The sequence below is a fragment of the Vigna unguiculata genome, chromosome 4 (genome assembly GCF_004118075.2).
Source record: "Vigna unguiculata cultivar IT97K-499-35 chromosome 4, ASM411807v1, whole genome shotgun sequence".
Lineage (NCBI taxonomy): Eukaryota > Viridiplantae > Streptophyta > Magnoliopsida > Fabales > Fabaceae > Vigna > Vigna unguiculata.
In genome coordinates this window covers 25,793,912-25,866,000 of record NC_040282.1, presented here as the reverse complement: position 1 = coordinate 25,866,000, position 72,089 = coordinate 25,793,912, and the positions used below count along the sequence as shown (strand labels likewise).

Genomic DNA, 72,089 nt, shown 5'->3' with positions numbered 1-72,089 from the left:
GTACTGGAAATCTGAACCAAACGAGCTTTTACCCTTTTGTTCCAAACGAGATTTCTGTTCTCGTTCAGCTCATCTTAGGACACATGCATTATCTTTTAACAGATGTGCCGCCCCAGCCAAACTTCTCATTTGACAATGTCTTCCGCTCGGATCGACCGACCGAAGTCGACCTTGGGTCCAAAAAGAGGGGCAACGCCCCACCTCCGAATCACTAAATAAGTAAAATAACTTTAAAAGTAGTGGTATTTCACTTTCGCTATTTCCAACTCCCACTTATCCTAATCCTCTCAAGTCATTTAACAAAGTCGAACTAGAGTCAAGCTCAACAGTGTGTTCTTTCCCCCTGATTTCGCCAAGCCTATTCCTTTGGTTGTGGTTTCGCTGGATAGTAGACAAGGATCGTGGGAATCTCGCTAATCCATTCATGCATGTCATTAATTAGATGTTGAGGCCTTCGGCTACCTTTAGAGAGTCATAGTTACTCTTGTCGTTTACCCGCGCTGGGTTGAATTTCTTCACTTTGACATTAAGAGCACTGGGCAGAAATCACATTGCGTCAATATTCGCAAGGACCATCACAATGCTTTGCTTTAATTCTTTTCAGGGGGGCCTCCAGACTCCCTAACGTTGTCGTCAGCCGCCACGTCTCAGTTAAGGAATTTTAACCCGATTCACTTTCGGAGTACGCATAGAAAGCACTATTAGACGGGCTTCCCCTGTCCCTTAGGATCGACTAACCCATGTGCAAGTACCGTTCACATGGAACCTTTCCCCTCTTCGGCCTTCAAAGTTCTCATTTGAATATTTGCTGCTACCACCAAGATCTGCACTGATTGTAAGACTCGTGGAAATTAATTAATTAAATAATTAATTAATTAATAAATGCGGGTAGTGGGAGCCTTTATGACATTTAATTCTTATAGGTATGACATGGAATAGTGCTAGCTCAAACGGTTGAGAGTACTTAATTGTGTGAGAGGACTTGTGTTCAAGTCCTAAGTGTTCAAGTTATGTGCTATTTAATTATTATTAGTTTTAATAATATGCTTGACTGTGATGAGTGATAATGTAATCCTATATTTATAGCAATTATCACGAAACTTGAATTAGTTGAATGGTTGTGCGTTGGTTTAACAACGATAAATATGAAAGGGAAAAACAAAATAGAAGGAGAAGATGAGAATAAGACGGAAAAATGAAGGAAGCACAAGACTAGAAAAGAACCTTACCAAACCGTGAGAGACCATGGTTTGATGGCTCTTGATACCGTTATGGTGGAGCTCCAAAGGTGCATGAAGAGCTCCATGGGCAGCAGAAATGGATGAAGGAATGGAGGCAAGTTGGAAGGCACTTGCAAGCAATGGAAGGTGAAAGAGGTGATAGGATTTCCTAATCTATGCTAGCCTAAGGAAGGTGGCTAGAGGTAGAGAGAGGAAATCTCTAGAAAGTGGTGACTCTCAAAGGCAATAGAGGGAGGAGTGCTCTCAACACTATGCTTCTATTGCAAAATTCAAGAGTGTCTACAAATGAGTGAAATTTTGCCTTTTATATGAAACCATTTACACATGAGAAAGGAGAGCCTTTGGATGGAGTGGGCCTTGATCTTGGCCCTTAGATCAAGCTTGGAGAAGGAGGCTTGATCTTGGCCATTGGATGATGCCTTGGAAAAGGAGGAAGCATTCCTAACCCTTGGATGCTTTGGATCCATGAGGTGTAGGAAGAAATGTTGACTTCCACTTGGTCCACCTTGGCTCTTTTGATAGCTCATGGCCAAATCTCCTATTGGGCTCAGTCAAACCCAATTTTATCAATTCAACTACTTATTGTTTGACTTATTATTCTAGAAAGCAAAGCCTAAACAATGGGCCAATATTATTGCTATTCTATTGCTCTTTGAGACACCTATTCAAATCTTCACATCTTCTTTGGCCCATGTGAAGAGTATAAGAAGTCTATGTGGGTTTGGGCCATCTTGAATGAAGCCAATTTGATCTTTTTTAGCATGCCCCTTGTTATTGGGCCTCTTGATGGGCTTGGGCTTGAAGGTGCATGATGGCCATGGATTGGGCCTTGAGCATGATTTGGGCCTAGGCGTTGCCTAAGCTATAAGCCTTGTTGGGATCACATCAGCGCGAGTCATCAGCTCGTGTTGACTACGTCTCTGCCTTTTATACACAACGTTCGTCGCTCCTACGGATTGAATGGTCCGGTGAAGTGTTCGGATTGCGACGACGTGAGCCTGGGCAGAGCGGTTATCGGTGAAACATTCTGTCTGGATATTACGGATTTTAATAATAGAATAAAGAAATTAATAATTACGCGTCATGTATTAAAACATCATTTCCCAAAAAAACCCGGGAAATTTAAACTTTATTATGTACGTATGAAATACCTCAATCCATAAATATGAAACTCAATTACAAAACAAATTTGATAATAGAAAAAGTACAATCTTATTCAAAAACCATAAAACATAAAACTCTTATAAACTCTTTTCCCAGACTAGCCTCCGCTCCACTACTAAGCCTCACCAGATCCACCTGCAACATCATCTGCTCACATGTACCGCATACACGATCATCGCTAAACACAAGCAGATAAGGTGAGCTAACAATCAAACAAGCATATATACAACATATATATATTACAATCACACCAAATGATTCCCTTCTTTGATTCCATACCTGATGAAGGATTATGTTGTTCCTTTTTTAAGATTATTGAATATGGTGTGAGTTGATTAAGAAAGCTAAGTGAAATCCCCACTGGACATTAAGATAGCAAGCTATCTAGATGTGAAGGATCCTTTCTCAAAGCTCAAGAGAAGAAGATGATGGATTGATTCAAAATAAAAAGGAAATGGAAAGCACATAAACCATAGAAAACCAAGAACAATTAAAGGAAGAAGAAAACATAAAATGGAAAGGAAAGGAATGGTAAAAATGTGAGAAGCACGACACTACAAGGCTAGGCTAGAAGCCATGACAACCTTGAAGATGAGTGGATGTGTGCCGCCACTTGCTATGCAAGATAAGGCTTAGAGGTATTCACTCCCAAGGGAGGAAACTCTCACAAATGGTTGAGACACAAGAGTGTTTTTACTTCAAAATGTTCAACCCTTTTACATGTCTAGGAGCACCCCTTATATAGAAGAGTTTAGGGGCCTCTAAGCAAATAAAAGATACCTAAGGATGTCTCTACAAAAACCTAACCCTAGCTTCTAGAAACTAGGTCAAATAAGGTTACAAAAATGAGAGACAAAAGAGCTAACTATGGTGTGTGCAAGGCTAATTTCGTTCTAGCACAAAAGGAGACAAAAAATGTGTCTCATATGTCTCCAAAAAGTGGCCATAGTGTGCTAAAAACAAAGGAGACCAAAGGTACATAGGTACACTTGCTTTATGCCTTTTTCTTGATGCTTTATGCCTTTGCTTTACTCTCTCTTGCACATCATTTATGCTCCCCAATCACCATGTCCCACCTAACATTGCTTTCTTACTCCTAATTAACCTACAAAGCAAATAAACATAGATTAGCATGTTGGCTTAAGTCAAGTTAACTATAGTCAACAAGTGAAACCTAGTCAAAGGTCAACAAGTCAACTAAAGTTGATTCAACTATGTCAACTTAGGGAATCAAAAATAACAAACACAAATGAAAGGGATGAAGGATTAGTGAACTTTCTTTCTAAACATGCTTAGTCTTCTTAAGCATGTGCCTTCATCCTTGGTTGGGGTCAGTCCTTCATCATCCTCCCCTCCTTGGAGAGAATTTGACCACAAATTCTTTAAGCCTTTGTAGATGGAGCTTGACTTGATTTGGGGGAGGATATGCACCTGCCTTTTGTGAGCTCTTGTTCCATCCTTTCTAAGGGTATTACCCCTAGCTTTGGTTAGGCCATCCCTCTTTTCTAGACCATTTTTCCTCTCATGCTTGGGCATTGGGTCTTCCTTTTGAGCCTTGGAAGAGAAGGAAGAATGGTGATGTCCATCTTGCTTTGGAAATCTTTTTTTAGAGGCAAATAACACTTTGGAGGTAACTTGCTCTTTTTCTTTTTCATCTTTTCTCTTATCTTTTACTTTATTTTGGTCCTCATTTGCTTGATTGGGTAAGAGAGGTAGGAGTGTGAACTTCTTGCCTTGGAAGGAGAAATCATAGGTGTTAGCATGGCCATCATAAAAGACTTTTCTATCAAATTGCCATGGCCTACCTAACAAAATATGAGTTTCTTCCATAGGCACAATTGATCTTTAAAATTTCCAATTGAAAAGTTAATGAGGACTTGTTGAGTTACTTTAATGTCTTCTTTCTTAAGCCATGATAGCTTGTAGGGCTTGGCATGAGGGATAGTTTTCAAGCCAAGCTTGTCCACAACCCTTGTGCTAGCCACATTTACACAACTTCCATTATCTATGAGGAGGGGACATAGTTTGTCTTTGATATGACACCTTGAATGAAAAAGGTTTTGTCTTTGAGAAGGGTCAAGTTCCTTGGAAACTTGTCTTAGTTGGTGCCTTATCATTAACAATCCACCTTCAAGGGGTTTAATCCTTTCACTTGAAGAAGAAGTGTGGGAAGAAGTACTTTTGGTGGAAGGGGGAGAAGAATGTTCACTCTCTACTTCTTTTTTAAGGTTTAAGGCCATGGTTCTTTTGGTGGGACAATTTGAAGCTATGTGCCCATATCCCAAACACTTAAAACATTTTATAGAACTTGTCCTTGTACCTTGAGAAGAATTAGGAGTTTCATTAGAAGGCCTAGACGAATTAGTCCTAGGAGGTGGGTCTTTGGAACTCTTGAGTGGTGATTTATCATGTTTTCTTTCTTTATCTTTCCAAGTACTAGAATAGTAGTCATTGTATGAACCACTCCTCTTGGCCTCTTTTTTCTTTTGCAATTGAGTTTCAACTTTGATGGCCAAATGTAAAACTTTGTCAAGAGAGGAGTACTCATATAACTCTACTAAATCTTTTATGTCCTTCCTTAAACCATTAACAAATCTAGCTACCTTTTCCTCTTCACTTTCAAATTGGAGTCCTACTTTTAGAAGCATGGACTCCATTAACTTGTAATATTCATCCACACACATGGACCCTTGTTGAAGCATTTGGAGCTTCAAAAGAGTCTCCCTCCTATAGTAGGAAGGAACAAATCTAGTGCGCATCAAATTTTTAAGGTCCCTCCAAGAAGTCGTGAGTGACTTTTGGTTAATATTGTCCATACATAATTGATGCCACCAAGTCATGGCATAATCCTCAAACTCTAAGACTACCAAATCTACTTGCTTTTGATGACTAACTACATGAATGGTAAAAATTTGGTCTACTTTTTGTTCCCACTCAATGTAGATGTTTGGGTCATTTTCTCCTTTGAACTTAGGAATCTTTGGAGTTTGTTTCTCTTGTGATGGTTTGTGCCTAGAATGCCCTCTTTTCCTAGCCTCTCTTTCTTGCTCCTTAGCTTCAAGCCTTTGAATGTGCTCTTGGATTCTTAGGTCACTTTGCTCCTTGTCCTTTCTCAATTGTTCAAAGGCCTCCTTCCTAGACAACTTCAAATCCCGAAGCAATCTCATCAATGTATTGTTTTTGTTTGTTGTAGGTGCATTTGATGAACTTGCCATGATTTCTACAACAAAAACACTCAAATTCGAGACAAAATAAATGGATTAGGGGTTACACAACATGAAAATCGAGACCAAATCTAGCCCAAAATGCAACCCAAGTGTTTAGATCACACTCCCAAAGTAACAAGGCAAGGCTAGCACTCAAAATCCACCAAAGGAGTGAAGCAAACACTTTTAAAAACTTGTTCAAAACCTTTCAAATGCAAGACAAGTGATTCGGCCACAACACCCCAAGAGTTTCAAGAAAAGAAAACTACTATGACACAACAAAGAACATTTAGTGACAAGCAAGAAAAGCACAAAAACAAGAAAGTTTAACTTCTAAGGAAATTTTGTTTTAAAGACAAAACTTGAACAAGACTAAAGCAATGAAAAACACTTTTAAAGACTCTATGGAAAGCATTTGAACAAGTCAAGATTATACCTCAAATTATGCATACACCAAAAAAGATCATAACCAAGTTAAAGCATGGAACTAATTTGCCAATATCACCCAAAATCCAAGTATAAAATTTGGTAGCATAGCACCTAGTAAAAATGGCCAAATGGATTCACCAAGCAACACATTAGCTCTCGGCCAAACTGTTTTTGGTCATGAAAATAATTTTTCTTTTCAAAACTAGGTACTTCAGATGATGAGAAGGATATTTTAGTGTGTCTTGAACACTTAGGTCAAAATCAATTTCAAGGAGCATGCTACAACAAAAGGCATAGATCTCATGCAATAGGTCAAATACTTAGAAACAAGAATAAAAAAACTCAAAGAAGCATATGACATATGACTCAAGCAAAAGTTAGACACATTTAAAGACTCAACATGACATACACAAAGACACAAACATGTAGCTATCATGCATTTAAACTCATGGATTTGAGGCTCAAAGACTAAGCATCCAAAGACATGTTATCCAACCACATTTAGGAGTAAGAAGAGTAACAAAAACAGTAGCCAAAACTGCCCAACATAACCTGAAAAACGTTGATTCGCGGTGATCTCGGCAGCTCTGACCTTTGCTCACTATTTCAATCATAACTTCACAGAACTCCAAATGCATTGATTCTTTTTTTGATAAAAACTAGACTCACAGAGCTTTTTTTTGACATCAAGAACGTAATTTTTGACATCACAGAGCAGTTTCTGTCAGCATTGTTTTTATGTGGACCATTCAAAGATAGCTACACGAGACAATGTTAGAACATGAAAAACACCATATTCAAGATAACCTAGGCTCTAGATACCAAATGATGAAGGATTATGTTGTTCCTTTTTAAGATTATTGAATATGGTGTGAGTTGATTAAGAAAGCTAAGTGAAATACCAACTGGACATTAAGATAGCAAGCTATCTAGATGTGAAGGTTCCTTTCCCAAAGCTCAAGAGAAGAAGATGATGGATTGATTCAAAATAAAAAGGAAATGGAAAGCACATAAACCATAGAAAACCAAGAACAATTAAAGGAAGAAGAAAACATAAAATGGAAAGGAAAGGAATGGTAAAAATGTGAGAAGAACGCCACTACAAGGCTAGGCTAGAAGCCATGACAACCTTGAAGATGAGTGGATGTGTGTCGCCACTTGCTATGCAAGATAAGGCTTAGAAGTATTCACTCCCAAGGGAGGAAACTCTCACAAATGGTTGAGACACAAGAGTGTTTTTACTTCAAAATGTTCAACCCTTTTACATGTCTAGGAGTACCCTTTATATAAAAGAGTTTAGGGGCCTCTAAGCAAATAAAAGATACCTAAGGATGTCTCTACAAAAACCTAACCGTAGCTTCTAGAAACTAGGATAAATAAGGTTACAAAAATGAGAGACAAAAGAGCTAACTATGGTGTGTGCAAGGCTAATTTCGTTCTAGCAGAAAAGAAGACAAAAAATGTGTCTCATATGTCTCCAAAAAGTAGTCATAGTGTGCTAAAAACAAAGGAGACCAAAGGTACATAGGTACACTTGCTTTATGCCTTTTTCTTGATGCTTTATGCCTTTGCTTTACTCTCTCCTCCACATCATTTATGCTCCCCAATCACCATGCGCGACCTAGCATTGCTTTCTTACTCCTAATTAACCTACAAAGCAAATAAACATAGATTAGCATGTTGGCTTAAGTCAAGTCAACTATAGTCAACAAGTCAAACCTAATCAAAGGTCAACAAGTCAACTAAAGTTGATTCAACTAAGTCAACTTAGGGAATCAAAAATAACAAACACAAACATTAAATCAAGATATTAGCCTCTTTCCAGGCTTAACAAGTTTAAGTGGATCCATCCAATCTATTATATGTATTTATATGAGCTTTTACTTCCCATATCACTAGCACATTACAATGAATTCCATTTATCATCTAACTAGTCACTCATAATTACAATTTACACTTCACTGAACATCCCCCATATTCCTCTGCACCTACTGCATTAAAATAATCCCTCACTTTACCAAAGAATGGATTAATTCCCATTTCTCATTTGTACAAGTCATCACCAACACTTATATCCAAATACTATCTCTAACCCCGCATTTAGCAAGAACATAACTTTCAAGAATCCCATAACCATCAAAATTCTCGCAACCACGCAAAGATGGTTGTCTTTGCGATGATGCCTTACGGCAGGCCCAGTGCCGCTAAGCAGTGTATAAGATTTCCGGGCAGTTCCTCCAAAATTCCTGCACTTGCGAAACCCCAACCTTTCGCAGTTTTCCCTTCCTTGCGGATTTCAATCAATTCTCGCGCGAATTCAATTATGATTATAATAATTCAGTCTACACACATCCATTAACATTTTCCAAAGCAATTCAACCACTAATTATTCTCGTGACATCAAAACCCCAATTGTTAAACCCTAACGGATGTTCATCACCGCCAAGCCCTCCAACCAAAAACCCAACAACTGGGTTGACATACATGTGTCGCCTGGCGGTCAGGCTCACACCGCCAGGCAGTTCCTCATCTAAAACCCAGAAACAAGCACAAAATGATAAGTCGCGTGGCGGTGATGCATCACCCAAGTGGTGGTTCATCACTCGCTAGGCAGTTTTTGGAAAATTCCAGAAATATGAAAACACACAAAATAGGCAAAGTCTATACATCCAATTCATTATACATTTCATGCAATTATCAATACGAATAAAAGTGACGGAGTCCAGCTCCCATAACCTGGAATCCTTGCTTAAAACTTGAGAATTTAAAGCTTCCCCTTAGTCAACAATGTCTTCCCTTGGTGCTTCCAACAACAGCTCTCAATTCTCAAGAAAATGCAGCTTCCCTTTGCTCAAAATTCTATTTCATATGATTCCCTAAGTTGCGCTATGTTTTCCAGCCTCCCTTGGCTACTAGGGTTGCCTTGCCTTTTCACATTCATGTGAAAAGAAATTTTTTCAAAAAGAAAGTTTAGTGTGGATTCATGCAACTATGAGATTACAAGAGTGTTCTACGCTCTATTTGTAGATTTGCTTGCTTGCTATGGTTCACATCATTTACTAGCTTTCCTTTACATTTCAGCACCATTTTATTGCTTCCATTGTGTTTTTTGTCATTTTTATTCGGTGATTTTTTTTTCTTTTCAATTTCCACCGTTCAAGTTGTGTTCTATGTCTTGTTCATGCTTTCTTTTACATGTTTCTTCAATTTTCCACCGTTTACAATCATTTTCTGCACTTGCTTGAGTGAAACCGTGCCAAACTCCACTCCTAAACGCAATGAAGCTTCATGCTATGCGTGTGGTTGTTTGAGTCAGCTTTCCTCACTGTTTTAATGCCATTTCACCGATTGGTTTGTGCCTTAGAGTGTCCTAAGATGTTCATCTTCATGTATGCTTGATTCTAGATCATAATCAAGCTCCAAATCGAATTGATTTGTCCATTGAACATTTTCCTCTTTCACTCTGCTTTTGCTTTTGTTTTCAACTTTTTTTTTCCACTGCACACCTTCTGTTTGACAAGTGTCACGAGTGACTCAGTGCACCAAAATTTAAGCTGATTGTTGCTTCGAAAAGCTAAGTCATAAACGAAAATTCTCCAACAAGAATCATTCCATTATGTTGAGAATTGAATTCTATACAAATTTTTGAAGTAGAAGCAACTTTCTGCGTTTTTCAGTGTCAATTTGCTGTTGTTTTCACTTGTGTCCTGACGCACACTTTTCTTGTGTGATTTAACTGGAACAATTCATAGCAGCGAATCACCTTTTGATTTTTTCCTAATTTTCTTAACATCTGGACGAAAAATTAGCAAAAAGAATCATTGAAATATGTCCAGTACAAAAAATATGAAAAATCTGCAAAGTTAAGGCATCTGTCAGCGTTTTCTGGTGTTGTGCTTTCGGGAAAATCACTATTTAGTGCGTTTTTGGTGTGTTTTGCTTCTGAATTTCAGTGCTCTTGCTCTATACATTTGCTTGTTTATGTGTGTATTCCATATTGCCGTCAATTGCTTTCATTTGGAGTGGATTACTTCCCTCACATTGGCACTGCAGTTTCTGTTTTTGGTTTTTACTCTATTCTAGTTCCATTCTAGGATTCCTTTTGTTGTGCTTTCCTTTCTTTCAAGCCTTAATTTCTTGCTTGTCCTTGTTTTTGGCTATTCAATTCAGTCTTGTCAAATCATACTCAATGTGGTTTAGCTTTCTTAATTAGCTTTTCTTGTGTTATACATTTCAATTGGCAAGTAATGTTGGCTTCAATGCTCTTGATTGTGAATTAAGTGATTTTGTTTTCCAAATTGGTTGCTAGTCTAAGGTAGCATTTTAGGTGGTGGTTGAGAAGTAAAACTCTAGAGAGTGTGCTTGAATTCTTCCTCTCACCTTCACCATATTTTGGAAAGTTTTGAGCCATCAATTTCTTGCTTGAGTGAGGGCTAACCAATGCCTTTGGCATAGCTTGTTTGCTATTTTTGTTCATTATTTTGGCCAGGTTTTGTTGCTGTTTGGTGTTGCATTTTGCATCCACAAAGGGTCCAAATATTCCTCCAATTGGTGTATACTTCAAAGCCATCAACTAAGGCTTCATTTGGCACCAAAGTGCTCTTGGGAGTGCATCACTTTGCTGTCCAAAATTGTGGTGTGATCAAGTTGGCCTCGGGAGTAGCTTCCAACACCAATTTCAAGCATTTTTTGTTGGCCATTGTGGCTTGTAATTGTTGCATCTTTTAGTTTACTAGTTTTTCTACAATTTGGTCACTTCTTTTGGTCAATTTGGAGCATCCTTTGTGCCTTATTTTCTACTCAAAGTTCTCTAAAAGTTTGGTGCTCTTGGGTTGCTCCTCTTTGCCTAAATTTTGTGTACCAATTTTAACTCTCTTTGAACTTGTATTTTGGCCTACTTAGGTGTCTTGGAGAACCACAAGGTGTTCAATCCCATCTCCTAAGTAGAACCTTTATCATCCATTAGTAATTCGCTTTAGTTGTAAGTGTGTTGAAAGTTCTAAGTGTTTTCTCACCTTACATTAGGCCGCATAACTATATTCATGTTTTCACGTTGCATAGAGGCTTAAGTGTGAGACCAAAGTCTCTAATCTTTTGCCATTTATGGGTCCGTTTTTAGTGTTAAATTTCTTTGAGTCTTGTTTGCTTATTTTGTGCTTAGTGACTCAAGTGATTCTATTTACTTAGCACTTAGACAATTGTGTGATCTTTGACACCTTTTACAAGTGTATCTTGGCAAGGATTGGCCTTGGTATTTAAAAAGACTTAAAGACTCACCTCGCCTAACCTGGAGGTCCACTTGTGATTGATTTCCTCTACCACACTTTGTTCAAGTTGCATAAGTTCATTCAATCACCATGAGTACATATTCTACATATAGTCCTAGGTTGCATAAGCATGGTAGTCATGAGTTGCATCATACATTTCATAGTGATATTCCATTCTTTGGGGAGGATATAGGACCAATATCATTTAGAGATTGGATGTGGGATAGATATTGGTGCAACCATTGTTTAGTAAATATAGTCAATTTGACATTCTTAGACATGTTACTTCAAGGTTTATAGGACGTGCATCCGAGTGGTGGCAAGAGAGGCAGTATAGAGCGAAAAAGGGGAGAGAATCATGCATTAACACCTTTTATGAATTGAAAGCATGCATGTGGAAAAATTTCATTCCCCCTTCATTCAGGATAACTAGAGAGCAACAATCTAGGATAGAAAACTTCATTGACATAGGGGATGCTTTCATCCAAAATCTTGCTAAGTTTTCAAGACTAGAAAAAGATTTTAAGCACAATTTGGACTTGCTCTTGAGTGAAGAAAGAAAGAGAGCAAAACATAAGAAAGAGCATGCAAAACTTAAAAAGCTTCGAGAGTATGAAAAGAAGAGAGCAAAAGAAAAGCTTGAGAAGCTTTGTGCTAAAAGAGAACAAGAGGAAAAAGAGATAAAAGAGATAAAAGAGAAAAAGAAAAGAGATGAAGAAGAGAAGGCAAAAGAGGATAATATTAGAAAAGCCAAAGAAGAGAATGAGAGAAATAACTTTGAAGCAAGAGAGAAATTAAAAAAAGAGAGTGAGTTTGAAAGAAAATCAAAAGTGGTAGAGTTAAAGAGTAATTCAACTTCAAGGGAACTCATTGTTAGGGATTTGGTGTGTAATCCTTCACCAATTCCTTTCATGAAGACCCAAGTTCCAAAGGGAGTTTTCCCATCTTTAAACTCTTCTCACTTTTTCATTAAATCTCTTGCTTTGTTTCCTTCTCAAAATTTTTGTTCTTTATCTCATTCCCTTATTTCATCCTCTTCAAAATATAGTGCCAAAATACACTTTGACATTAAAATTCTTTTCAAAAATCATCCAAGTCAAAGTGTGAAACACTCTTTTTGTGAAGTGGGCCTAATACCAACTTTTTCCAAATTTATAAGCCCACTTTCACACATTTCCCACTCAATTATAATGCATGGTCTTCATGATTTTAATGCCATTTTGTTTGACGACTATTGCAGATATGTTTTTGATCCTGGTGGCACCCAATTTTAGTTGTTGTGAGCCTTAAATAACCCTCTTGATCTGAGGTCAGATCCTCTTCAAGTGGGAGGGGATGATGTGATCCCAACAAGGCTTATAGCTTGGGCAACGCCTAGGCCCAAATCATGCTCAAGGCCCAATCCATGGCCATCATGCACCTTCAAGCCCAAGCCCATCAAGAGGCCTAATAACAAGGGGCATGCTAAAAAAGATCAAATTGGGCTTCATTCAAGATGGCCCAAACCCACATGGACTTCTCATACTCTTCACATGGACTAAAGAAGATGTGAAGATTTGAATAGGTGTCTTAAAGAGCAATAGAATAACAATAATATTGGCCCATTGTTTAGGCTTTGCTTTCTAGAATAATAAGTCAAATAATAAGTAGTTGAATTGATAAAATTGGGTTTGACTAAGCCCAATAGGAGATTTGGCCATGAGCTATCAAAAGAGCCAAGGTGGACTAAGTGGAAGTCAACACTTCTTCCTACACCTCATGGATCCAAAGCATCCAAGGGTTAGTGCTTCCTCCTTTTCCAAGGCATCATCCAATGGCCAAGATCAAGCCTCCTTCTCCAAGCTTGATCTAAGGGCCAAGATCAAGGCCCACTCCACCCAAAGGCTCTCCTTTCTCATGTATAAATGGCTTCATATAAAAGCCAAAATTTCATTCATTTGTAGACACTCTTGAATTTTGCAATAGAAGCATAGTGTTGAGAGCACTCCTCCTTCTATTGCCTTAGAGAGTCACCACTTTCTAGAGATTTCCTCTCTCTACCTCTAGCCACCTTCCTTAGGCTAGCATAGATTATTAAATCCTATCACCTCTTTCACCTTCCATTGCTTGCAAGTGCCTTCCAACTTGCCTTCATTCCTTCATCCATTTCCGCTGCCCATGGAGCTCTTCATGCACCTTTGGAGCTCCACCACACGCTTACTAGGAATTCCTCGTTGAAGACTAACAATTGCAATAATCGATCCCCATCATGATGAAATTTCAAAGATTACCCGGACTTCTCGGCCAAGGTCATAGACTCGTTGAATACATCAGTGTAGCGCGCGTGCGGCCAAGAACATCTAAGGGCATCAAAGACCTATTACTGCCTCAAACTTCTGTGGCCTAAGCGGCCATAGTCCCTCTAAGATGTTGGCCGTGGAAGGTTACCTCCACATAGCTATTTAGCAGACTAAGGTCTCGTTCGTTAACAAAATTAACCAGACAAATCACGCCACCAACTAAGAATGGTCATGCACCACCACCCATAGAATCAAGAAAGAGCTCTCAGTCTGTCAATCCTTACTATGTCTGGACTTGGTAAGTTTTCCCGTGTTGAGTCAAATTAAGCCGCATGCTCCACTCCTAGTGGTGCCCTTTTGTCAATTCCTTTAAGTTTCAGCCTTGCAACCATACTCTGCCCGGAACCCAAACACTTTGATTTCTCATAACGTGTCAATGGAGTCCTAAAAGCAACATCGGTTGATCCCTGGTTGGAATCGTTTATGGTTGAGACTAGGATGATATTTAATGAAAACATCTGTGGCAAATGATTTCATAGTTGTTCGTCTTTCATAAATCCAAGAATTTCACCTCTGACTATGAAATACGAATGCCCCCGACTGTCCCTGTTAATCATTACTCCGATCCCGAAGAGCAACAAGATAGGATCAGAATCCTGTGGTGTCATCCCATGCTAATGTATCCAGAGCGTAGGCTTGCTTTGAGGACTCTACTTTCTTCAAAGTAATAGCATCGGAGGCACGACCAGACCAGTTAAGGCCAAGAGCGCATCGCTGACAGAAGGGACGAGCAGACCAGTGCACACCAGAGGCAGACTAATCAACCCAACCCAAGGTCCAACTACGAGCTTTTTAACTACAATAACTCAAATATACGCTATTAAAGCTGGAATTACCGTGGCTGCTGGCACTAGACTTGACCTCCAATGGATCCTCGTTAAGGGATTTAGATTATACTCCTTCCAATTTTCAGACTCAATGAGTCCGATATTGTTATTTATTGTCACTACCTCCCCATGTCAACATTGGGTAATTTACGCACCTGCTGCCTTCCTTGGATGTGATAGCCATTTCTCAGGCTCCATCTCCAGAATCGAACCCTAATTCTCCGTCACCCGTCACCACCATAGTAGGCCAGTATCCTACCATCGAAAATTGATAGGAAAGAAATTTGAATTATATGTCAACGACACAAACGTCGTGTGATATCATGAATCATCAAAGCAACAGGCAGAACATGTGTCCCTTCCAAAAGTCGAGGTTTGTTGTACGTATTAGCTCTAGAATTACTACGGTTCTCCGAGTAGTAGATACCATCAAACAAACTATAACTGATTTAATGAGCCATTTGCAGTTCCACAGTCTGAATTAGTTCATACTTACATATGCATGGCTTAATCTTTAGGACAACATATGACTATTGGCAAGATCAACCAGGTAGCATTCATAGCCGACAACCAAGCACAAACCATGCCACAAGTTGTGAACAATAAATGTTGCACACTTCCAAAAAGCATGAACGGCAAGGTGTCATTCGTCATACAAATTCGATAGCATCTCCTTCTTTCTGACCTCGCACTTGACACAGGTGATCAGACCCACTTCCACACCACCCACGAGGGAAAAGCAATATATCAAATGTGGCTTACAGAACATCCCTCTTTTCCAACGTCATCCCCCCAAGTTGCCTTCTTCGTAGTTTGGCTAAGGTTCGCTCTTTTCCAACGCCATCCCCCCAAGTTGCCTTTTTCGCAGTTCGACTAAGCTTCACTCTTTCCTAACACCATCCCCCTAAGTTGCCTTCTTCGCAGTTTAGCTAAGTCTCCCTCGTTTCCAACATCATCCCTCTAAGTTTCCTTCTTCGCAATTCAATTAAGTCTTCCTCGTTTCCAACATTATCCATCCAAGTTGCCTTCTTCGTAGTTCAACTCAGTCTCCCTCGTTTCCAACAACCAAAAGGTCGTCTTCTTTGCAGTTCAACATCGCCTCCATCATTTCCAACAACCCAAGAGTCCATCTTCTTCGTAGTTCAACGTCACCTCCCTAGTTTCCAACAACCCAAGAGTCGGTCTTCTTCGTAGTTCAACGTCATCTCCCTCATTTCTAACAACCCAAGAGTTTATTGTATTTGGAGTTCCACGTCGCTTCCCAAAAAGCCAACTACCCAAAAGTCGATCGTATTTGGAGTTCAATATTCGCTTCACTCGTTTCCAAATTCCCAAAAGCCTGTCTTCTTCGCATTTTGGCTCAGTCTCCCTGGTTTCAAATTCCCCCTAAGTTGCCTTCTTCGCAATTTGACTAAGCTTCCCTCTTTTCCAACTTCATCCCCCCAAGTTGCTTTCTTCGCAGTTCAGTTAAGTCTCTCTCGTTTCCAACATCATCCCTCAAAGTTGCCTTCTTCACAGTTCAGCTAAGTCTTCCTCATTTCCAATAACCAAAAGGTCATTGTCTTCACAGTTCAACGTCGCCTCCATTATTTCCAACAACCCAAGAGTTTGTCTTCTTCGTAGTTCAACGTCGCATCCCTCGTTTCCAACCACCCAAGAGTCGGTCATATTTGGAGTTCAACATCGCTTCCCTCGTTTCCAACAACCCAAAAGTTCATCTTATTCGTAGTTCAATGTCGCCTCCCTCGTTTCCAATAAGCCAAAAGGTCGTCTTCTTCGCAATTCCACGAAGAGCTCGTCACATTTGCCACATTCCATTTCTCACGGGTTGTGAACAACACTATCTCACACTTCCCGCAATCGAGTATGTTGCTTGACATGCTAAACATCCCTCATTTCCAATGAGGCAAACCACAAGCTAATCGTCTTCTTCGCAGTTCTGCAAAACACATCTTATTTACCTCCCACTGCACTCAAGACGACGGGTTAAGTAAGAACGATATTGTTCACAACAAGTTCAAGGACAACGTCTCAATTAAGGAACCCAACCGATTTATGTTAGCTGGGTCGCTAAACTAAACCCGACTTCATGTAATGCACCACATCCAAAAGAAATAGCCCCAACACGTGCATTACATGCAACATGTGCGTGACATCAGGATCCTCCAACACCTCTTCAAGATGGAAAGATAGAATTCGAAACAGCCACACAAGTACCGTTTAGTGGGTATGCAACAAAGAGACTGATCAACCAATATCACCCAAGCCAGCAGGTGAAAATGGAAGAGATGCATACTTGACCATTGATGAGTCATTATTTTCTTCTATTCCACTAGCCTTTGTGCACCCATTAGACAGTTGATTAGTGCTTAATTGTTCATCATTAGAGTGTTTTTCATCTGTTGGGCTTTATTGGGCCACTGTTCCGAATTTGGACTAATTTCACATTATTTGGCCTAATTTTTGTTTTTAATTATTTTTAGGTATTTGGGTGAAGCAAATTTTGGAGCTTGGACATTAATATTTAGTTGAAGAGAATTTCCACATCATTGCCACATCATTTCCATGTCATTTCCACGTCAGCAAAGTCAATGGGTCAACATTTGAGGCACAGAGTGGCATTTTTGTAAATCTGAGTGGCAGAGTGGCAGTTTTGTAATTATGAGTGGCAAGGGTGATATGACCACGAATTAGGTCTGCATGAAAGGAGGCCAGCCGCTCCTTCTTCCTCTCCACTCTCTAAAACCTCCATTTTTGTTGTTTTAAAGCTTTGGAAGGTGACCCATGGTGGCACACACGAATTTTTCACGTTTTCCATTGGTTTTTCACGTTTTACGAGTCTTGGACAGCACATTGAAGTTGTATTAACGTTTTCTACCGTTTGGGTAGCATTTATATTGAAGCATTTTCGTTTTTGGTGGCTGTTTTTGTTGTTCTTCTCTTATCCCTTGCCCATTTCGTTTGCTGCACCATTTTAAGCTTTCAATATCAATTTGAAGTCATTTGAACGGTTGAATTGCAATTTCTGTTTCAGATTCGAAGTGGGTGATTGTCCATTTTCCATGTCTAGCTAAGTTTTTCGTATTGGTTCCTTGAAGAAACTGATTTGAAACCATGAGGTTGATGTTTTGCAGTGCACTCCAATTCCTAATTTCTCTTCATCCTATTCAATTTTGTAGCTTTGAATGAAATGGAATTTGTGATGCTTAATCATGAGTTTATGTTTTCCACAATTTCAGAATCCTTGTCATGCTTAGTGAGTTCGGGTTTTGGCCACAGTTGCTTAATCTGTGTGTGAGTGTGTGAAATTGAAAGAAGGATGTGTGCTATGCTTAATGGCGTAATGAAGCTGTGTTAATTTTCACATAGTTGATTAATTCAGATTTCATGAGAGTAAATTGGATAAGAGAATTGATTTAGTTACCTGTGATTGGTGGATTTTCAGTGGAATCAAGGAACCAGTACATTTTGAATTATGTGTTTAATTCAGTTTTGGTGTTTTTGTTAGAATTTAGCAAAGTTGAGTGAATCTGCCAAACCCCCCCTGTGTTTTATTGTTGTGTTCATCTGGAAAATTCGCTTTGAATGAAAATATTGGTCGTTGGGAGACGACTTGGTTCACTTTCATGTACTGCATTTAATATGTTTTAATTTGGTGGGGTACGACCTCTATCAAATTTGGCGCCGTTGCCGGGGACCAATCGTTTTGTTCAAAGTAAAATTTCCAATGTGTTTGTGTTTTGTGTTTTGGTCTGTGTGTGTAGTTCAAGTGTGGTTGAGTTGGTATATGTTCATTGTGATGTTAATGTTGTGTTAAGTTCAGTGCCTGTTTCCATTCCTGTGTGTTTCTGTGTAGTGTAGTGAATAGTGTCGCGGCGCACATGAATAGTGTCAATTGTAGTAGTGAATAGTGTTTGAATAGTGTCCGAATCTGGCATTTAACTTCTGGATTTTTGTGTTGGTAGCTACGGAGCTTGTTTTGACTTGAAATTTTTTTTCCCCCACTTCTAAGACGTTGAAGTTGATAGGAAAAATAGCTAGAGCAGTTGGTATGGTCTGAGTTAAGAGATTCAAAAAAATTTTGGACTGATTTTTAGTGAAACTTCAAAGGACCATAACTTTTGCTCTGGTTATCAGAATCACTATTATTTTATATGGATTTGGGGTAGAATTTGATTTCCCACCTTGTTGTAACCGGCTTCGCTGGTTTGCAAACTCAGAATCTCCAGAAAATGCCATTTTCTACATTTCAGCAATGTTTTTTGTGATTTTTCTTCATTTTTTCCACTTTTGAAAAATTGTTAAAAATACTTGTGCTTTGAGTTTTGATCTGATTTTTTTTGTGCTTCTGTTGACCACTCAAAGGAATATCCTACCAATTTTCAAGTCATTTGGAGGTCGTTTGAGTATACTTGTAGTTATACCCTTTGTTATGCCAATATCACTACAATTAGTGCTTTTTGGTGCATGACTAGGGGAAACCCAAGTGAATTACAACCATTTGACCCTGAGATTGATAGGACATTCCACAGAGGAAGTAGGCATCCTAGGAATCCATCTTTGCATGCTGAATATTCAGTGACATTTCCTGATTCTTCTGATTCTCATCACATTCCTGACACTCCTCATTCTTTGCATTCTGAGCATACTGTATATTCTGAGCATTTTCATACTGATAACATGGCTCAACCTCCTCCACCTCATGAGAGAACCATGAGTGAGCTCACTGCACCAGAGTTCACTTATGATAGTTTATGCATACAATACCCTGAGGAGGAGGTTCCATATGTGCTGAAAACTGGTTTGATACACTTGTTGCCAAAGTTTCATGGTCTTGCAGGTGAGGACCCGTGCAAACACTTGAAGCAGTTTCATGTCGTCTGTTCCACCATGAAGCCTGCAGATGTACAAGAGGACCATGTATACTTGAAGGCTTTCCCTCATTCTTTGGAGGGTAATGCGAAAGACTGGCTGTACTACCTAGCACCCAGGTCCATCACAAGCTGGGATGACCTGAAGAGATTGTTCCTTGCCAAGTTCTTTCCTGCTTCAAGGACAACAGCCATACGGAAGGAGATTTCTGGCATCAAGCAGCAATCTTGGGAGACCCTTTATGAGTACTGGGAGAGGTTCAAGAATCTTTGTTCAAGCTGTCCACACCATCAGATTTCTGAACATCTCCTCCTGCAATATTTTTATGAAGGCTTGCACCACATGGATCGAAATATGATTGATGCTGCAAGTGGTGGTGCCCTTGGTAACATAACCCCAGCTGCAGCCAGACAATTAATAGAGAACATGGCTTCAAATTCTCAACAATTTGGCACAAGGAGTGATGCCATAGTTGTTAGAGGTGTTCATGATGTAGGAGCAGCTGAGTACACGAAGAAGTTGGAGAGTAAGATTGATGCTCTTACCACACTGGTCAACCAACTTGCTTCCAATCAGAGAGCTCCAGCTGCAAGAGTTTGTGGCCTTTGTACATCTGTTGATCACTTTACAGACTCTTGCCCAGCATTGCAACAACAGGCTTCTTCTTCTACACCAGTGGATACCCCTCAGGCCTATGCAACAAATATTTTCAACAACAATAGGCCCCAACAGCAACAACAAAACCACCATGATTTGTCAACCAACAGATATAATCCAGGATGGAGGAATCACCCTAATTTGAGATGGGGAAACCAAGGTAACCAGCAGCCCCAACAATTTCAAAATGTGCAACCACCTCCACAACAAAGAGTTGCACCTGCACCACAAGCTGCTCCTGTTCCACCTGTACCCACACCAGCTCCTGCTGCAGCACCTGCACCTTCTTCTTCTACTTCATTGGAGGAGTTAGTAAGGATGATGACCCTTCAAAATATGCAATTTCAGCAGGAGACTAGGGCCTCAATCCAGAGTTTGACAAATCAAATGGGGCAGATGGCCACTCAACTAAACCAGGCACAGGCTCAGAATTCTGACAAGCTTCCATCACAGACGGTGGAAAATCCTAGGAATGTGAGTGCCATTACTTTGAGATTTGGGAAGAATATTGAAGTTCCCACTTCCAAGCCTACACCTCCTAAGGAAGCCGACCCTGCCACACTTCAGAGAAAGCATGATGCTCATGCAGCTGGTCCTTCCACATCTGGTGCGACTTCTACACCTTCCACCTCTACTGCTGCACCTTCCATACCTCTTCCTTTCCCTCCAAGAGCCATTCCAAGCAAAAAGATGGAAGAGGTTGACAGGGAGATCTTGGAAACTTTTAGGAAGGTTGAGGTGAACATACCTCTGTTGGATGCCATTAAACAGATTCCCAGATATGCAAAGTTCTTGAAGGAGCTATGCACGCACAAGAGGAGGCTAAAGGGAAACGAAAAGATCAGCATGGGCAGAAACGTGTCAGCATTGATAGGTAAATCTGTTCCTCAGATTCCTGAGAAGTGCAAGGACCCAGGTACATTTTGTGTACCTTGCATCATAGGTAACAGTAAATTTGAAAATGCAATGCTTGATCTTGGTGCTTCAATAAATGTTATGCCTCTATCTATTTTTAAATCTCTTTCTCTTGGACCCCTGCAACCTACGGGTGTGGTGATTCAGTTGGCAAATAGAAGTGTTGCCCACCCAGCAGGTTTGGTTGATGATGTTTTGGTTCGTGTTGGTGAATTGATTTTCCCTGCTGATTTTTACATTCTTGATATGGAAGAGGGATTTTCACATGGTTCTGCACCAATCATTTTAGGCAGACCATTTTTGAAAACTGCACGAACCAAAATTGATGTCCATGCAGGTACTTTGTCTATGGAGTTTGATGATATTGTTGTGCGATTCAACATTCTGGATGCCATGAAACATCCTTCTGAGGATCATTCTGTTTTTCACGTGGATATTATTGATGATGCTGTTGATGGATTGATTTCTGATTTCCACTCTTTGCATACATTAAAACATTCATCCGTGTCTGAGTTATCTGAATTTGCATGCATTGATGTTCTTGATTCTGATTCTGATTCTGATGATGCTCAATATGATGTGGATAATGTTGAATGTACAGAGTTTGACTCTCTGGATGTTGTACCTATTCACTTTGATGTTATACAATCAGGTTGCACTAACCATGTTGTAGGAAGTACATATGCATCTGATTGTTATGCTCAGGTACAAGCTGTGGAACCCATTTCTCCCTCCCTTCTGGTTCCTGATATTCAGCCAGCATCCAGTACTCCAGAGTTAAAACCACTGCCAGACAACCTCAAGTATGTCTACTTAGAGGAGGAGGACAAACTGCCTGTCATCATTTCCACCTCCCTCACTGCTGAACAAGAGCAGAGGTTGTTGCAAGTTCTTAAGAAGCATAAGAAGGCAATTGGATGGACATTGGCTGACATCCCTGGTATTAGCCCATCAACATGCATGCATAGGATATTGTTGGAAGATGGAGCAAAGCCAGTGAGACAGCCACAGAGGCGACTCAACCCTGTCATCTCGGATGTTGTAAAGAAGGAGGTGACCAAGCTTCTACAAGCTGGGATCATCTACCCCATTTCTGACAGTCAGTGGGTTAGCCCCATCCATGTTGTTCCAAAGAAGACTGGCCTCACTGTAGTCAAGAATGAAAAAGAGGAGCTAATTCCGACAAGAGTGCAAAACAGTTGGAGGGTTTGCATTGACTACAGAAGGCTAAATCAAGAAACCAGAAAAGACCACTTCCCCCTGCCTTTTATTGATCAGATGCTTGAGCGCTTGGCAGGTAAGTCCCATTATTGCTTTCTTGATGGGTTTTTTGGTTATTTTCAAATTCACATTGCACCTGAGGACCAAGAGAAAACCACATTCACCTGCCCCTTTGGCACTTTTGCCTATAGGAGGATGCCGTTTGGCCTATGCAATGCCCCTGGCACATTCCAGCGGTGCATGCTTAGCATTTTTAGCGATTTTCTTGAAAAATGCATAGAGGTGTTTATGGACGACTTTACTGTATATGGGTCCTCATTTGATGCATGTTTGGATAGTTTGGACAGATTTTTAAACAGGTGCATCCAATCTAACCTTGTTCTCAATTTTGAGAAATGTCATTTCGTGGTAGAACAAGGCATAGTATTGGGGCACATAATTTCAAAAAAGGGCATTGAAGTTGACCCTGCCAAGATCTCGATTATTTCACAATTGCCTTACCCCTCTTCTGTGCGAGAGGTTCGTTCTTTTCTTGGCCATGCAGGGTTTTACAGGCGCTTCATTCAAGACTTCGGTAAGAAGGCCCTCCCACTGTCCAACCTATTGCAAAAGGATGTTGACTTCATCTTTGATGAAGGATGCAAAGAGGCTTTTGATTGCCTCAAGAAGGCCCTGACCACAACTCCAATCATTCAGGCGCCCGACTAGACAGCCCCATTTGAGCTTATGTGTGATGCATCCAACTATGCACTAGGGGCTGTTCTAGCTCAAAGGATTGATAAGCAGCCGAGGGTAATCTACTATGCCTCCAGGACATTAGATGTTGCCCAATCAAATTACACCACAACAGAAAAAGAGCTCCTTGCGGTAGTTTTTGCACTTGAAAAGTTTCGATCTTATCTGCTTGGTTCTCCTGTTGTTGTGTTTACTGACCATGCAGCTCTTAAGTACCTGTTGAAGAAGGCAGAATCAAAACCTCGGCTGATAAGATGGATGCTCTGGCTCCAAGAATTTGATTTGGAGATCCGTGATAGGAGCGGAGCATAAAACCTGGTTGCAGACCACCTAAGCAGGATTGAGAGGTCTACTGATGACGCTTCACCGATCCGGGATGACTTTCCCGATGAAAGTTTGTTGACACTCTCTACTTCTTTCTCACCTTGGTTTGCTAACATTGTTAATTATCTTGCTGCTTCTGTTTTTCCTCCCCTAGCATCCAGAGCTCAATGTGATAAACTCAAGAGCGATGCTAGGTATTACATTTGGGATGACCCCTATCTATGGAAAATGTGCAGTGATCAGGTTACCAGGAGATGCATTCCGGACCATGAGATTGACTCGGTCCTCAAATTTTGTCATTCATCTGCACCTGGTGGTCACCTTGGCACACAAAGGACAGCTCGTAAGGTGCTAGATTGCGGATTTTATTGGCCCACCATCTTCAAAGATGCGTGGAGGATTTGTAGCACATGTGAGGAATGCCAACGAGCAGGAGAAGCCATTTCTTGGAGACAACAGATGCCTCAACAACCCATGCTATTTTGTGAGGTGTTTGATGTCTGGGGTATAGATTTCATGGGCCCTTTCCCTGTCTCTTTTGGTTTCACTTACATCTTACTTGCTGTTGATTATGTTTCAAAATGGGTGGAAGCCAAAGCCACTAGAACTAATGATGCTCGAGTTGTTGTGGACTTTGTTAGGTCTCACATATTTTGCAGGTTTGGAGTTCCTCGAGCTATTGTTAGTGACCAGGGCACCCATTTTTGCAACAGATCCTTGGGGGTTTTGCTTCAAAAGTATGGGGTTGTGCACAAACTTTCTACACCATATCACCCCCAAACTAATGGGCAAGCTGAGATCTCAAACAGAGAAATCAAGAGGATCTTGGAGAAGATTGTGCAGCCCAACAGGAAGGATTGGAGCAATAGACTTGAGGACGCTCTATGGGCTCACAGGACTGCTTACAAGGCACCTATAGGGATGTCTCCTTATCGGGTTGTCTTTGGTAAGCCATGCCACCTTCCAGTGGAGATAGAGCATCGAGCCTACTGGGCTGTCAAGTCATGCAACTTCTCTCTTGATCAAGCTGGGGAGGAAAGGAAGCTGCAGTTGAACGAGTTGGATGAGATCCGTTTGGAGGCATATCAGAACTCTATGTTCTACAAGGAGAAGACCAAGAGATTCCATGATAGCTCCATTGCTAGAAAGGAGTTTGTTGTTGGTCAGCAAGTTTTACTGTATAACTCCAGACTTGGACTCATAGGGGGTAAGTTGAGATCAAAGTGGATTGGTCCTTTTGTTGTCACTAATGTTTATCCTTATGGTGCAGTTGAAATCAAAAGCCAATCCACAGATAAGAGCTTCAAAGTGAATGGGCATCGTCTTAAGCCATTCCTCAGCAATCCTGCCTTGGTGGATACTGTTGTGGAGGAAACTTCCCTGCTTGACCCCACTGCTGTTTCACCATGATTCAGGGAGTTTTCTTTCCCTTTCTTCTTTACTTTTATTGCACTTGTCTAGGTCTGTCTGTCTGTTGTTGTTTCCGTTTGTTTGATTCCTTTTTGTTAATTTGTGTTAGTTAGTGTTATGTTTTTGCTTTCTGTTTGGAACACTCACTTCACTTTTGGAGGATGAGTTGTTGGTTATTCTGTGAACTGATATCCTTGCTTTGTCTTTGCATGTCAAGTTGCTTTTGGAATTGTTTTATCCTGTGTGAGAATTTGAGCCACTCTCTGTTCTTTGTTGTGTGATACCGCCTCTTGAATGCTTGCACAGTGGTCTTGGCTTGACTCTTTCTGATACTTTCCTGATACACATGCATGTTTGGATATGATTTAGGCAATTTTGTTTTGTGAGCCTATAGCCAGATGAGCCTACCTCGAACTATTTCTGTTGATACCCCTTTTTGAGCCTGCATACCCTTTCATTGTTCTACAGCTCATTACAAGCCCTTAGCCTGAAAAACCATGATTATTCCTACCTTAGGAAATTTTGGAGCTTTGGAATTGTTTTGGGAATGGATGCTCAATTAAGTGTGGTTGTGCGCGCACTTGTTGTTGGTTGGTTCTTGGAATTGCTCATTTGCACACCAAAGTGGGATTTCAAAATTGTTGTTTCTCTGCATGTTCTTTGTATAAAAAAAAGAGAGAGAAAACAAAAAGAAAAGAAAAGAGAATAAAGAAAAGAAATAAAAAGTAGTTTGGATTTGAGCATTGTGTGAGAACCGAAGTTGGAAGTGTTGGTGTTTGGGATTACTTTCATGATTGATTGAGACTTATTCCCCATTGCTCCTCTATTTCCTTGGTTGCTTAGCTACTTATCCATATGTTCCACACCTTGTCCTCAGCCCCATTACAACCTTGAAAAGTCCTTCTGATCTTGACCTGCATGTGTTTCTGGTTTGGTTGTTCGTTCTAGAGGCTTGCCAAGTCTGTTTGATGTTTGTTTTTCAGGGGTGCTTTGAGAGTAAACAGTAGCCTAGAGATTTGAGTGATACAGTGCATATTTCGTGAGGTTATGTTGCTTTCAATTCTCCTTAAGCTGAACTGAGTACTTGACATGTTTTGAATTGCTTGGATGATGTTCATGGATACCTTGCAGCTTTGAATCCTTCTGTGTTAGATGTGTTTCCGTTTGTCATGTGTCTGTTTGTCTTGTGTCTTTTTGTCTCTCTTGTTATGTTTGTGATGTCCTTGCTTTGCTTTACTCTTTAATTTTGCCCAGGAGTGCAAAAGGGTAAGTGTGGTCGATTTTGATGAGTCATTATTTTCTTCTATTCCACTAGCCTTTGTGCACCCATTAGACAGTTGATTAGTGCTTAATTGTTCATCATTAGAGTGTTTTTCATCTGTTGGGCTTTATTGGGCCACTGTTCCGAATTTGGACTAATTTCACATTATTTGGCCTAATTTTTGTTTTTAATTATTTTTAGGTATTTGGGTGAAGCAAATTTTGGAGCTTGGACATTAATATTTAGTTGAAGAGAATTTCCACATCATTGCGACATCATTTCCATGTCATTTCCACGTCAGCAAAGTCAATGGGTCAACATTTGAGGCACAGAGTGGCATTTTTGTAAATCTGAGTGGCAGAGTGACAGTTTTGTAATTATGAGTCGCAAGGGTGATATGACCACGAATTAGGTCTGCATGAAAGGAGGCCAGCCGCTCCTTCTTCCTCTCCACTCTCTAAAACCTCCATTTTTGTTGTTTTAAAGCTTTGGAAGGTGACCCATGGTGGCACACACGAATTTTTCACGTTTTCCATTGGTTTTTCACGTTTTACAAGTCTTGGACAACACATTGAAGTTGTATTAACGTTTTCTACCGTTTGGGTAGCATTTATATTGAAGCATTTTCGTTTTTGGTGGCTGTTTTTGTTGTTCTTCTCTTATTTCTTGCCCATTTCGTTTGCTGCACCATTTTAAGCTTTCAATATCAATTTGAAGTCATTTGAACGGTTGAATTGCAATTTCTGTTTCAAATTCGAAGTGGGTGATTGTCCATTTTCCATGTCTAGCTAAGTTTTTCGTATTGGTTCCTTGAAGAAACTGATTTGAAACCATGAGGTTGATGTTTTGCAGTGCACTCCAATTCCTAATTACTCTTCATCCTATTCAATTTCGTAGCTTTGAATGAAATGGAATTTGTGATGCTTAATCATGAGTTTATGTTTTCCACAATTTCAGAATCCTTGTCATGCTTAGTGAGTTCGGGTTTTGGCCACAGTTGCTTAATCTGTGTGTGAGTGTGTGAAATTGAAAGAAGGATGTGTGCTATGCTTAATGGCATAATGAAGCTGTGTTAATTTTTACATAGTTGATTAATTCAGATTTCATGAGAGTAAATTGGATAAGAGAATTGATTTAGTTACCTGTGATTGGTGGATTTTCAGTGGAATCAAGGAACCAGTACATTTTGAATTCTGTGTTTAATTCAGTTTTGGTGTTTTTGTTAGAATTTAGCAAAGTTGAGTGAATCTGCCAAACCCCCCCTGTGTTTTATTGTTGTGTTCATCTGGAAAATTCGCTTTGAATGAAAATATTGGTCGTTGGGAGACGACTTGGTTCACTTTCATGTACTGCATTTAATATGTTTTAATTTGGTGGGGTACGACCTCTATCAACCATTCGATATGCAAGGCATGGAGCCTGCTAGCAGGTACATCTCCATCACAACTCACACACCCTCACGTTCGCAAGTCACCACACCACAAGACGGTCCACCCCCCACCTGCCATGAGCAAGCAAGAAAATGGAAACATCAAATGACGCAAAGTCTGCATCGCTAGGCATGAAAATAATTTTCCACAATATCCTAGGGACTAGCTTGCTAAGCTGCACCAAGGGTCAGTGACGATCGGGTGTTAAAAAGCTCAACAATTATGAAGAGGCTAAACGTGCCATGAGTAACATGTTAACGCACGTACCACGTGAGAGGGGAGGCCTTATCACGCTCCCTTTAAAACCAACCAGTGTAGAGTTGGTCGGCTCAATGAGCACTCCCCCCTATAAGAGGTTAATATGCAAAAGGCAAATTTGTACAAGTATATACTTTTTTTTAGTAGACATAAGTCCATATTTTGAGCTACACTCTGAATTTTGATGCGATTTTTTGTAGTAATTCTTAGAAAAATAGTATCTCCTTGTTCACCAAATTTCATGATTTTTCTAATAAGGGAACAATTTGTTTTATTTTTTTTAGTTCCTTTGTATGCGTAAAATCGAGAAAAATCGAAAAGCACATGTTGAGTCCGAATTTCGACCTCATGTTTTCAAGTCCACTACTTAACAACATAAGGAACCTCTCCACCAAATTTCATTCTGTTTGCCCATGGTATTGAAATTGACCAATTTTGACACCAATCTATCTAGTCGCGACACACTAACCAACTTGACAAAGTGCAAAATCCATCTAACTAAAAACTTTTGGGGACATTTAGAGGCCTTTCCAAGACCATATCTCAAAAACCACGAATTTCATTTTTTTTCACAAAATTCCCCACCAAGTATCTATCTAAGCCGTGCCACACCGACCAACTTGGCCATTTGCAAAACTCACCGAACTCAAAACTTTTGTGCATCAATACTTTTATGGCACTCATTGGGGGAATTTGTCAGCCATTCCAACCACCATATCTCTAAAACCACGAATTTCATTTTTCCCCAAAACTTCCCACCAAACCATCTAGTTAAGCCATCCCACACCACAAAACTTGGACAAGTGCAACACCCATCGAACTCAAAACTTTTGTGCACCAAGACTTTTATGACACTCATTTGGGGAGATATGGAGGGCATTACAAAAACCATATGTAAAAAATCACGAATTTCATTTTTTTCCAAAACTCCCAACTAAGCCATCTAGTTAAGCTGTCCCACACCGACCAACTTGGCCAAGTGCAAAACTCACAAAACTCAAAACTTTTGTGCACCAAGACTTTTATGGTACTCATTTGGGGACATTTGGAGGCCATCCCAACTACCATATCTCAAAAACCACGAATTTCATTTTTTTTCCAAAACTTCCCACCTAGCCATCTAGCTAAGCCGTGCTACATTGCCAAACTTGGCCAAGTGCAAATCCCACCGAACTCAAAACGTTTGTCCACCAAGACTTTTATGGTACTCATTTGGGGTATTAAGAGGCCTTTCCAACAACCAAATCTCAAAGACCACAAATTTCATTCTTTCCCAAAACTTCGCACTAACCCATCTAGTTAACCCGTGCCACACCGCTAAACTTGGCCAAATACAAAAATCTCCGAACTCAAAACTTTTGTGCACCAAGACTTTTATGGCACTCATTTGGGGCCATTTATAGGCCATCCCAACCACCATATCTCAAAAACCACAAATTTGATTTTTTCCCAAAACTCCCTACCAAGCCATTTGGCTAAGTCGTGCCACACCGACAAACTTGGCCAAGTGCAAAACCTACCGAACTCAACTTTTGTGCACGAAGACTTTTATGGCACTCATTTGGGGGTATTTGTAGGCCATCCCAACCACCATATCTCACAAACCACGAATTTAATTTTTTTCCCAAAACTCCCTACCAAGCCATTTGGCTAAGTTGTGCCACAACGACATACTTGACCAAGTGCAAAACCCACTGAACTCAAAACTTTTGTGCACCAAGACTTTTATGGCACTCATTTGGGGATATTTGGAGGCCTTTCAAACCACCATATTTCAAAAGCCATAAATTTCTTTTATTCCAAAGCACCACACCAAGCCATCTAGCTAAGTTGTGCCACGTCAACAAACTTGGCCAAGTGCAAATGTCATCGAACTCAAACATTTTCTGTACCAAGACTTTTATGGTACTCATTTGGGGATATTTGTTGGCCATCACAACCACCATATCTCAAAATCCACGAATTTAATTTTTTTCCTAAAACTTCCCACTAAGACATCTAGGTAAGTCATGCCACACCGCCAAACTTGGCCCAGTGAAAACCCATCGAACTCAAAACTTTTTTCACCAAGTCTTCTATAGCACTCATTTGGGGATATTTGTTGACCATCCCAACCACACCATATCTCAAAAACCACGAATTTCAGTTTTTCCTAAAACTCCCTACCAAGTCATTTGGCTAAGCCGTGCCACAACAACAAACTTGTCCAAGTGCAAAACCCATTGACCTAAACACTTTTGTGCACCAAGACTTTTATGGCACTCATTAGGGGACACTTGGAGGCCTTTCAAACCATCATATCTCAAAAACCACGAATTTCATTTTTTTCCAAAACACCCCACCAAGCCATCTAGCTAAGTCATGCTACACCGACAAACTTTGTCAAGTGCAAATCCCACCGAACTAAAAATTTTTGTGCCACAAGACTTTTATGGTACTCATTTGGGGACATTTGGAGGTCGTTCCAATAAGCAAATCTCAAAAACCACGAATTTAATTTTTTTCCTAAAACTTCCCACTAACACATTTAGGTAAGCCATGCCACACCATCAAACTTGACCAAGTGAAAACCCACCGAACTCAAAACTTTTTTCACCAAGTCTTCTATGGCACTCATTTGGGGATATTTGTTGGCCATCCCATCCACACCATATCTCAAAAACCACGACTCTCGGTTTTTCCCAAAACTCCCTACCAAGTCATTTGGCTAAGCCTTGCCACAACAGCAAACTTGTCCATGTGCAAAACCCACTGAACTAAACACTTTTGTGCACCAAGACTTTTATGGCACTCATTAGGGGACATTTGGAGGCCTTTCAAACCATCATATCTCAAAAACCATGAATTTCATTTTTTCCAAAACACCCCACCAAGCCATCTAGCTAAGTCATGCTACACCGACAAACTTTGCCAAGTGCAAATCCCACCGAACTAAAAACTTTTGTACCCCAAGACTTTTATGGTACTTATTTGAGGACATTTGGAGGCCTTTCCAACAACCAAATCTCAAAAATCACGAATTTAATTTTTTCCAAAAACTTCCCACTAATCCATCTAGCTAAGTCATGCCACACTGCCAAACTTGGCCAAGTGCAAAACCCACCAAACTCAGAACTTTTTTTCACCAATACTTTTATGGCACTCATTTGGGGATATTTTTTGGCCATCCCAACCACTATATCTCAAAAACCATGAATTTCAAGTTTTCCCAAAACTCCCTACCAAGCTATTTGGCTAAGTCGTTCCACAACAACAAACTTGTTCAACTGCAAAACCCACTGAACTAAACAATTTTGTGCACCAAGACTTTTATGGCACTCATTTGGGGACACTTAGAGGCCTTTTAAACCACCATATCTCAAAAACCACAAATTTCGTTTTTTTCCAAAACACCCCACCAAGCCATCTAGCTAAGTCGTGCCACATCAACAAACTTGGCCAAGTGCAAATCCCACCGAACTCAAAACTTTTGTGCCCCAAGACTTTTATGGTACTCATTTAGGGACATTTGAAGGCCTTTCCAACAACAGAATCTCAAAAACCACGAATTTAATTTTTTTCCAAAACTTCCCTCTAACCCATCTAGTTAAGTCATGCCACACCGCCAAACTTGGACAAGTGCAAAACTCACCGATATGAGAACTTTTTTTCACCAAGACTTTTATGGCACTCATTTACGGATATTTTTAAGAATTTCGAAACACCATATCTCAAAAACCACGAATTTTTTTTTTTCCCGAAACTACCTACCAAGCCATTTGGCTAAGCTGTGCCACAACAACAAACTTGGCCAACTGCAAAACCCACTGAACTAAACACTTTTGTGCACCAAGACTTTTATGGCACTCATTAGGGGACATTTGGAGGCCTTTCAAACCATCATATCTCAAAAACCACGAATTTCATTTTTTCCAAAACACCCCACCAAGCCATCTAGCTAAGTCATGCTACACCGACAAACTTTGCCAAGTGCAAATCCACCGAACTAAAAACTTTTGTACCCCAAGACTTTTATGGTACTTATTTGGGGACATTTGGAGGCCTTTCCAACAACCAAATCTCAAAAACCACGAATTTAATTTTTTCCAAAAACTTCCCACTAATCCATCTAGCTAAGTCATGCCACACTGCCAAACTTGGCCAAGTGCAAAACCCACCAAACTCAGAACTTTTTTTCACCAATACTTTTATGGCACTCATTTGGGGATATTTTTTGGCCATCCCAACCACTATATCTCAAAAACCATGAATTTCAAGTTTTCCCAAAACTCCCTACCAAGCTATTTGGCTAAGCCGTTCAACAGCAACAAACTTGTTCAACTGCAAAACCCACTGAACTAAACAATTTTGTGCACCAAGACTTTTATGGCACTCATTTGGGGACACTTAGAGGCCTTTTAAACCACCATATCTCAAAAACCACAAATTTCGTTTTTTTCCAAAACACCCTACCAAGCCATCTAGCTAAGTCGTGCCACACCGACAAACTTGGCCAAGTGCAAATCCCACCGAACTCAAAACTTTTGTGCCCCAAGACTTTTATGGTACTCATTTAGGGACATTTGAAGGCCTTTCCAACAACAGAATCTCAAAAACCACGAATTTAATTTTTTTCCAAAACTTCCCTCTAACCCATCTAGTTAAGTCATGCCACACAGCCAAACTTGGACAAGTGCAAAACCCACCGATCTGAGAACTTTTTTTCACCAAGACTTTTATGGCACTCATTTAGGGATATTTTTAGGAATTCCCAAACACCATATCTCAAAAACCACGAATTTTTTTTTTCCCGAAACTCCCTACCAAGCCATTTGGCTAAGCTGTGCCACAACAACAAACTTGGCCAACTGCAAAACCCACTGAACTAAACACTTTTGTGCACCAAGACTTTTATGGCACTCATTAGGGGACATTTGGAGGCCTTTCAAACCATCATATCTCAAAAACCACGAATTTCATTTTTTCCAAAACACCCCACCAAGCCATCTAGCTAAGTCATTATACACCGACAAACTTTGCCAAGTGCAAATCCCACCGAACTAAAAACTTTTGTACCCCAAGACTTTTATGGTACTTATTTGGGGACATTTGGAGGCCTTTCCAACAACCAAATCTCAAAAACCACGAATTTAATTTTTTCCAAAAACTTCCCATTAATCCATCTAGCTAAGTCATGCCACACTGCCAAACTTGGCCAAGTGCAAAACCCACCAAACTCAGAACTTTTTTTCACCAATACTTTTATGGCACTCATTTGGGGATATTTTTTGGCCATCCCAACCACTATATCTCAAAAACCATGAATTTCAAGTTTTCCCAAAACTCCCTACCAAGCTATTTGGCTAAGTCGTTCCACAACAACAAACTTGTTCAACTGCAAAACCCACTGAACTAAACAATTTTGTGCACCAAGACTTTTATGGCACTCATTTGGGGACACTTAGAGGCCTTTTAAACCACCATATCTCAAAAACCACAAATTTCGTTTTTTTCCAAAACACCCCACCAAGCCATCTAGCTAAGTCGTGCCACATCGACAAACTTGGCCAAGTGCAAATCCCACCGAACTCAAAACTTTTGTGCCCCAAGACTTTTATGGTACTCATTTAGGGACATTTGAAGGCCTTTCCAACAACAGAATCTCAAAAACCACGAATTTAATTTTTTTCCAAAACTTCCCTCTAACCCATCTAGTTAAGTCATGCCACACCGCCAAACTTGGACAAGTGCAAAACTCACCGATAGGAGAACTTTTTTTCACCAAGACTTTTATGGCACTCATTTACGGATATTTTTAAGAATTTCGAAACACCATATCTCAAAAACCACGAATTTTTTTTTTCCCGAAACTCCCTACCAAGCCATTTGGCTAAGCTGTGCCACAACAACAAACTTGGCCAACTGCAAAACCCACTGAACTAAACACTTTTGTGCACCAAGACTTTTATGGCACTCATTAGGGGACATTTGGAGGCCTTTCAAACCATCTTATCTCAAAAACCATGAATTTCATTTTTTTCCAAAACTTCCCACTAACCCATCTAGCTAAGCTATGCCACGCCGCCAAACTTGGCTAAGTGCAAAACCCACCGAACTCAAAACTTTTGTGCCCCAAGACTTTTATGGTACTCATTTGGGAACATTTGGAGGCCTTTTGCAACAACGAAATCTAAAAAACCACGAATTTAACTTTTTCCCAAAACTTCCCACTAACCCATCTAGCTAAGCCATGCGACATCGCCAAACTTGGCCAAGTGCAAAACCCACCGAACGTAAAACTTTTTTTCACCAAGACTTCTATGGCACTCATTTGGGGATATTTGTAGGCCATCTGATGTGACCCCAACAAGCCCAAGCCCATATCAAGGCCCAATCACTAGAAGCATGATGAGAAAAATTCACATGGGCCTCTCACAAGATGACCAAGTCAATCATGGGCTTTTTACGTTATTCACATGAGCTAAAGAAATCTCTAAAATATGAGATGATGCATGAAGAAAGTAGTCTAGATTTAAATTGGGCCATTGTTTAGGCTTTGCTTTCAATAAAAGCTAGAATACTTTTTGGGATCAATTGGGCCGAGCCCAATTTGCTACCTTTGGCCGAGAATTGCTTGAGTGACTCTCCATTTGGATGCAAGCAAAGCATGAACTAAGCAAGGAGAATGTGATGGAAGCATGGTGCATGTGACTTGGGCAAGGAGAGTATGATATGCCACTTGGCATCATCAAGACTCATCTACTACATCACATGGTCTCCAATCAAGCTTCTTCTCCAAGCTACATTTGCATTTTATCTTTGTTTCATTTTCTCTTCGACCGGCCATGTGCCTATAAATAAAGAAAACGAAGAAGGGGTGATATTGATCTCAAAATCAAATCAAGGAAATACCAAAGGTATTTTATTTCTAGTCAATCTTATTCAAAAACCTTTGTTAGTCTCTACGTATAATTTTGGTTTTCTCTTCGACTTGTTTATATTTAGTTTTTTCTATCAACAATAAATGATAATAAAATATTTGGAGTATTTAAACTGGTTTACATAATATGTGTACACATTGTTCTTCCTCTACATTGAATATATAAACTTCCTGTTTACAAAATTCAATACATATTCATTTATTCACACAATAAGAGGTATACAAAATGTATCAAATTATATGAAAGTGATGATTATTTTCTAATGTCACTCTTAATCATTATGTTGTAGGAAGGACCAACAAAAGAGATGAACATTTCAAAATATTGCAGATGTTCAAAAGTTAATTTCTAGATGCTAATAGTTGAGCCTGAAGAGGTTCCATATATAATTTTCAATGCAACATACAAAGAATTGTTTGTAGAATCTGGAAAAGGGAATGCAGAATGTGATGCTTATCTTTAGGATGAAATGTGGGTTCAAAGGAGATCGAAGACAAACAAAGATGAAAGAAGATTGGTAAGAGCTACCATGGAATAGGTTAATGAAGAATAAGAGAAACATTTTGTTGATGATTTGTAAAATTTATTCTAGAAGAAGAAAGAAATTTTGAAAAAATGTAATTTTAACTTTTCAATGTAATACTACAATTTTATTCCCATGATAATTATCTTGTAAAGAAGAAAAATCAAGTGTCATTTTAATTTCTAATGCTTTATCTATTATGTTTTCTGTTTAGTTAATAAGTGTAATTTTAGTTTTTCAATAATTGGGTAACTTTTGTAAAATCATTATTCTATTTCCTTTTTTTTACTAGCTTTTGAATGGGTAAAAACCCTAGGGCGACTTTTATCAAATGATAGATACAGTCTATTTTTATTTTCATTTATACACTTACTAATAATATTTTTAAAATTCTACAACTCTGTTGCATATGTTTCCATCAAAGAAGTGTTAATAATAAAGTTTTGTAGAGTTGTTATTATACTATTTAATGTATTCCCTTGTTTCCTCATCCTTGCTATGACTCAAAGTTAGTAGCTTCTTTTATGTCGACAAAAAGAAATATAAAATATGAAATATTTAAAGTAGTTTAACCTTTCGAAATACGGTTTAAAACATAGAAAAACAAACTAAAAAAACAAATAAAAAACTATAAAAGAATTATGACATAAAAAAAAAACCTCTTCTATATTCTATCATTTTAACACAATTCTACACAACTTACTTAACTTTTCTTTAAAACCTAACACCTGCACAAAACAAAGATCTTTCATCACAATCTTAGAGGGCTCACAAAATGGGCAAACCTTAGGGAAAATACTACCATGTATGAATGAACTTCAATAGGTAGAGCAGAGAAGCTATATAGCAAATCAACACTCAATGCCTATGTGGGGGGAAATCCCGCATTGAAAGAAATAAAACTTCAGCAAGGGTTTATAACCTTCAAGCCTCACTAAGAACAACAATCAACGTGCAAAGGCTACTGGTCCTTGGGGTTTCTTTTCTACTTAAAGGTTTTTGATTTTGACCTTTGTTAAACCTTTTACTTATAGATTTTTCTGAACTAGGTCTAAAATTTGTATTTAAATAAATTGTAAGGGATTTCTTTTTCTACATGGAGATCGTTGAATTTGACCTCTGCCAAATCTCTTTTATTTATAGATATTTCAGAACTAAACTAGACTTAAAATTTGTAGTTAAATATATCTTTCATTTTTTGAGATTTTAATATTTTTTATATATTTTTCAAATTTTATGAGATTTTCACTTATCTGCAAAATATAAATAAAATATTTATCCTTTTCAAAATTATTTAATAAATAGTTGATTATTTGAAAATAAAATAATAAAAATACCAATAAAAATAAAAATAAACAAAATAAAAACATGACAATGTCGATTAACATTTAGATTTGTTGCTAAAGACTTGTTACATAGTGATGTGAATACTAAAATTATAAATTAAAAATTATTATAGTATTTTTATATTGATTTGATGCATGCACTAGTGCAAAAATGGTATATTACAACAAGATATTACATCAGTTACACGAAAAATGATCTAGTACAGTGCCCGGTGGCATTTTTGAAATTTCTGCGAACTATATTACATCGGTTCCTCAACACATCTGATGTAATACCCATTTTTAAAAAAAAAAATAAAAAAAAAATAGGTTTTCTGCACAGAGCAGTTATACTACATCGGTTCCCACGTTTAACCGATGTAGTACGCATTATTTTTCTCAGCAGGGGTTTCCCCCTCATTTCTCCTTTTCGTCTTCGCGCTTTCTTCATTCTCTTTGCATTCTCTTCGCTCTTCGTTCCTAACCACCACACCACACCACAACAGCACCGCACGGCCACTGCCCCACACCAGCACCGCACGGCCACCGCACCACACCAGCACAGCACGGCCACCGCACCACACCAGCACCGCACGGCCACCGCACAACACCGCAGGTTCTCCTCGCGCGGCCGCTCCTCCATGCAACAACTCCTCCGCGCAAGCGCTCCACACCAGCACCGCACGGCCACCGCACAACACCGCAAGTTCTCCTCGCGCGGTCGCTCCTCCACGCAACCACTCCTCCGCGCAGGCGTCGAGCAGGCGCTCCTCCGCGCAGCCACTCCTCTCCTTCGCGCTCACCCTCTTCGCGCTGCCGCTCTTCGTTCAACGCAGCTACTCCTCCACCTTCGCGAATCGTGCCACCATTCACGGAGCCGTTCTCCGCTATTCGAACAACGACGCCGCTGCTTTGGAGTTCCTCCGCCGTTAGTAATAGGGTTCACTTGTGTTGTTATTGTATTATTCGTATTGTTATTATGTGTAATCTTTTAAAGTCCAATTTGTTTTGTACTATTGTTAAACGAAGAAATCAATTAGTTTGATTATGTTGATATTAGTCCCAACATGTTCAAAATGACATCTTAATCTGAGCATTGAAGTAAGTGATATTGATCTAAGCTTGGAAAAAATTAAATTGATCTAAATCTGAAAGAAGTTAAATTCATAACGTTAATTCGTCCTCATCAAAATGCGCTACATCAATGTTTCACAAAAGTGAATTTGAAAGAAGTTTAAGGAAAGTCAAAATGCAGTACATCAATAATGAATTCTACATCAGAAATTCCAAAAAATAACTAAGACGTCTGTAGCTGCTATCATGGCCTCCTCCTAATATGTAATTTCATCCTAAACTACTGAGATGGTTCATTTGGTGTTAGTAGTGGTGCTGCTTGATTCTCCACTTCATTCCTTGGTGGTTGAGTTGTTTGAGTTTCAGCAGTTGTTGCATTCTCAGTAGTTGGTGCATTCTCAACCGTTGGTGCATTCTCAACAGTTTGGGCATCTAGTGCAGTCTCAACAGGTGTTGCAGTCTGCTCATCCACTACAATCGGAGTTAATCAATTTCTCGTTGAACCACCAAAGTGCACGAAGTGATACAACACAATTGCCTCCAACGATTACAACCAGAGGTAAAGGAAGAAGATTGAGACCGTAACATACCTATATAATGGGATTGCAGGTAGAAGAAGATTGCAGCAACACCAATTGGGAATGGAGGAACAAGATTGTCAAAACTCAACAACTGCCCAAACATTCCTTACCAAAATCCTAGGTCACTTATTTATCCCCAAATATCTAATTACCATTAGCACATACACGTAACATACCCTAATACAAACCGTGCCACCTGTATAGTGCTCCATTAATGATTTAAACGACGTTACAAAAAAGGACCAAATAAAACACGAATTACAAAAATAAGGATCATTTTAAACATTGGGTAAAAATGATGACCATTTTAAACATTCTGTCAAAATGAGGACCATCCGCAACAAACACTACGAAAATAAGGACCAAAAAGGTATTTAAGCCTATATTATAAAAGGTAAAATTGGTAGTATGAGATGTGGACACAAAAAATAGAATCTTCTTTATATATTGTTATAGATATAGGAAATACACAACTATTTAAAAATCTTTAATAAAGAGGGTGAGAGATGATAGATTCAACTCCTTTCACCACAAAATAAACTATCATTTATTGATAAAAAAATCATAATATTCATACAATAATTCTATATATATTATGTGAAAATTAACTTTATGTTTTCTTTTATGATAATAGTTATTGTGAGAGTAAATACTGCATGTTAAATAAAAGTTATGAACAAGAGGTTTTTGCATATGCGCGTAGAATTAAAAAAGAAAAAGCGGTATTTTGGAGATATGATAGGTAAGGTTTTACGGTATTTATTATATAATACATTAATTAAATAAATGCACATATTAATATTTTACACAAATAAATGAATAAATAACTTATGGTTATTTATGTTATATTTATTATTTTGGTGTAAAATATTTAGTGATAGTACTTAAATAATAAGTCGTGCCACACCACCAACTTGGCCATGCGCAAAATCCACCGAACTCAAAACTTTTGTGCACCAATACTTTTATGACACTCATTTGGGGGCATTTGTTGGCCATTCCAACCACCATATCTCAAAAACCACGAATTTCATTTTTTTCCAAAACTCCCCACCAAACCATCTAGTTAAGTTGTCCCACACCACCAAACTTGGCCAAGTGCAAAACCTCACCGAAATCAAAATTTTTTTTGCACCAAGACTTTATAACACTCATTTGGGGAGATATGGAGGGCATTACAACAACCATATGTCAAAAGCCACAAATTTCATTTTTTCCCTAAACTCCCCACTAAGCCTGATGTGATCCCAACAAGGCTTATAGCTTGGGTCAACGCCTAGGCCCAAATCATGCTTAAGGCCCAATACATGGCCCACATGCACCTTCAAGCCCAAGCCCATCAAGAGGCCCAATAACAAGGAGCATGCTCAGAAAGATCCAATTAGGCTTCATTCAAGATGGCCCAAACCCACATGGGCTTCTCATACTCTTCACATGGGCCAAAGAAGATGTGAAGATTTGAAGAGGTGTCTCAAAGAGCAATAAAATAGCAATAATATTGGCCCATTGTTTAGGCTTCGCTTTCTAGAATAATAAGTCAAACAATGAGTAGTTCAATTGATAAAATTGGGCTTGACTAAGCCCAATAGGAGATTTGGCCATGAGTTATCAAAAGAGCCAAGGTGGACTAAGTGGAAGTCAACACTTCTTCCTACACCTCATGGATCCAAAGCATCCAAGGGTTAGGAATGCTTCCTCCTTTTCCAAGGCATCATCCAATGGCCAAGATCAAGCCTCCTTCTCCAAGCTTGATCTAAGGGCCAAGATCAAGGCCCACTCCATCCAATAGCTCTCCTTTCTCATGTGTTAATGGCTTCATATAAAAGCCAAAATTTCACTCATTTGTAGACACTCTTGAAATTTTAAGCAATAGATGCAACTTGAGTTGAGAGCACTCCTCCCTCTATTGCCTTTGAGAGTCACCACTTTCTAGAGATTTCCTCTCTCTACCTCTAGCCACCTTCCCTAGGCTAGCATAGATTAGGAAATCCTATCACCTCTTTCACCTTCCATTGCTTGCAAGTGCCTTCCAACTTGCTTCCATTCCTTCATCCATTTCCGCTGCCCATGGAGCTCTTCATGCACCTTTGGAGCTCCACCAAAGCCATTTAGTTAAGCCGTCCCACACATACCAACTTGGCCAAGTGCAAAACCCACCAAACTCAAAACTTTTGTGCACCAAGACTTTTATGGTACTCATTTGGGAAATTTGGAGGCCATCCCAACCACCATATCTCAAAAACCACGAATTTCATTTTTTTTCCAAAACTCCCCACCAAGCCATCTAGCTAAGTCGTGCCACATTGCCAAACTTGGCCAAGTGCAAATCCCACCGAACTCAAAACGTTTGTGCACCAAGACTTTTATGGTACTCATTTGGGGACATTAAGAAGCCTTTCCAACAACCAAATCTCAAAATCCACGAATTTCATTCTTTCCCAAAACTTCGCACTAACCCATCTAGCTAAGCCATGCCACACCGCCAAACTTGGCCAAGTGCAAAAACCTCCGAACTTAAAACTTTTGTTCACCAAGACTTTTATGGCACTCATTTGGAGGCATTTGTAAGCCATCCCAACCACCATATCTCAAAAACCACGAATTTGATTTTTTCCCAAAACTCCCTACCAAGTCATTTGGCTAAGCGTTGCCACACCACACATACTTGACCAAGTGCAAAACCCACTAAACTCAAAACTTTTGTGCACCAAGACTTTTATGGCACTCATTTGGGGACATTTGCAGGCCTTTCAATCCACCATATGTCAAAAACCACGAATTTCTTTTATTCCAAAGCACCCCACCAAGCCATCTAGCTAAGTCGCCCCACGTCGACAAACTTGGTCGAGTGCAAATTCCACCGAACTCAAACATTTTTTGCACCAAGACTTTTATGGTACTCATTTGGGGATATTTGTTGCCCATCCCAACCACTATATCTCAAAAATCATAAATTTAATTTTTTTCCAAAATTTCCCACTAACCCATCTAGCTAAGCCATGCCACACCGCCAAACTTGGCCAAGTGAAAACTCACCGAACTCAAAATTTTTTTTCACCAAGACTTCTATGGCACTCACTTGGGGATATTTGTTGGCCATCCCAACCACCATATCTCAAAAACCACGAATTTCATTTTTCCCCAAAACTCCCTACCAAGCCATTTGGCTAAGCCGTGCCATAACAACAAACTTGTCCAAGTGCAAAACCCACTAAACTAAAAACTTTTGTGCACCAAGACTTTTATGACACTCATTTAGGGACATTTGGAGGCCTTTCAAACCACCATATCTCAATAACCACGAATTTCTTTTTTCCAAAACACTCCACCAAGCCATCTAGCTAAGTCGTGCCACACCAACAAACTTTGTTGACATCCCTAGTCCTCGTATGAGAGCATGTACACAATTTTCTATTTCTTTCTCTTCCTTCCCATCAGAAGTGAAAACCAAGAGGAAACTTAAAGTGCTCTAGGAAGACCATATACCAAATTTCATTTATTGTTCCCAATGACCAATCTTAGTATGCTTCTGCATTTAATTCTTTGAGGTATTGACAACTACTTAATTAACTATAGGGTTAACGGTAGGGTTTATTTCTCGTTTACGTTTTCTTAATCTAACATATAATATATAAATGAGTGCAAATTCCATCGTACAAACTGATCTCATAGGATTAAGTTAAAATAAAGTGGCTTCTTGTTTTTCTATTTTCATGTTTCTATATATTCTAAAATCACTTAGAAGATATCTCCTTAGGTGTTATAAGAGGAAGTTGTCAAAATATCATTATCCGCTGAAGATATGTAGGTAAAGTTTTATGATATTTCTTATATAATACATTAATTAAATCAATGCATATATTAATATTTTACAAAAATAAATGAATAAATAAATTATAGTTACTTATGTTATATTTATTATTTTGGTGTAAAATATTTAATGATAGTACATAAATAATACAACAATATTAATTAATATATTACGTTAATAATATTAATGACTTATTAATGACATTATTTAATAATTAAATGTATGTATTAATTACTTTTTATTTTATATCCTTTTGAAACGAAATTGACTAAAAGACATTATATTAATCCTCGTTCAATGAATTACTCAAATGCTCTCTTTTTTACATTTATATAAAGGGGACACTTATAGAGTTTCTCATCACACTTATCGTATCTTAGAGAATGACAAGAGGTATTTTTAGTTGTCCATGAATATTTAGAGCTTAGAGAAATGGGCAGCATGGAGAAAGATGAAGAGGAGGAAGATGCAGACATAAAGTTCTCAAAGAGAGTGATGATATTGATCTCAAAATCAAATCAAGGAAGTATACCAAAGGTATCCTATATATATATAACCATTTGATTCATTAGATCCACAACGTTTTTTTTATTATATTGTTGTGCTTTATTTAGTTATTCAAATTACAGAGGCATTTCGTGTGCATCCTTTTAGTGATACATATATTAAGTACTATTTCACAATTATTTTCTAAAATATATGTAAATCGGGATTATCTTCATAAAACATGTCAAAGTAATGATATATGGACTTAGGTATTCATATATGATCAAATCTTTGGCTCCACACTCATTCTACTTTTGTAACACAGTCTTCTGTCATCGATGCTGAGCGTGAGAGCAGCAAAGAGTTTGGTCCAATTTGGTTCTTCTTGATTGGTGCAGAAGAGAAGTGAGATTACGTTTGATGGGCATTTTAACATTCATAATCATATTCATTTTTTCAATCTCTAACCTTTGAATTTCCGTATACAGCAAAGGAATTGTACCATTGTCACAACTATCTTCTTGCTTTCTACGGCTCAAGTGAGTTTTATGTTCCTATTTTCTTGAGTTTTTTTTTCGTTGGTTGGTTTTTTTGTATAACTGATAACTTGTACTAATGAATCTTGAAAGCATTACAGGGATGGCAGTGTAACTGTTTCCTTTATTAAAAGGCATACCGTGAGAAGAAGCTGTAGTGAAACTGAGGTAAATTTGTTGTCTCTTTTTGCTAAAGTTAACACATTAGTGAAACGATGTTAGGTAATTTTGAGAGGCTAATTAATTTTTGTGGTTTACACTTTCAGGTGGAGATAAGATTACAAGGGAGGCCAGTTTTATCTTCATGGAAACTGAACAGCTTAGTAGAAATGTGGGTGCAAACATTGCCAAAGAATGAGACTCTTGTTGTTTAGGTTTTGTTTAAAGAATGTATGCAGAATGAACTTTTTTATCTTTTGGATGAAATGCGAATTCAAAGAAAAGTGCAGAGGACTTTATGATGGAAAGGATTAAAGGATAATAAGACAAACATCGATGATTTGTAAATGTAATTGTGATCTTAACTTTTCAATGTAATACTATATTTCATACTAGTTATTATATATGTAAGAAGAAGAAAATGTAAGAGTGATTTCAGTTTCTTTTATTAACAAAAAGGAATAAAATAAATAAAGCAAGACACTTGGAATTTCAGTACCAAACGTGATGTTTTCTTTTATTTTTACAGCAAAACAACAAAATATCATGATAATTCATAAAACTCTATTTCTCAATATCTTATTTTGTATCTTAAGCTAAGCAGGTTTGTTTTGTATACAAATAGCACCATTCAATACATGATAAGTGTCAATTTCAAATGGAAAATTTACTTATTCTTGACACTTATTATGTAAAAAGATAAAAGCTAGGAAATAGTTTATTTATTCATGGTAATAAACACACAAAAAGAGGTAAAAATGGACATTATCACTAGACATAGAATTTTTATTATTTTAGTTTAGGCTTGTCTACAACAAAATCGAGGCATGTTACAAACGATGTGAGTGTGAGAGACGGAAATAGGAATATATTGTTGGATGTCCTTACTTTGAATGGAATCCTGAAACCTAATCTCGTTGACGTTTTTATCTTATATTTTCTCAATTTCTAATTATATTTTACATCTTAATTTTACAATTATTTTTTCTTTAAACCACAAATGTTTTGGTATTCTTACCCTTTATCAATAACAAATTAATTAATTTAAACCACATTAGTCCATTTGGGATACAATATCTGGAGTTGTCTACTATAATACTTGTACGATTTGGTACAATTGGCAACCACGTAATAGAGATTGTGCAAAATGTTGGGAATCCAAGTGGGAGTCTAAGTCCCACATTGAGTAAAAATAAGAAAGTTGAGCACCATATAAGGATCAAGGCCCATAAACGCATCATGGCTTTAAGGTTTTGGGTTGAGAGTGGTGTCAATGTCTTTTGTGATTGGACTCAGGTCTCATTGGTGTTGTATCTCTCTAGTGAAACCTCCTCTGTAAACCTAACACAAAATATATAATACACTAATAGTTGTATTTGGATTTTGGATGATTCTAGGTTTGATAAAATATTTTGTGTTGTTTCTATCTCAATTTGTGTAGGTTTAAAATGTAGGAAGAAAAAAAACAAAAAAAAATTATTTAAAAAAACACCTACATTAGACTTCGGTTATGCCAAAACTGAAAAATAAAGAGGGTACTTTTGGTAAAAACCAAAGCCTAATACCTTTTTAAATTTAAAATTATTTAATTTTAAGGGTATTTAGTCTTGGTTTTGGTCATAACTGAGCCAAATATCCTTTTTAATTAAACAATTTTTTAAATAAAAAACCACCATTTTTTACTTTGTTAAGGTATGTTTTGGTTGTTGAACCGAAGCAAAATTATTAAAGGAATCGGTGCCAAAACGCTTTCCTACACTGGTGGGGATCTCACGCAAGATAACATCCAGACATCAGTCTTTGCCAACCACGTCACCTAATTAAAATTTATCATGGACTTAAAATTTAATTAAACCTAAATTATGGTTATTTATGTTATATTTATTATTTGTGTTTGATATATTTAATGAAATGTGAAATATAACATATATATTAACTTATTGCATTAATGAAATTATTTATTAATTAAATGAATACATTAATTACTTATTTTCTTTACAAGAAAATTTTTAAATAATGATCAATTTTAATCACAAAAATATGTTTAGAGACCAATTTAGATATCACTTTCCTAATTAGAGACGAATTTAAAGACTAATTTCTTTGGTAGTCAACACTTTGGCTAGTAATCACTGCAGTAAAATGTTTCATTAAAAACCAATTTTACTGACAAAAAGTTGTTAGTCACTATATTGACTAACTTAGATACAAATTTATAAAATCAAAAATTATTGGTTAATAAACTAGTCACTATTATGAATAAAAAATTCTAATTAGTTTCTAAATTGGTTTCTAAAATTTAGCTACCAAAGGAAATCGGTCACAAAATATTAACTATCAAGGTTTTTTTTTTATCAAAGGATTTGGTTTCTAAATTGGTCTCTAATTAATTAGTGACCAATTTAACGACCAATTATAATTTTTTTTTTCATAATAGTGACTATTTTAGTAACCAATAATTTTTTATTTTGTAAATTAGTATATAAATTAGTCACTATAGTGACTAACAACTTTATTACTAAAATTTCTTGTTAATGAAACATTCTTTTGTGGTGAATGTTAGTGACCGATTTAGATACCAATTCATAATAAAAACTATTTTGGTATTATTTTAGAAACCAATTACAATTTTTTATTTATAAAAGAAACTATTTTAGTTACAAAAATTTTTAGCTTATAAATTGGTGTTTATATTGATCACTATGGCAACTAATTAATTTTAGTCACTAAAATTGATCATTGTTTAAGAATTATTTTATAGTGTTTAAATCCTCTTGAAATGGAAAGTAATGTAAAAATTAATATTAAACCTCATTCAATGAACTACCCATCTCCTTGTTTTTTTCATGTATATAAAGCCAAGATTCATAGAGTTTGTCATCAAAGTTATCGAATTCGAATCAAAAACAAAAGAATAGATTTAGTTGTCTTTGAATATTTAGAGTTTAGAGAAATGGCCAGTAGCGTGCAGAATGAAAAAGACGAAAATGACGGAGACATAAACTTTACAAAGAGTGATCAGATTTTCTCATAATCAAATCAAGGAAGTATATCAAAGGTAGTATACATAACCATTTGAATAATTAGATCCAAACAACTATTTTTCATTGCTGTGTTTTATTTAGTTATATTCATATTAAAAAAACTGTTTGCATTTTTTTTTATACATATATTGAGTACTTTTCACATTTTTTTTTTCTAAAATACTTGTGAATAGGGATTATCTTCATAAAACATGTCAAAGTGAAAAGTGAACATATATGATTTAATCTTTGGCTTCAAACTCATTCTAAGCCTTTTTTTCTTCTGAATTTCGGTCGTCTGTTCCGCACATCAAAAAGAGATGGTGAAGTACTTTTCATTTTCATTTTCAATTTTCACTTTTTTTTATCCCTTTTCTTTTGTTACCTATACATTCAATTTTTGTTTTTCAATTCTTTTTATTTGTTGATTTTTTGTTAAGATTATCTTCATATGTGAAACTTAGTATTTGAATTGAAACTAATTCTATTTTGGTAACACAAACATTTATTATGAATTTCAGCATTGTGGTTTGGGGAATCACAATAATGAGTTGGTGGAGGTATTTATATGAGACTTGACCTAATTGTCTCATGTATACAAGTTTTCCGCATTGTTTATGCCATTTCACCAATATCTGGAGCTCCATTCTCAAAGATGAAGAACAAGAAAGCAGAGAATATTTCAGAGATACTTTTCCAGACATTTGCTTAATTATCAATTCTTCATCCGTCGGGTGAAATCCCAATTCAAACCAAAAACAAAACTGCAGAGAGAGATGTGTATGATGGAAAGGATTAAAGGAGAATAAGAGAAACATTTATTGATTATCTGTAACTATATGTCTGATTTTAACTTTTCAATGTAATACTACATTTGGTAGTAATTGTCATGTTATTAAGAAGAAGAAAAAGTGTGAAAGTGTGATTTCAGTTTTGAATGTAATATTAATTTGATCTGATGAATTAACATAGATGACACTCAATGTTTGCTTTTAACCGAATAGAATACAAAGTTTTCCTCTTACAATTTTTTATATAAATATTTTTATATTTATTTCGTTAATAATGTGTTCTGATAGAAGCTTTTCTGGATATAGTTTATTTAAGTTTGATCGTTTATCACTTTTGTAACTTTTCCTCATGTTGACACATAAACAACAATTTCATCCTCAAAGCTCATCTTTTTAATTTAAAAAAGATGTGATCCTCTCTAAGTAATATTGTGAGAATATCTTACAAGATGTCTTGAATAAAGCATTTGTTGGTTTATGTTTTTTTTTTTTTTAACAAAAGTTAAAAGCAATTAAGCAAAATTTACAAAACTAGAATAGAAATAGCTTGGAGGATCTCCCCCTCAATGTTCCAGAAGCTCACTAAATATAATACACATTTAAGATTTGACAATAAAAGAGAAGAAGCTAAAATTGATCTTGAAAATTGCTTACTGATTCAAGACCAATTTTGGTATGATGAAGTCAATAATAACTAGATAACTCAATAAGATATTTTTCTTTATTCTGATAAATAATATATATATATATATATATATATATATATATATATATATATTTACAAATAATGTAAATGAAAATAGATAATTTTCTAAACATATAAATTATGTTTAACGTTGATTCTATGCAAAACTTAATTACAAATATAAAAATATTTATTATTTCCTTTTTTAACTTTTAAATATATTTTAATAAACACAAAAACAAATATCAACCAATGTTCACACACGAGTTTCAAACTTAGTACATTACAAAAAGAACTATTAAAAATACCAATTTTATGATTAAAAATATATGTTTAGAGACCAATTTAAAAAAAAAATTCTAATTCAAGATTAATTTACGAACCAATTCTTTTGGTAGCCAAAATCTGTAACTAATATTAGTGACCAATTTAGATACTATTTCATAATAGAAACTATTTCAATTACCAATTTACATACAAATTATAATATTTTGAAATTATTTTAGTTATGAATAATTTTTAATTTATAAATTAGTATCTAAATTTGTCACTATAGTAATTAATTATTTTTTGTTATTAAAATTAATCATTAATCAAAGATTTTTTAATATTTTGTGTCACTAAATTTTAAGATAAAAGATATAGATAAATAGTGTGTCTAAAATGCGTGAAGAGAGAGAATAAGAGGGTTGTAGAGAGAAAAGAGGAACAAACATGACCGCTATTAATTATACTAGCGAACACATAGGCGCTGACAGCGCCTGTGTATTCGCATTTTTTAGTTTTCAAAAAATTTAAGATCAATAATAAATATATAATTTTTTAAATAGTTGTTAAATATAAAATTAAAAAAAATAAGATATGTAAAAAGAAAATTTAAATAATGATTTAAGACAAAAGAGATGTGTAGAAAAATGATTAAGAGTAAATTATTTATAAAATAATTAATTTCTAAAATAACTAAGGATAAAACAGGTATTATGAAATGTGGACACAAAAAGAAGAATCCCCTTTATTGTTATTAATTATAGATAGATTATAGATAATTAATTTTTAAAATAACTAAGGGTAAAACGGGTATTATAAAATGTGGACACAAAAGAAAAATCTCCTTTATTGTTATAGATAATAAACTAAATAAATGCATATATTAATATTTTACCCAAATAAACAAATAAATAAATTAAGGTTGTTTATGTTACATTAATTTATATTTTAATTTCGTGTAACATATTTAATGATATTACTTAAATAATATAACGTATCCTTTCATTTATTACATTAATGACATTATTTATTAATCAAACGCCTTCATTTACTTATTTTAAGTCTTTTTGAAACGGAAATTACTAATAAAAATTAATATTAATCTCTTTCCTTAAAATACTCACCTCCATTTTTTTAATCTATATAAAGGGGGAGATTCACAGATTTTTCTTATTCAAATTGTCGAAGTTTAAGCATTCACAAAAGTAATATTTTCGCTGTCTCTGAATATTTAGTATTTAGGGAAATGGGGAGCAGCATGCAGAATGATAAAGAGGAGGAAGACACATACATAAAGTTTAGAAAGAGTGATGAGATTATCGCAAAATCAAATCAAGGAAGTATACCAAAGGTAGTGTATATATAAGCATTTGATTAATTAGATCCACCATTTTTCATTCTTTTCTTTTATTTAGTTATTCAAATTAAAAACATTTTGTTAAGCTTTTTTTTTTTTTTTTTATAAATGACAGGATCATGATTTGAGAGATTATTGAGAAATGGGAATAATTTTGCTGCCAAAGTTGTCAGCGGTGCATTTTCCCTTTTCTCTAACTTATCTCGCAAATATCTGGAGCTCCAACTTCAGATGGAAATTTATAGAGAGTGCGAAAAAGAGGGAATATAAAATCATTAAGCACTATTGAATCGTTGGAGGCTCACAACACAGATTTTTGTTTAAAGAAGATTACAGAATCAACTTTTCTGTATGTTTTACATGAATTGGAGCACTGTTTTACGTGAAATGCGAATTCAAAGCAAATTGCAGAGACCTGTATGATGGAGAGGATTAAAGGAGAATAAGAAAAACATTTATTCATCATTTGTAAATATACATGCATTTTAACTTTTCAAGATTGTGTTGACTTCCATGACTAACCCTAAAATAGTGCGAAGGAAGCTAAAATTCACCTTTAAAATTGATTATGGATTCAAGTGCTATTTTGGAAAGAGAAATCCAAAAATAATTAGGTTACTCAATTAGATAGTATTTTTCTTCTTTATCAGTAATAATATATATGGACTAAATATATCTTTACATTCGTCGATTTCAAAAAGTTCGTACAAAATTGATTTTCATGAAATATATCTTTCATAGTCTAGGACGTTAACTTTTAATATATCAGTAGTGTAGAAATTCATTTTTACCTCGTCTTATATGTCTCGGTTGTCTAGGAACCGAAGTATATAATGACGCGGTGACATTTTTGCAATTTCAGACAACTTTTATGTCTCAGTTCAGCTTAACCCAAAACAAAAGAGGCTCATATACTTCAGTTCGCCAAAAACCGGTGTCAAAGGAGGCTCATATGCTTCGGTTACACAGACCCGAAGCCAAAAACCCACTAGTCGTTACCTCTTTGGCCTCGGGTGGGTCTCAATCGATGCCAAATAGGGCTATATGCCTTAACTCAATTAATAACCGAGGCCATATGGTGTAATTAGGGCACCAAATTCGCGAGCCCCCTTTCTCTTCTTCTTCCCCGCGCCCCTCTCTGCAACAATACTCTTTCTCTTCTCCCTCCGGCATGGTTGTTCCAGGCGCGGTGGTGATGTCATCGACGTTCCAGATGCAGCAATGGTGGCTCTGGTGGTGCGGATTCGCTGCTGCTCCGATCTGTTCGAAGGTGGTGGTGGCATTGCGTTGTTGCAGTGGTGGTGATTCTACAACAATGGTGGTTCGTTGCCTTCGTTCGCGGTGGCGTTGCTCTCTGCATCTGGTGCGTCGTTCACGGTGGCGTGATGATCGTGGTCTGCATCTGGATGTGCGTTCACGTTTCGCGCAAGTTGTGGATCTGAGTTTCTGTTGGCTGCAGGTGGTGGCTCACGATGTTGGCTACGTTGCGGAGAAGAAGACGAAACTGTGCTGGCCGGAATGTTTGCTTCTGACAAGGGTGGCGGCTACTGTAACATCCCTGGCTACCCCTCCTCGGGCCCCAGAGGCTGTCAGGTTACTACAGCCCAATGCACCCCAACCCCTCACCCTTCTCCGTCCATTCATACTGGGTGGGTTGTTGCCAGTGGGAATCGAACCCCCAACCTGACCTTTAACACAACTGGTAGCATCTGCTGGTGAGCCAGAGGTGTTAAAGGTCAGGTTGGGGGTTCGATTCCCACTGGCAACAACCCACCCAGTATGAATGGACGGAGAAGGGTGAGGGGTTGGGGTGCATTGGGCTGTAGTAACCTGACAGCCTCTGGGGCCCGAGGAGGGGTAGCCAGGGATGTTACAGCTACCATGGTGATGGAAAGAGATGATGAAAATTAGGGTTGCTCGAGGCATGGTGTAGATGCGTGGAAGAAGATGGTGGTGGCTGCTGCATTTCGCCGGCGAGAATGATTGGCTTCGATTCTATTTTGACCCGAGTCAGAAATGGAACTCTATGACTTCAGGTAACAACCGAGGCCAAAAGGGGTGCCTTTTGGTCTCACCCCAATATGCTTTGGTTCCAGACCCAAGACAAAATGAGGAAAATAATCGGGGCAAAAGGTCTTTACTGCAGTAGTGTATATTAAAATTTATAAATTAGTTCGTTTAAATCTGTAGATGTGAATGAAATAGAGAAACAATATGAAAGTGAAAATTTTAGCCATCATGGGAGGCTTTCGACACACTAGTCTCCAACTTGGTGTCCCCTTTTTTCTGATGCCGTATAAGACCAAGCCTTCATTAAATGATATAGATGTTACAAAAATGAAATGTTAAACAGAAAAATAGCTTATAAATTTATAAATTTATTGTCTTAATGAGATTATGTGGGTGAAGGATATTAGGTTATGAAGTTTTCTTAGTATCTCGGTGTAGTAAAAATGGTGGTACAAGTAAAGGTTATTAGTAAAGTACTCGCAAGAGAGAAATATTTTCACTCAAGGAGAATGTATGAATGTTGAAAAAACTCAAATTCGAGAGGGAGTTTACTACAAATCCAAGTATGAATTTGACTCTTATATTAAGTAAAACCAAAAATATAAATATATTGTGTAACAAACAAAATTTAATAACATAAAATGAAAAAAACTTGTAAACTTTTTAGCTTGAGACTTTGAATTTAGGATAGTATTAAACAATTTCTTGTAGTGCTTTTATTTATGCGACTATTAGTAAACTGATAATTGGTATTATCGTATTTTTATTTTTATTTATTTTTATATTTTATTGTTATTTCATTTTTGTATTTTTGGATATTTCAGATTTTTTAATAAAAGTGTAAAAGATAAATTTTTTGGTTATATTTTGCAAATAAGTTGAAATCTTTGATATTTAGAAAAATTATCAACAAAATCAATGAAATATTGAATATTCAAATATTATCAATAACATTAGTTATCTACAAATTTGGTTACTTCAATTACAAGTCAGAATATTTGAAAAATATTTCAAGGATATTGAGTTTCAGAAAATTAAAAAAAGATATATATCCAGGATATTGTAGGTTCAATTAACTTCGAGCAATCCACCCAATGAATCATGCTTTACTCGCGCAGCGAAACTACTCGCCCAACAAATCATGCTTTACTCGCCCAACAAGCTAGTTCACCAAGCGAGTTGCATGTTGCAAAAAAATCCATAAATAGAGGGTGTGACAAAGATCAAAACACACTCTTGAACAGAAAGAACTTGATCGAAATACATATGAAGGTAAAAGCATATTCTGAATGCTAGAGGCATTCAATTTCATTATCATACATTTGAAGTTGATCACCCTTTTTGAAAACAAATTCACCCTTGTTCGAGCCTTCGCTCTTTGACAAACGCGAACACCCTTCAACGACCATTACCTCTTCCTTGACAACCGACAACAAATACGAATAAAATGATGCCTTCAAGCCACGATAACAAATGCGAACGTGACAACAGTGCATGGTAGGCTCACCAAAGGGGAGGGGTTTAAGATAAGGAAAACATTGTTTATGAAACTGAAAAGGGGACGAGTTTGTGTTTGGGAATGATGTGAGGAATATGAAATTTTAAGCTATTACAGACAGATATGATCAATCGATAAATTAGCGGACAAAAAACATTAAAATTTCATACTCCCAAATTAATTCTAGATAATTAATGACGGATATATGAATCGGTAAAATAAAGAGGAATCTCTAACCAACCCTTAAGTAATTTGCAAATTTCTTGTAGTGGTGTCTAGGAGTAACTAACTCCCTCATTCACATGGGTTGGATGTAATGTATTCTTAATAATTCTTTTCTATCATCTCTTGTGTTTTATTCTTATTTTAACTACATAGTCTAGAAACTTTGCACAAGCAGGAGTACCTACTGATATAAAAATGGTTAGTAATGATTCATTTATATACCAATTTATAAACTAAAGATTATTGATTTCTATAAACTATCTATAATGAATAAAAAAGTATAATTGATTTGATAATTGGTCTCTGAATTTATTTGTCTAAATTGATATCTAATTAATTAGTGACAAATTTAGACACCGATTCTAAATGGTGTCTTATTATATATTTTTTTAATGTTATTAATCTTATTGTATATGGGTTGGGACAACCCAATTACCATTAATATATTAGTTTTTATTAATAAAAGGAAACATGTTCACTTCTTTTATTTATATATATATATATATATATATATATATATTAAATATGATTTATATTATCACTTTTGTATACAACCCATAAGCTTGATTTATAACATAAGTTTTTGGACCGGAAGACAAACAAAGTAATTATGTCTGATAAGATCTAATGGTTAAGAAAATATTACACTTTCTGAGTTTTGATGGTGTAATGTTGTATCAATTATGAACATGTGTGTAAATATAGAATATCATTAAGATTAAGGTAGTTAAAATTGATATTTAAATTGTAAAGTTGTAAGATTCTATGATTTTATATAGCATTTACGAGCTAGATTCCACGTATAATCGTAATTAGTAAAATCTGTAAGATCGTCGTAAAATTGTATAAATCTACCTTCGTTTTTAAATTTTATGTTCCATTGCCTCTTCACCTTGAATAAATGAATTCAGTTTAAATTAAACCTAAACCTAACTAAACTTTAATGTAATTAAAAAAAATTCATTATTACGTGTGTTGTTGCAACATTTCATCCAATAAAAAATTAATAAAATTATTGTTAAAATTTATTTCCAATTAAAATTAATACAAAGCTACAACACCACCCAGATAAAAATTAATATAATTTTTTATTCTGTTACAAATTTTGAATACCCATGAAACCCTTATTTTGCCTCTATAATTTTATTTCTTCTTTTCCTATTCATGTACTTTACTATTTAAATTCTAAAGGTTAAAATTAGATTAGTTTCTACTCTCACTACAAACTAATAATTGTTTTATTGATAAAGTATTCATTACTTTGCACTCACCGACCGAGTAGAAAACTCCAACATAAGGTCAAACACAAGGTGGTGGTGAAGAAGATGTTCTTGCTATCCCACTTCTAGAGGAAGAGAATGTTCATATTAATGTCTTTCTTGAAGGAGATAGATTTAATGAAGATCCTTTTGGTTTTTCTTTTAATTTGAATGATTTATATTAGATGAACATTAAGTTTAATGAAGTATTGAGAAAGTGTGATGAATTTTGTAAATTTAACTTTGATTAAGTATTGATGAGGAATTAGTTATTTTTATAAATGTGTGTTTTGTGATATATATTATGTTTGTATAAGTAAAATCTAATATCCGTGTTACGATCCTACAATTAACAAGTATATGAATCATTCACGATCTTAACTATAATCTTGATTTCAACCACCTTGATTAAGATGATGCGATGCAAACTCTTGGACGATGTACACGTGAGGTATATGTATCGTATGTAATTTGGGCGGGGTATAATGATGAATACATGGAATAATATCATGACACCAAGGGTCATAACTCTCCTTGATAAAAGTGTAAGATTGGTCTAGTGGTAAAAAATGAGATGAAGTGTGCAGTAGCAGATCTTGAACATATAAGTTTTGGAGGGGCCAAAATAATATATTCAAAATATAGATATGTTTCAAAGAGGTAATATGAAACTCCTCACCTACACCTATATTATTCGAATCTTAACAAACGAACGATCTATCTAATTCAATAATTGGATTTTTAGTATCATCCTTCAAAATAGGTGAAGAATTCAAAATATCTAAAAATTAGAATCTATTTTGTTTTCATGTTCACTATATATTCCTTCTTATCATTGTTAATAATTGAATCTATTCTTTTATTCTTTATCTTTATACCTTTTTTTTAGTTTAAATTTTTATATCAAAATCTAATAAGAAATTGGGGGACTTAATTATTAAAAGAAAAATTTATGAAATCATGCCACACGTAAGAAGGTAATGAAAAAACATATAGGACATAATTTCTTCTATATATATTCATTAAAAAATAAATCTACAAAAAACTCATGAAATGAAAAATACCATTTATTAAACTAATATTTTACTATTAAGTAAGACAAATAGAGAGTTATCTCTTTTATCTTCTATAATGGAATAGAACATATGAGAAACAAGAATAGAAAGAATGAGTTAGTGTCTAAGTTAATATTTTTCTTCATAAAAAAAAAAGAAAATATATGAGAGTAAAAATATGTGAGAAACTCAAAGATAATGAAAAAGAATATAAAAATATCTTAATAGATTTGTTTATTTTTTATTATATTCAATTTTATGTTTTATTATTTATTAACATTAAATGTTATCTATAACTATATATAAAGAGGATTTTCTCTTTTGTGTCCACAATTACTTATTTCTAATTTACCATTTACAATATAATTAATTATTTATTTTTAAAGACTAAGGGTTATTTTTACATGTTTTCAATAAAACTATTCTAGCAACTATTTCTTCTTCTTTTGTATTCATTACCAGTTATTTTCTTTTATTTTCTCCATTTATTTCATTTTGTTTTTAATAAATATAAATTTATTTTGTATATTAACCTAGTGATATTATAATATCATCACCTGCTAATATAATATTATATATATTTAGAAAATACTTATACATAGGCACAACACTTTTGTGTTTATGCTAGTATTTTATAAAAGAAATAAAATTTTACCTAATTTAATTTATATTAATATAATATATTACATATATAATTTTTAAAAAAAATTAAAAATCTAGGTGGGGCCATGGCCTCCTACACTATAACTAAGTTCCACTGCTGGAAGTACAGGAGAAGATGTGGATTCATATCTTCTACTAACATTCGAGATATTTGAAAGGGTGTAAAAGATTATGGGTTTAACTCCTCCCACTAAAAACTAAGATAAATAAAGGTATAATTAGTCGCAACGTACCTAATTTCGTTCCAATGTATCTAAATGGTACCCGTTTTTAACTTTGCGTCTACTTAGTACCCAAATTAGTTAATTTGCATCAATATGGTCCCTTTTCATTGACTTTGTTAAATAAGGTAACATATAACTGTGTGGACCTAGTAAGTGAGAAAAAAATTTATGACGTGGCACGAGAGTGGTGTGTGATGTGGAACAGTGTAGCGTAAGACAAAATTGAAAAGAAAAAAGGCATAAAATTGGAAAGATTTTTGCAATAGAAGAGGGGTTTTCTAGAGTTGGGGTTTTCTAAATTTGGGAGATTTCGTGCATTGTGGACAAAATTGAAGTTGCAATTGACATCAAATTGGCTGCTATTTCGGATTGCAGGTGTGCAAACCAATTATTTTTTTTTGTCGTTTATTGCATGATTTGGTTTTGGGATGGTGGGGTTTAGGGTTAGTGGTTGAATGGTGTGTGTGGTTTAATTTAATGGTGTTATGCGATGCTGTTATAATTTTTTTATGATTTCGTTGATGGTGGTGGTCCATAAAGTGTGATTGTGTTTATGAAAAGTGGTCCCTCGTTAGTTATGCTTTTGTCTATTTTGATGCTTTTGTTGGTGTCATAGTGGTATGAAATGTAATATGTGGTTTTTTGTTTGGGAAAATTGATATTTCGCAGGGTAATATAGATATATTATTGTTTGTTGGTATGGACGACTCCCATTTCGAAGTCGTCTTTCATCATGATGGGAGGTTTAAGAGTAATGGGTCACTGTAATATGTTGGCAGTTGAGTATTTTGGCATGTGACCTAGACAGATGGAGCTATTCCGAGATTTTGGGTATTCTAAAGGAGATGGGTTATGCCAATGTGAAGGAGATGTGATATGCAGTAGGTGGAGGATCTATTTTGGAGGGTATATTACAGTTGTTGTTTGATGACTGAGGGGACATGTCATATGGTGAATATTGCGACACTTAGTGGTCAAGTGCACTTGTATGTGGTTCACAAAGTGGATGAAGCTGAGGTAAGGAATATGTTAGAATATCATCATGATGTGGAAGAGGGTGATGTTCAGGGTGATGTTGAAGGTGATGTGAGTAAGGGTGTACAAAGCGAAAATGAGGAACATGGAGGTGAGGTTGATGAGGGCGTACAAGTTCAAAATGAGGATGATGGAGGTGAGGTTCATGAGGCTGTACAAAATGAAATTGAGGAACATGGAGGTGAGCTTGATGGGGGTGTACAAGTTGAAAATGAGGTTGATGGATGTGAGGTTCATGGTGGTGTAGAAGTTGAAAATGTGGATGATGGAGGTCAGGTTCATGAAGTTGTACAAAGTCAAAATGAGGAACATCGAGGTGAGGTTGATGGGGGTGTAGAAGTTGAAAATGCGCATGAAGGTGATGTAGACAAGGATGATGTAAGTAGTTGTAGTGAATCCACAGGTGATAGTTTTATTGAATATGACCTACTTGATGTTAGTATCCATAATTATGAAGATGAAGATGACTCTTGGGATAGTGATGGTCATAGTTCAGTTGATTTTGGTGGAGTTAGTGGTCATAATACTCATGCAGCTGATAGGGATTTATCTGACACTGATTGGCCATCTGAAAGTTTGAACAATGTTGAGTACAATGATTATTCTAGAGATGATAGAGATAGTTATGGACACTTTGGGATATTTTCAATGCCCAAAAGTATGGAAGCTTCCATGCTGCCACTCTCTCACTATTATGAGGTTCCTCAATATTAATGTAGAATAACATATACCTTAATGGTTTTTGACATCAACGTATGAAGAAACATATATTCCACTGATATATCTAGTCAACAGACCTAATGTTTGGGAGATGAATTCAAATATTGATGTATTGCCACCACCAAGAGGATATTGCCAGAGAGACCTAAAAAGAAGAGAAGACTTGACAGTTGGGAGTTGCGCAAAGATTCTACACAACTAAGACATGGTGGGACTAGAAAGAGGTGCAGGATATGTAGACAAATAGGTCATAGAAGAAATGGTTATCCACAAGCCCCAAAGGAGTCACAACTCAGCCACCAATTAATCCAGAAACTCAGCCACCAACACAAACTCATTAAACCCAGGCACCAACTGATAGCAGTCAACAAACTCAAGCACCAACAGATGGTCCTAGTACACAAGCACCAATTCACACCCCAGCTGCGGCAGCAACTGAGGGTCCTGAAACACAAGCACCAATTCACACCCCAACTGAGGCAACAACTGATACACCAATTCAGCCCCCAACAGAAGCTCCTCTTGGATCACATGCATCAAGTGGACCACAACAACCAATTCAGCAACCAAGTACAACAACCAATCCAACAACGCAAATTGTTGTCTCTTATGTACAACACACACAACAAGTTGAACCAGGTGCTACACAATAAAGTTAAGAACCACCAAGACCACCTGCACGTACAAATGGTAGACCAAAATTGACATATAAAAGGGGCCCAACTTGGAAGCCATGATCCACCAACTGAATGCTTTTTCATGAAGAATTTGGACTTCCATTTTGTGTTTTAAAGTGTAATTTGTAATTGACTACTTGCTTTATATTGGGCTTATTTTGGAAGACAAATTATTTTGATATGCCCAGCTTATGTACTCAACACTTAATATTCACTTCGTATCTAATGAATGCATTTTCATCCATGTTTAGTTCAGACTTTATGAATGTGAAATGAATGCCACCAAGTGTTATGTCTGTGCATCCAATTAATTACACAAGATTAAATTTTAAATTCATACCACACATTGAACACACCACTAGTGCAGGAAAGGAAAACAACAGCGATTATTTTTAACTTTTGGCTTCGGGTTCGCACCCGAAACATATACTGCCGAGGTAAAAAGACACTTCTTTATGCCTCAGTTATCAACCCAAGGCATATTGCATAGTTACTGCCTCGGTTTCCACCAACCGAGGCCTAATTGTGTACCAGAAATAAAAAAAAACTTGGGTCTTCACTTTCCTCGTTACCTGTGGGTTCTTCAATCACACTGAGAAAAAAAGAAACAGTTGTGAAGCATTGTAAGATTAAACTTAGAGAAAATACCATGGATTTTGATGGAGGTAAAACAATAATTCTATTGCTGGAATTAAAAGAAAAAATGGATCTGTGTGATTCAATCACTGCCAATAGCATAATTTTTAACACAAACATAAGCCCAGAACATGGAATGGCATAAACAATGACAAAATGGCATAAACATTCATTCTTAGATCTGACCTCAAATTATCAACATCAATCAATATCACAAACCATAGCAATGGCAATTTCATTTACTTCCATCAATAAATAAAAGCAATTAAAAGACCCAACCAGTAGCTGATTCTTGTAAAGTAGCCCATAAAACACCAGATCCGGTGACGACGAACTTCATGCTCAGAGAAGACGAAGATGCAGCGGCGCCGGAACAATCTCGTCGACGGTGAAGTGGAAGTGCAGCGGTGGTGCAAGTGAAACGAACGACGCACTTGAAGAGTGGTGATGGTTGCTCGAAGAAGAAGAAGATGCAACGGCGGCCCCGAAACAACCTCCTCGACGGTGTCGTGGCGGTGTAGCGGCGGTGAAGTCGAAACGAACGGCTGCACGTAGTGGAAGAGTGGAAGCTGTGTGCGGGTTGCTCGGAGAAGAAGAAAATCGCGAGTGTTGCTGCTGCAATGAAAAGATTTGGGGTTTTTGTTAACCCTACAATGCGATACTGCCTCGGTTAATTTGAAACCGAGGCATATTGCTTCTTATATGCCTCGGTTGGCAGGAGGACCGAAGCATAAGGTCCCTATTGCCTTGATTATAAAAGAACCGAGGCATAAAATGTGACTTTAATTACAAAAATGCCACCGCATGTTTATATGTAGCGGGTGCGCAGGATCTGAGACATATACTGCGAGGTAAAAACTCTTAAATGTACTAGTGCACTTTTCATGAGCAAAAATTTCAACTTCTAATTCATTTAATATCCATTCATTACAACTTCATTGAACACATAAATACATACCCAAATACAAACCATATTCAATCCTTCATACACTTAAGCTTTCACAGATTTTACAAAAAAAAGAACCAATGAACCCTTCATCTATTTTTTATCAATACACACAGAAGGAGAATGATAATTAAACATCCAACAACCAATTATCCTAAATAAGTACATCTGCCACTTCTCAGAATCAATCAACTCTTTCTCCAGATTACGTATTTTTTGGCTTTGTCCGTTGTTAACAAAAATCAAACAAAACATGATTTTGAACAATAAAATTCAGCCCAAACGAAAACAAAAATCACATATCAAACCTTGTAGTGAGGGCACCCCCAAAATTATTTCCCACCATTCTCCACTGTTCTTACAACTCTTAACACTACAATCTCGCCACAATGGCAATGTGGTGTTCCACCCAGTGACCTAGATACAATAGCAAGAGAAGAAACGCTGTGGTTATGTGACCCACACAAACAAGAGGACCACAGATGACTAAAACCACGAGACATTTCCCACTTCAACAACCACCTTACCCCCGCAACAAATGAGTTTCCTGGCCAAAAGATGAAGAAGAAGATGAAGATGGGAATGGGAAATTAGGGCTTTCAAATGGGGACAATAAATTCAAATAGGACATGACACGTTAACCATAAATTGCCACTATACAATTATTTCATTAAAACATATTCGTTCTATAATGCCACATTAGTGCTCTGTTAACGGCGTTTCTGAAAACCTAACGGGATGGACCACATTGATGCAAATTAACTAATTTGGGTACTAAGTAGACACAAAGTTAAAAGCGGGTACCATTTAGACATATTGGGACGAATATGGGTACGTTACGACTAATTATACTAAATAAAATATCTATTATATGAATGGATCATAACATTCATACAATATTTCTTCTTTTCTATTTTGTGTGTGTCTATATATATTGAACTATATATCTATTATGTCAAAATTAACTGTATGTTTTCTTTTATGATCATAGTTATTGTCACAATAAATAATGTTGCATATTAAATAAAATTTATGAACAAGAAGTTTCTGCATATGCGCGTAGAAGAATTAAAAAAGAAGAAGAGATATATTGGCTATATATATATATATATATATATATATATATATATATAACAATATATAAAGGGGATTTCCCTTTTCGTGTCTATATTTCAAAATACCAAATTTACCCTTTAAATATAATAATTTTTTAAATCTTTTTAAATTGACCTTTATTTTTACAAGTTTTTTATAGGCTTAATTATTCGGATTATACCCAGTTTAGTTCTAAAATTTCAAAATGATACCCACTTTTAAGTTTGTCTCAATTTAGTACCCAAATTCGTAATATGCATTAATGTAGTACCCTTCGTTAAGTTTTCGCAAACGCCGTTAAGTATCTTGCCACGTGTCAGCCTCTGGTTTTTTTAATTTTTTTAATTTCTTTTAATTTTTTTTAATTTTTTAATTTTTTTTTTGAATTTTAAAAAAAATGCCACGTGTCAAATGTGACACGTGGCATTGTCAGTGACACATGGCAAGGTATCTCCAAGTGGCAAGGTATTTGCCAAGTGTCATTGTCTTGATTTCAACTTAGTTCCCATATATGTCTATTTGTTTCAATTTAGTACCCATATATGTTTATTTGTTTCAATTTAGTACCCGCTCGATTTGTTTCAATTTTGTCCGAATATTTTTTTACAAAATAGAGAAATATTGTGTCTCCCTTAGGACCAAATTTATTATTTATATAAATGTTATATTTATATTTGTTATTAAAAATGACTTATAAAATTAAGTATTAAAATTTATATTAAAGTTAATAGTAAAAGTCATGAATAACAAATTTACCAAAACTTTGTTATTCATGAGTATAACAAATATCAATGTAACAAAACATAAATATGTTATTCATGACTTTTACCATTAATTTTAATATAAATTTCAATACTTAATTTTATAAGTCATTTTTAGTAACAAATATCAATATAACATTTATATAAATAATAAATTTTGTCTTTAAAGAGATACAATATTTCTCTATTTAAAAAAATATATTTAAACAAAATTCAAACAAATAGAGCAGGGACTAAATTGAAACATATATGGGTATTAAATTGAAACAAATAGACACATGTGGGGAATAAATTGAAATCAAGACAATGACACTTGGAAGGCACCTTGCCACGTGGTGGTACCTTGGCACATGTCACTCACAATGCCACATGTCACAATAAGGATTTCACACATGACAATTTTTTACAAAAAAAATAAAAAAAAAAATTAAACAAAATTATAAAAACCAGATGCTGACACGTGACAAGGTACTTAACGGGGTTTGCAAAAACTTAACGGAGGGTACTACATTGATGCACATTACGAATTTGGGTACTAAAATGAGACAAACTTAAAAGTGGGTACCATTTTGAAATTTTGAAACCAAACTGGGTATGATCCGAGTAATTAAGCTTTTTTTATAAAATTGGCTATCTTTGTTTCTTCTCTTCTTCTTTATTTATCAATGGTTATTCTTTCATTTGTTCTGATATATTTCACTTTATTTTTAATATTTTTAAAAAATATAATTTTGTATATATTTTTAATAACATTACAATATTATCACCTACTAATATAATATCACGCATATTTAAAAAATGCATACACACAGATGCGATAGCACCTGTGTTTACGCTAGTGTATATATATATATATATATATATATATATATATATATATATATATATATATATATATATATATATATAATAGGTAAGGTTTTACAGTATTTATTATATAATACATTAATTTAATCAATGCATATATTAATATTTTACACAAATAAAAGAATAAATAAGTGATGGTTATTTATGTTATATTTATTATTTTGTGTAAAATATTTAATGATAGAACATAAATAACATAACAATGTAATATATTACGTTAATTTACATTATTTAATATTTAAATGTATATATTGATTATTTTCTTATTTTAAATCCTTTTATGATCATAGTTACTGCGACGGTAAATAATACTGTATGTTAAATTTAAGTTATGAACAAGAAGTTTCTGCATCTGCGCGTAGCATGAAAGAAAGAAAGAAATTTTGGAGATATGATAGGTAAGGTTTCAGGGCACTTATTATGTAATACATTAATTCAATCAATGCATATATTAATATTTTACACAAATAAATGAATAAATAAATTATGGTTATTTATGTTATATTTATTATTTACGTGTAAAATATTTAATGATAGTAAACAAATAATACAATGTAACATATTACATTAATGACATTAATGACATTATTTAATAATTAAATGTATATATTAATTACTTTCTTATTAGGATAATGCTAACCAATATCCTAAGACACTAGTTAAAGAATAATCAATATGTATTGGTTTCATATTTTTATATTGAAATTTAGAAAAATTAAGTATATTAATGAAAATAATATAAATGCATATAACAGATTTTATAAAAATAAAGATATCCTTTTTTAAATTTTTAGACAATAAAAATATATATTTATACTAAATTTTTATTTTTATAAACTTTTTAGATGTTTAACACTATCTTTTTTGTTGATTTTTCTATTAATTTAAATTATTTTATATTTAATTATATTTAATTTTTAGCAACATTAAAATATTAAAATATAATTATTTTATTATTTAATTATTTTTAAAATTTTTGTTGGTGAATATTAAATAAAATATACAACACTTATGAATATTTTTGTCTTTTAAATAAAGTAAAATTGTATTAATGGTTATTAGGTCCAATTTTATTTAATATCACACTTAATTATATACTTTTATAGGATCCAATGCATATTAATTATTTTTAACCAATACTCTAAGAACACTGGTTAGCAATACCCTATTTTATATCCTTTTAAAATGAAAATTACTAAAACACATTAATATTAATCCTTGTTCGATGAACAACTCATATGCTCTCTTTTTTCATTTATATAAAAGGGAGATTCATAGAGTTTCTCATCAAAGTTATCGTATCTTAATCAATGACAAAGAAATATATTCAGTTGTCTCTGAATATTTAGGCTTAGAGAAATGGACAATATGAAAAAAAAGAAGACATGGAAGACGAAGACATAAAGTTTTCAAAGAGAATAATGATATTGATCTTAAAATCAAATCAAGGAAGTATACCAAAGGTATTCTATATATTTGATTCATTAGATCCACAACCTCTTTTTTTATATTGTTGTGCTTTATTTAGTTATTCAAATTAAAAAGCATTTCGTGTGCATCCTTTTAGCGATACATATATTAAGTACTATTTCACAATTTTTTTCTAAAATATATGTAAATAGGGATTATCTTCACATGTTAAAGTAATCATATATATATATATATATATATATATATATATATATATAATTTATTCACAAATTTAGGGATCACTGGTGCAAGAATACACTTTTAAATCTGCATATAAGGGAACAAATTTAAAAAGTTCGCCAGTCAATCTTTTATAAATAAAAGATACTATTTTAAGTTTGTTAGTCTGAAAAAAAAAAAATTTGTGTTTTAGGTCTATTTGAAGAGAAACAAACATTAATTTTGTATTTTTGTTCAATTTTTCAAGAATCTTAAATTGATGTTTTTAAGTAAGCCAATTCTTGAACAGACCTAAATTTATCTTTTAATTTTTCCTACGTCTCACATTTTGCTGTGCCACACAATTGCATTCCATCCACGGGATTTCTTCAATTACATTATCTTATGCAGCACCAAAATCTCTTCATTTCTCTTTCTATTCCTTCAAGTTCAGATTCAGCAAAACCTATTGCGTGCACCTGAGAAGAAAGACCAAAAATATAAGATTTCATGGATCAAGTGAGTTTTATATTCCTATTTCCTTTTGAGTTTTTTTTTTGGCTGGTTTATAGTGCTTGAATGAGCATAGCATACCATGCTTGAAATAATGGCTTATCTGTCATAGTTTCATTGGAAAGAACTGTTTCATTGGCACAAACTGGTATAGTATAACTCATAACTTCCACTGATGAATCTTGAAATCATTACAGGGATGGCAGTGTAACTGTTACCAAGCATCCCGTGAGAAGAAGCTTGGTCTTTCTAGTGAAACAGAGGTAAATTTGTTGTCTCTTTTTGCTTAAGTTAACACATTAGTGAAACGATGTTAGGTATTTTTCAGAACCTAATTAGTTTTTGTGGTTTATACTTTCAGGTGGAGACCACACTACAATGGCGGCCAGTTTTATCTTCATGGAAACTGAACAGCTTAGTAGAAATGTGGCTGCAAGCCAAAGAATGAGACTCTTGTTGTTTACCAAACATAGATTGAACTTTTTTATCTTTTGGATGAAATGCGAATTCAAAGAAAAGTGCAGAGAACTTTATGATGGAAAAGATTAAAGGATAATGAGACAAACATTTATTGGGAATTTGTAAATGTAATAGTGATTTTAACTTTTCAATGTAATACTATATTTTATAGGAATTACTATATACGGAAGAAGAAGATATATGTTTTTCTCCATTAAATTTTGTTATGAGATTGATAAATGTACCGGATCGTAAAATAATAAAGAAGAAAGTTCAATTATCATTATCTAAAAGACTAATGTAGTTTAAGAAAAATTATGTTTATTTATTAATGAAGGTTAAACATTTTCAAACACGAAAATATTTTGATCAATGAGAAATAAGTCTAAAGTTAAGAAAGTAATAAAATTCATACAATAAAAAGAATTAATTTGGTTTAAGAAAATATATAATAAAAATTTATTAAGATTAAGTTTCATGATTCAATTCAAAGTAAAAACAACAAATATTATATTTTTAATTTCATTATAGACAACAATTTATTTAAGAAAGTCATCTCAAATTGAGTCACGATTTAAAATAACTATATGTCAACCGAACATGGAAGAAGTGTGTATTGTTAATTCTCTCTTAAATGGAGATAGCACTTCTAGATTTGGTGATTTCATTTATTAGAAGTATTAGGAGATCATCCATATATGGAGATCATCCATATATGTTTCGCTTTCAGATATATGTTATGGTTCTCTTCAACCAATTGACTTGTCCAACTTGAACACCAATTATGATTCCCAAATAGGAAGGGGTAGATAAGATTGAACCCTAAACACCAATTATGGTTCTGGCCGATAATTGACATGGTCATGTTTTATTTTGTGTTTGCTTTTATCTTTTATTGTTATTTTAATATTATTTTTTTAGATATTTTAGGTTTTATTTAAGAAAATTGGAAAAGATAAGTATTTAGTTTACATATTTAATATTTTGTAGATAAGTGAAAATATCTAAGAAATTAAGAAGAATATCAACAAAATTTGATTATCAAAGTTATTAGCAAGAAGAGATACTGAAATAGTTAATTACTCCAATACAAAATCAAGTACAAAGCTATAGGCCTAGTCCAATTCGAAAAATCTATAAACAAGGGACTTGACAAAGATCAAAATGAACAACCTTTTAGGAATTTTTGGAATAAAACTCTCCTGGGGGATATTCATCATTATTCTTGTTCTAGTACTTAGAATGTTATGGAGTAGCTAACTCCCTCATCCATAGGTTAGGTGTAATGTATTCTTAACGCTTACTGAATTTCACTATTCAATATAATTCTTTTCCACCACTCTTGTGTTCTATTATTGTTTTAACTACATGATAATTATTGATTGTATATTTGTGAATATCTAATCATTGGACTCGATATTAGAACGTAGGCTAAAATAGATAATTAATTGATTGTGCATCTAGACATTGAGTACATCGTTGATTATTTTTAACATCAGAATTTTGATCTTTATGCAAACATATAATAAAAATTGCTAAAACATTAGAGTTTTTATTATTCAAGTTTATACGTGTTCTTAAGACATTAAGACTTGTTACATAAGTTGTGAAGGTTAGGGTAGGAATTAAAATAATATTGTTGATTTTTTTTCTTTGAATTGGATTATGAAACCTAAATCCAATGATATTTTTATCATATATTGTTGCACACCATTTATTTAATAAAAATACAAAAAAAGTTTTATTTTATTTTTATTTTATGAAATTTGTTGTCTAATTGAATTGTGAATTGCAAGAGTTGTCAAAGTGCTACACAAATATTTACAAGTATTTGTATAAACAATGTTTGCACTTTTCATTTTATGACTTGAACGATTTGAAATGCTTATCAATTTCGTAACAATAGTCAAGACTAACTTGCACGTAAAATCCTATCTCTAAAGTTCTGGACAACTGAATTGTGCAAGTTATGCTAGCTGTCCTAGCTGTCCACTTAGTCACGAGCCTAAGGTCTGACATTAACCACCTTTGTTTTACAAGCTGATGGTTGAAATCTTTATTCTATGTATATGTGTTCGAAGCACCCATATGCTTCTTATATTATATTATATCTAATTCTTTTCCACTGTCAGAAAAAGTGTTGGGAAAAAGGAGAAAAAAAAATACAGACGTTCTGAGAATTTTTGAAATGAATAAAACTATTAAAATAATTATTAAACTCATATAAATATTTATTGAACAAAACCTCATTGAGATTATCAAAATTTGGTCATTAGATTTTTTTTTCTTAAAAGACACTTCTTCTATTACACATGAAAAAAAAAATAAAAGTCGTATAATTTAGTCATTAAATAATTTTCTTTTCTTGAAAACGATTATAATTTTTCTTTTTCCAAATAACCCAACAAAATTTAATATAGGTAAAAAGGAAAACATCTTCAAAGCGCTTCCTTCTATTAGACGTAAACAAATTAAGAATCGTGTGTAGAAAATGTATCAATATAGAAATTTTAAGTCTTTCGAATCCAAACACAGAAGAAAAAAAAATGAGTAGTTTGGCATATAATGAAGTGATTTTTGGTTTCCTCGTTCTTATGACAAAAATTAGAAATGTGATAGAACTAGATGCCTAAGAAATAGTGGAATTGGGTTTGCCAACAAAGTAAGGTCATCTTTAAACATTAATGTTGTGTTCGTTTGAGATAATTTACTGTTTTAAAGAAAATGGTAAGATGAAATAGGAGGTGATAAACGCATTCGTTTGGCTTGATTTAAGAGCGAATGAAAACTAGTATTTGCGGGATGTTACACTTTTACAATCTTATATATTATGAGCAGATTAAGAGGATTATTTGATAAAAGACTATTTACCCCTTATGCTTTCTTTATTCACGTGCATGTGGTGTAACACCCCATTTAATTTAATATGCAAAATTAAAGGAAGCGTCACATAAAGATAATATACTAGCGCAGTCCTGGAGTTTAAAACTCAACTCCTCACAACCCAAGGCACACCATGATGCCCAAAAGAAAACTGGATAAAGAGTTTAACAAAAAGTATATAAATCCAAGGACGAACAAGTACATGGGTCATAGCCCTAAAGAAAAACCCATAAAGAAATTAAAGTCCAGCCCACGCGGACTATGCAACGGAACCATCACCTCCCTGTTGCCCACGGGTGTTCCTCGCATCTGCTTACACCAACAAGTTAATGATCATCGCAAAAGAGAGTACCACACAACAAAACACACAACAATAAAAGTAGGGTAAGCTAGAGCCCAAAATAATTTCATCAAGTAATCTGATACACTTTCACAGTCAACCATATATAAAACACTCAACATGCTATGACTCTCAAACCAATACACTAAGGACTCGACTCGACTCATCCGGATACATACAATCTAGTTGGATTCAACGGATGCTTGCACTTGTGGTGGATACCTCTGCTCACCCCTGGGCTATGTGTTACAAGTATTACAATGAATCAATTTCCCTCACCAAAAGGTTAGCCCTTAATGAATTTCAGGCCTCCTACTACTCTCACCATAAGAGTCAGTCCGCTCTAAGTGAAACTAACTAACTCCTTAGAGTGTCAGGATGCAACCTTACCTTGAATCCTTACCAGATGATGAAGGATTATCTTGTTTCCTTTTAGAGTTATGAATATGGTGAAGTTATTTAAGAAAGCTTTTTGAAAATTCCCACTGGACATTAAGATAGCAAGCTATCTAGATGTGAAGGTTTATTTCTCAAGCTCATGAAAGGAAGAAGAGAGTTGGATTCAAGCTTAAACTCACACAACATTAACAACACTTAAAGAACCAAAATGAAAGAAGAAACATTAAAAATGGAAAGCATAGAAGATGAAGCATGGAAGAAGCACGCCACTCATAGGGGGGGATCTAAGCCAACCAAGCCTTAGAGATGAGTGATGGTGCCGCCACTTGCAAGCAAGATAAGGCAAAGGTGAGTTCACTTCTAGGAAGGAGAGCTCACGAAAATTTAAAGGTTGAAACACAATAGTTTAGAAACAAAATGATCAACCCTTTTACAAGACAAGGAGCACCCTTTAAATAGGAGTTCATAGGGGTCCTTTAGCAAATATAAAAACATGAAAAAGGATTAACTAGCAAACCCTAAACCTAATGTGAGAGTGAGTCTTGGCCAAGTGAAGGAAGATGATTGGTGGAGGCATTCCCATGAGGATTCTAGGCCAAAAGAGGAAGGAGACCAAGTGACCTTCTAAGGCATAAACCACAAAGGCAAAAGGAGACAAGGTACATGTCTACTTTTGCTTTTGCTTTATGCTTTTTGCTTTCCTCTCTCTTCCACTTCATCCAAGTGCTCCAATCACCAAGTGCCACCTAGCCATGCTCTACTTTCTCTTAATTACCTACAAAACAAGACAAACAAGGATTAACATGTTGGTTTAAGTTAATCTAATCTTGGTCAAAGGTCAACTTTGGATCAAAGTCAACAAGTCAACCAAAATAAATCAACTAGAAACCAACTTAGGGAATTCAAACTAAAGTAATGCAAAACAAAGATAAAGGTGATGGAATAGAAGACTCCCCTCTAGACATGCTTCTAGTGATCCTTCTTGATGGAGCTTCTAAGGAGGTGGTCATGCCTTCATCATCCTCCCCTTCTTGGAGAGAATTCGACCACGAATTCTTAAACCCTACATCAAAAGGAAAAAGGTCACAAACATTAAATGAGTTACTTATGTTGTAGCTTGGGGGTAAGGCTAACTCATAAGCATTGTTGTTAATTCTCCTAATGACTTGAAAGGGGCCATCCCCTCTAGGGAGGAGCTTAGACTTCCTTTGAGTAGGGAATCTCTCCTTTCTCAAGTGAAGCCAAACCCAATCTCCCTCTTGGAAGATGACTTCCTTTCTTCCCTTATTACCATCCTCTTGTTGTTTCTTAACTCTCCTCTCAATGGTTTCCTTAACTTGTGAATGCAAGTCTTGGATGTACTTGGCTTTGGTCTCACCATCTTGGCAAGTCCATGCCTCATGAGTGGGTAGGGGAAGGAGGTCTAAGGGAGTTAGGGGATTGAACCCATACACAACCTCAAAAGGGGAATGAGAAGTAGTGGAATGCACAACCCTATTGTAGGCAAACTCTATGTGGGGAAGAAGTTCCTCCCACTCTCTAATGTTTTGCACTATCATACATCTTAGCATTTGCCCTAGGGTTCTATTAACCACCTCGGTTTGGCCATCACTTTGGGGATGACAAGTGGTGGAGAAAAGAAGCTTGGTGCCAAGTTTACCCCACAAGGTTCTCCAAAAATGGCTTAGGAACTTGGAGTCCCTATCACTTACAATGGACCTAGGTAGGCCATGTAGTCTTACCACTTCCTTGAAGAAAAGATTTGCAATATAAGTTGCATCATCAATCTTATGGCAAGGAATGAAATGGGCCATCTTAGAGAACCTATCCACCACTACAAAAATGGAATCCCTACCTTTTTTGGTCCTTGGGAGACCTAAGACAAAATCCATAGAAATGTCAACCCAAGGCTTGGAAGGGATAGGCAAGGGGGTGTAAAGACCATGGGGTTGGACTCTAGACTTGGCTTTCATGCATGCTATGCAACCTTTGCAATGCCTATCTACATGCTTCCTCATGTGAGGCCAATAGAAGTGTTCTTTCAAGACTTCCAAAGTCTTGTTTGGCCCAAAATGCCCCATTAATCCTCCCTCATGTGCCTCTCTAATGAGTGAGGCTCTTAAGGAACCTTGGGGAATGCAAAGTCTCTTACCTTTGAAAAGATATTGATTGAGAAGGTAAAAGTCTTTGTAAGCCCCTTGGTGGCACTCACTAAGAATGGGGGAGAAATCAACATCCTTTGGATACAATTCCTTAATATGATCAAAACTAAGAAATTTAGTTTCAAGAATGGAAAGGAGGGAATGCCTTCTTGAAAGTGCATCCGCCACAATGTTAGCCTTTCCTTGCTTATGTTTGATCACATATGGGAATTGTTCTAAGAACTCTACCCACCTAGCATGTCTCTTGTTTAACTTGCCTTGACTTTTCAAAAATTTGAGTGACTCATGGTCACTATGTATCACAAACTCCTTTGAAAGAAGATAGTGTTGCCAAGTTTGCAAAGTTCTCACAAGAGCATAAAGCTCTTTGTCATAGGTGGAGTAGTTGATGTGACTCCCCTTGAGTTTCTCACTAAAATAAGCTTTGGGGTGCCCTTCTTGGAGAAGCACGGCCCCAATGCCTACATTGGATGCATCACACTCAATTTCAAAAGTTTTGGAGAAGTTAGGGAGGGCTAAGAGTGGTGCATTGATCAATTTTTGTTTTAAAGTTTCAAAAGCCTTTTCTTGATCTTTGCCCCACTTATAGGTCACACCTTTCTTGACCAATTCATTGAGAGGGGCAGCTATGGTGCTAAAGTTTGGCACAAACCTCCTATAGAAACTAGCTAACCCATGGAAATACCTAAGCTCACTTACATTCTTTGGGGGAGGCCAATCCTTGATTGCCATCACTTTTTCTTGGTCCACATGGACCCCATGTTGATTTATTTTGAAACCTAGGAAGATCACATGATCCATCCCAAACACACATTTCTCCATGTTAGCATACAAGGATGCCTTCCTTAAGGTTTCTAACACACTCCTTAAATGATGCAAGTGGTCATCTTGAGACATACTATAAATGAGAATGTCATCAAAGTATACCACAACAAACTT

General features: G+C 35.9%; 1 protein-coding gene and 1 pseudogene across 1 annotated transcript; one reads left to right on the top strand and one right to left on the bottom strand.

The window, feature by feature from the left end:
* Window positions 1-13,505: 13,505 nt before the first annotated feature.
* Window positions 13,506-20,194, bottom strand: LOC114180393 (annotated as a pseudogene).
* Window positions 20,195-42,171: 21,977 nt separating this feature from the next.
* Window positions 42,172-43,386, top strand: LOC114180323 (E3 ubiquitin protein ligase DRIP2-like). The gene is made up of 5 exons (XM_028066618.1): window positions 42,172-42,327; window positions 42,602-42,681; window positions 42,765-42,815; window positions 42,914-42,980; window positions 43,079-43,386. The coding sequence occupies exons 1-5, from the start codon at window positions 42,223-42,225 to the stop codon at window positions 43,184-43,186; spliced, it is 411 nt and encodes a 136-aa protein (XP_027922419.1). The 5' UTR covers window positions 42,172-42,222; the 3' UTR covers window positions 43,187-43,386.
* The last annotated feature ends 28,703 nt before the right edge of the window (window positions 43,387-72,089 follow it).

Excerpts from the sequence above, each read along its gene's own strand:
- LOC114180323 (XM_028066618.1), top strand. The coding sequence starts at position 42,223 with ATGGGCAGCATGGAGAAAGATGAAGAGGAGGAAGATGCAGACATAAAG. Across the intron at positions 42,328-42,601 it reads ATCAAGGAAGTATACCAAAG|TCTTCTGTCATCGATGCTGA; the intron begins GTATCCTATATA and ends TTTGTAACACAG. Across the intron at positions 42,981-43,078 it reads GAAGCTGTAGTGAAACTGAG|GTGGAGATAAGATTACAAGG; the intron begins GTAAATTTGTTG and ends TTACACTTTCAG.